The sequence below is a fragment of the Arachis hypogaea genome, chromosome 9, assembly GCF_003086295.3.
Source record: "Arachis hypogaea cultivar Tifrunner chromosome 9, arahy.Tifrunner.gnm2.J5K5, whole genome shotgun sequence".
In the NCBI taxonomy this organism is placed as follows: Eukaryota; Viridiplantae; Streptophyta; class Magnoliopsida; order Fabales; family Fabaceae; genus Arachis; species Arachis hypogaea.
This window is the reverse complement of record NC_092044.1, coordinates 60,803,718-60,875,806: the sequence shown is the minus strand read 5'-3', so window position 1 is coordinate 60,875,806 and position 72,089 is coordinate 60,803,718. Positions and strand designations below refer to the sequence as shown.

Sequence of the window (72,089 nt, the reverse complement as noted above, 5' to 3'; positions counted from 1 at the left end):
AATTCAACGTTAGTGGTCTTAACGTGACCACTAACGTTGCTTTCTCAAAACTTGGCTAATGTTATTGGGACTCACTTTTCCCCAAAACGTGGGCTTATACCCCTTCACAAACGTTAATGGGAATCACTTTTCCCATTAACGTTGCTTAGTGCCCCTATGTTCCTACGTTAGAGTCCACGTTAGTATAGCTAATGTGACTCTTAACGTAGGTGTGATCCACCTTCGAGAGCGTTAGTGACACTCACCTTTGTCACTAACGCTCCAAATGCCACATTCTCCAAGTTGGAACTCACCTTAACTAAGTTAACGTGGCTCTTAACGTAGTAGTGATGCCACCTTCCAACGTTAGTGACAAAACTGAGTGTCACTAACGTTGGCTCTTTGATCTCAACTTCATGTTAACTTTCACGTTAATAGTCTTAACGTGAAAGTTAATGTAGGCAATGCTAGATGGTCCAACGTTAGTGACAAAAGTGAGTATCACTAACGTTGGCTTTTGTTTCCTCTTCCACATTAGAGTTCACGTTAATTAAGTTAACGTGACTCTTGACGTGGATCATTGCCAAGTTCTCCAACGTTAGTGGTGTTCACTTTTACCATTAACGTTGGAGTTCCTTTTTCTTCTACGTTAACTACCACGTTAACTTAGTTAACGTGGCAAGTAACGTGAGCTTTGGATGGCTTCGCAGGCGTTATTGGTGATCACTTTTCTCATTAACGTTGCAAGCTTTACCATTCCACGTTAGTGTTCACATTAACTAGGCTAACGTGAATACTCACGTGGTTCTTCCTTGCTTCCTTTGCCCTGAAAACAAGCAATTAAAGTGCATCAAAGCTCTAGCCAAAGTCATGAGATTATGCATCATCAATTTATCATGCAATTCTAGCAAAATACTCATGAAATTATGCAAAGTTCACAAAAGTTTCTTGAATCAAGGTGTGAGTGTAATTTCATCCAAAACTTACCTTATTCACTAAGAAAATGCATGAAACTACCCTAAAACAGTAAAGAAAAGGTCAGTGAAACCGGCCTAGATGCCCTGGCATCACAACACCAAACTTAAAGCTTGCTTGTCCCTAAGCAAGTACTGAAGCATAAGAAGAATGAAATGAAATAACAAGAAGATAAGATAGAAGTAGCATTCTTGGTTTATGGGGTTTCATGCATAACAACTTAGGTTATTTCCCTCTAGGTTTCAAGCCTTTATCAAATCCTTAGTAACCTTCTTGATTGCATCCTTTGAGGCTTCTTTCTTGTTGATCCTTCCTTCTTTTTCAAAGTTATTTTTCTTTTTGCTAAGTGCTTTGTAAGAGGGCGACTCTTTATGATAAGCTTTCAGCCAACACTCCCAAACTAGTTGGTTTTAAGGTGTTAGGTGTTAAGACACCCCTAAGGACTTACTCCCTCAAGTCTCTTTCCCTCATACATACACACCACATGCATATGGTTTGTTATTTTTCCTTTCTTGAGACCTTGGTGTCCAGCACCTCTTTGGGTTACTAAGTGTTTTGTATCGAAGGTTACTCTTGATAGTGGACTTTCAGCTGATAATCCCGGATTAGTTAATCCAAGTTACCAAGTGATAATGCATCCCTAAGAGCTTATTCATCCAAGTATATCCTTTGTACATAAACACCACAGACATATGCCTCAGTTTTGAAACCCTTGATGCCTAGCTTTGATTCTTATTGTGTTTCTTTCCTTTTCACTTTTATTGCTCTTCCTCTTTTCTTACTGGGATCTTATTGTTTAGCTAGTCTCAAAGGGTGTGTCTTAAACAAAGGACTTAGGATAGATAGTTGCTTTCTTTCCTTCTTTGGTGAACCAACTTAGCTTACTAATCAACCTACCACAAACATTCAGAACGCACTTCATAAAATAACTCCACTCTTGTTCTTTTCATAACATTTTCTTTTTGATTAACTTAAAGAGACAAGCATACAAATAAGAAAGGTGAAAGTGAACACTTAAGACATTAAGCTAGCATACTTAGTCTAAGCAATAAAACTTAAATGCATAATTGAAAGTCCTAAACTACCATGGAAGCATGTTCTATTTCATACATGATTTTCCTTATTTAAAGCTTTGAAAAAGATAAACTAAGAAGGAACTTCACCACCTTTCACTTATTGGTATGCTCATGTTCTTCTGCTTCCTTGCCCTCTTGATGTTTACTTTGTCCACTTGTGCTTCCTCTCATTCGATTCATTCTGGCTATCTTCCAATCCTCCAGTGCCTTCCTTACTGATTCATAACTTTGTTCTATCCTTTCGCGCCCTACTCGTGCTAACTCATCTTTTACATCTTCATATTTTGTTATCCCAGGATGCAAAACAGGCAGTTGTTTGACTAGGTACCTAAGCCTGGCTTGGGTATTCACATGATACCCAGTCTCATTCATGCAGACACCTTCCGAAAATGCTCTATATTCATCAAAAAGATCTGCTTGTTCTCTTTGTTTCCGATGCATCTCATGGATGTATGCACCTTGATGTGCTTGGATGTTGGTTAGCCTTTGGATGGCTTCTTGTTGCTGATCTTGCTTTTGATTCAGGTTGTGGAATGCTTCACTCCATTGTCGTCCTTGTTCCAATTGCTGGTCCATCAATTGTTTTTGCCATTCCCCTTGCTGATCCATCCTTCTAAAGAATGATCCTTCTTGGCGGTCTATTAATTGCAATTGAAACTCCCTTTGTGCCCTTTGATTTTCCATGCATTGCCTAGATAAGGTATCAATAGCCTTTTGCAATTGGTGCATGCTTAAGGTAGCTGAAGTTTGCTCTTGTGGATGTTGTTCTTCTTTGACTTGATGAGCTGGCCTCTTTCGTACCCTTCGTGGGGGTAGTGGAGTTGCAGCAGCATGCATCCAACGATAAGTGATTGGAAGACCAACCTTTATCCACTCAGGGTTTTCATCCTCAAATATAACCCTGGCCAGTTTGCAAAGGCGAAAGATAGTGCTGGGATAACCCAACTTTTCTCCAGAATTGCTCTTCTCAGCAAGCTTCCGAATGCCTTGGGCTATGAGTTCATGAGCCTTGATCTCTCCTCCCTTCATTAGACATTGCACCATCGTTGCTCTCTTGAGGTTTACCTCTGAGTTGTTTCTGGCTGGGAGGATGGATCTCCTTACAATTTCGAACCAACCTTTAGCCTCAGGGAGGATATCTCCTCTTTTTATAAATTTGGGCTTCCTCTTGGGACCTCTTTCCCAATCTGCTCCTTGCACACATATATCCTGTATAATCTGGTCATAATTGGGGTTTTTGTCCATTCTCGAGTGATAGCTCTCCTCTTCAAAGGGTATGCTTCTCAATTTCAACACTCTCATGATAGTCATGGGACTAAAATCCACCATGACTCCTCTCACAAAGCTTGTGTATGAGTCATCTGCCTTGTCTTGCCTAACTGCATTTGCATAGAACTCTCTTACTAGAGTTGCATTCACCCTTGTGATTGGATTGGTGAGGAGCTCCCATCGACGTTGTTCCACCTTCCTTGTGATTTCTGGACACTCGGCTTTTGTGACTTGAAAGCCTAGTTCATAAATGATTTCTTTCTCAGTCATCCACCCATACTGGAGTGCATGATAAAAGGTTCTAAATTGCCCTTCATCAAAAGGAGGATGTTCTATGGGTGCCTTTCCTTTTTGTCTCTTGGAGCTTGATGATGCCATGCAAGATTGTTGATGTGTTGGTTATTCTCAAGATGGCTATGAGGGTGTATGTGAAGCCTTAGCGAAGGGTGATGTGTGTATGACCGAAAGGAGGGAATGGGGATGGTGAGTATAAGTGTGTGTGGAGAGGTTGTGTGAAGGGGTTTATATAAGAAGATGGCAATTGATTGAAGGGTGTGGATTGATGATTTTGTTTGATAGTGGACAGTTGCGGTTTTAGGATTGAATGAGCATAAGGATCACCTCCTTTATGGGGGTCTTGGTTCGGTCCTCAAGATTGTCCACTCCCAATGTTGCTTGGCAACACTTCCAAGGACATTCCCCATGAAGGCAAGTGTGAAATTCCTTTGGTGTAGTGGCCGAATCTCCCTTCCTCAATTGTCCTATCAAGTACCATCAATGTCCTTTTTGATTCCCTATATACGAAAAGAAAATGCCATGGGTTATTTGAAATTTTTGGTGGGAAAAAGTGTGACCTAACAAAATATTTCTTTTTCTTTTGTTTTTACATGACTAAATGCTTTCCATGAATGCAAATCAATCAACTATTAAGCTTTCCATGCATGCACGTTGGTACACCAAACTTGTTTGTTATCACATGGTGCAACAAGTTTGGGGAATAAATCTTCCTCGTAGGGTGTGTTCAAACCTCACTTGATGTGTTTTGAACACCAAACTTATCATGTACTATACATTGCATGTAGAGGAGCTTTATATTAGTTGTCAAAATTGAATTGAAATTCCATGGAAGTTGCCTTATTACTATTATTAGAGATTTAAGAAAGGAGGTATAGAACATGGGTTGCCTCCCATGAAGCGCTTCTTTAACGTCATTAGCTTGACGGTTGACCCTTGTCAGGGTGGTTGGTGGTGCTTGAAATCCTCTCCTCTTGGAGTGAACCTATGTCCATTGGCTTTGTTGGTAAGCTCCATATACTCCAAAGATAAGATTTTGTTGATAGTGTACACAGGAGGCAGCTGAGATAGAATAGTGGGGAGATGAGGTGGTATAGATGGAAAGTATGTAGAGATCACTTCATCACCTGGCGAAAAATTTTCTGTAGCAATTTTCTTATTTCTCGATCTCCTTGGGACTTTCTTCTTTGTATCTCTTCATGCTTGCTTGTTCTCTATAGCTCCTTTCCTTAAGGGATCCTTGTTGTTTCCTCTGCATGAATCTAGTGGTTCTGGTTCCCTTTGGATTACCTTTGAATGAGGTTCTTCCTGAATATGTGACTTCCCATCCAATGTGGTTTTCAATTGTGTTGTTTGTGCTTCCTTGTTTGTTTCTTGCATCAGTGCTTCATTCTGCTCTTCTCTTAATTCTTTGTTTTCTTGACTTGATTCTTATGAGAGGTTGAAAACATTGAAAGTGAGCTGCTCATCATGTATTCTCAGCACTAGCTCTCCCCGCTCTACATCTATGAGTGCTCTGGCTGTGGCTAGGAATGGTCTTCCCAGAATGATGGGATAAATAGGATTCTCATCCATTTTCAAAACAACAAAATCTGTGGGAAGATAGTAGCTCCCAACCTTAACCAGCGCATTTTCAACCACTTCTATTGCTTGTTTTTTAGTTTTGTCAGCCAACCTGATAATTACATCAGTAGGAGTTAGTTCATTGATTTGGAGCTTCTTCATGAGGGAGAGAGGCATTAAGTTGATGCTTGCTCCCAAGTCACAAAGCCCTTTGTCAATCATTGTTTCTCCTATGGCACAAGGAATGTTGAAACTCCCTGGATCCTCCTTCTTTGTGGGTGGCCTTGGTTGAATGAGAGCACTGCAATCCCTGTTCATTTTTATTGTTTGTCCACCTTTCAATGGACTTTTTCTGGCTAGTAGCTCCTTTATATACTTGATGTAGAAAGGCATTTGCTGGAGAGCTTTAATAAATGGTATATTTACATCAAGAGATGCAAACATATCAAGGAACCTTGAGTACATTCTCCCTGCTACACCACCTTTAAGCTTGTGGGGAAAAGGTGCATATGGGTTCAACACCTCCTTCTTCTTTAACCCTTCCTTGGATGTAAGTTGAGTTGTCTAGCTTCCTTCCTCCTGGCTTTCCTTGATATTGGCTCGCACTTCTTCCTTAAACACTTTGTTGTCTTGGACTTCTCTGCATAAGTTTTCAAGTAGAGCTTCAATCTTTGAGAGCCTATCATCTGTTGATGATGGTGGGTTGATATTAGGTGGTTGAGAAGGTGGGTTAGATGGATGTTGGTAATATCCGGTGAGGTGTTTTGATGAGTAGCATTGTTGTTGGAGTTGGTAATATCTTGTTTTGAGCTAACAATGCATCCATGTGGTTCAGCTCCATTACTCCTCTGGTGTTACTTCTTTCGGAGGCATAGAAGTAGTCATTTTCAGCAACTGTTTCAATGACATATATGGCTTCTTCAATGGTTTTCTTCTTGTTTAGAGAGCCTCCTGATGAATGATTCATAGCCTTCTTTGACTCATATGAAAGACCTTCATAGAAGATGTGAAGTTGGACCCACTCATTAAACATCTCTGGTGGGCATCTCCTTGTTAGGTCTTTGAATCTCTCCCATGCTTCATAAAGTGTCTCACCATCTTGTTGTCTAAAAGTTTGCACCTCAGTTCTTAGCCTATTGATCCTTTGAGGAGGGTAAAATCTTGCCATAAACTTGTTCGCCACTTCTTCCCAATTAGTTAAGCTCTCCTTTGGGAATGATTCAAGCCAGTTGGATGCCTTGTCCCTGAGTGAAAAAGGGAACAAGAGCAACCTATAGACATCTGGGTGGACTCCATTGGACTTCACTGTGTCACAAATCCTCAGGAAGGTGGTCAAATGTTGATTAGGATCTTCTTGAGCAAGAAGTTAAAAGAGGGTGTAGGAGGTGAGGAAGAAATTAAAATAAACTAAAAGAAATTAACTGAATAAACTAAATAAAAAAATGCTCAATCAAGTGATCTTCAAACTTAATCATTGTTGATTCAAAATCAATCCCCGGCAACGGCGCCATAAACTTGATGCATGAAAACTTGTCTCTCAACAAATTTCCCTTTGTCAAGTATACCGAATTGTCGTCAAGTAAAACTCACAATACAGTGAGGTCGAATCCCACAAGGATTGATTGGTCAAGCAATTTTAGCTAGAAGAATATGCTAGTTGAGCTAAACAAAATTTAGATTGAGATGCAAAAATTTAAATGACTGGAAAGTAAATAACAGAAATTAAAGTGCAGAATCTTAAATGGGGATTCGGGGTAATGAGCATGAAATTAAATGGCAGAAAGTAAAGAAAATGGGTAAGATCAGAAATGGGGAAATCATTGGGTTCAGGAGATGTTGCATTCTCCGGATCAAGTTTATTCTCATCTCTTCCTTAATCAATGCATTCATTGATCTCCTTGGCAATCTTAAGTGATTGGATCCCAATTCCTTGGCAATCCAATCTCTCTAAGCTTGAACAATTACCCAATTCCTTGATTTAATTGCTCATGGGAAGAGATGAAGTGTGGTCACTGATTATACTACATGTATTTCCAAATCAAAGTGTTGGGAGGATTACATGTCACTATATCCGCCCAAACCCCAATTTGGCCCAACATGAGAAAGCATTTCTAGCATGATCTCCTCATCCCTTTTTCAAGGCTCAAAGGAGATCCAATTATGGAGAGTTTCTTTTCCAAGACAACTAACCAATTGAATTAAGATCGAAAGCTTTCTAGTAAGATCAAGAGATAAGAAAGAAGAAGAAGAATGAAAACTATAATTGATCCATCAAATTACAACAGAGCTCCCTAACCCAATGAAAGTGGTTTAGTTGTTCATAGCTCTAGAAATGAAAAATGGCAGAAAAGAAGAATCCATGCTAAAAGTGCAGAAAAGTAAACCTATAGAGAGTAGTTCCCAAAAGTGCCAAGCTTCTCTATAGTTCAAAACTACTCCTATATATACTACTCCTCTTGATCTTCTAGTGAGTTCTTCAAGTCTTGGATGTGGGCTTTGGATCTTGAGTTGAAGCAGTTTTCATCTTTAGTGGGCCCAACTTGCAGAGAAATATGAATTAGGCCTTGGGTATTTAGTAAGATTTGACGTTGATTGCCATTGTGGTTTCGAGAACGTTAGTGGCATTCACTTTTTCCACTAACATTCTAACCTCATATCCACGTTAAATCCAACGTTAGTGGTCTTAAGGTGACCACTACGTGGCTTTCTCAAAACTTGGCTAACGTTATTGGGACTCACTTTTCCCAATAACGTTGGCTTATACCCCTTCGCAAACGTTAATGGGAATCACTTTTCCCATTAACGTTGCTTAGTGCCCCTATGTTCCTACGTTAGAGTCCACGTTAGTATAGCTAACGTGACTCTTAACGTAGGTATGATCCACCTTCGAGAGCGTTAGTGACACTCACCTTTGTCACTAACGCTCCAAATGCCACATTCTCCACGTTGGAACTCACGTTAACTAAGTTAACGTGGCTCTTAACGTAGTAGTGATGCCACCTTCCAACGTTAGTGACAAAAGTGAGTGTCACTAACGTTGGCTCTTTGATCTCAACTCCATGTTAACTTTCACGTTAATAGTCTTAACGTGAAAGTTAACGTAGGCAATGCTAGATGGTCCAACGTTAGTGACAAAAGTGAGTGTCACTAACGTTGGCTTTTGTTTCCTCTTCCACGTTAGAGTTCACGTTAACTAAGTTAACGTGACTCTTAACGTGGATCGTTGCCAAGTTCTCCAACGTTAGTGGTGTTCACTTTTACCATTAACGTTGGAGTTCCTTTTTCTTCTACGTTAACTACCACGTTAACTTAGTTAACGTGGCAAGTAACGTGAGCTTTGGATGGCTTCGCAGGCGTTATTAAGATTTACCATTCCACATTAGTGCTCACGTTAACTATGCTAACGTGAATACACGTGGTTCTTCCTTGCTTCCTTTGCCTTGAAAACAAGCAATTAAAGTGCATCAAAGCTCTAGCCAAAGTCATGAGATTATGCATCATCAATTTATCATGCAATTCTAGCAAAATACTCATGAAATTATGCAAAGTTCACAAAAGTTTCTTGAATCAAGGTGTGAGTGTAATTTCATCCAAAACTTACCTTATTCACTAAGAAAATGCATGAAACTACCCTAAAACAGTAAAGAAAAGGTCAATGAAACTGGCCTAGATGCCCTGGCATCACTCCTTAGCACACTAAGTAACTGCTCTTCCTGTTAAGAGGTGAGGTCCCATGCAATGATAACTGGAAACTTTTGCTTGTCCTCGAGGTAAGCATATTTGAGGTGTGGAGGGAGGGGTTTCAATTCTAACTTCTGTTCATGGTCAGGCTCTGGATTGTTTGGAGCTGGTGGCAGTGGCAGAGTACTTTGATTGTCCTCAAAATTTCCCACACTCGGAGCTTGTCCTACGTACTTCTTTTCAAACTCCTCCTGGTGAACTTCAGCTATGGTCTCATCTATGATGTCACATTGGAAGATAGAATGATCTAGAGGATGCTTTATGACTCCATTCAGATTGAAGCATACCACATGGCCATCTATTTCAAAAGAGTATGTTCCTGCAAAAGCATCTAATTTGAACTTTGAGGTCTTCAAGAAAGGTCTTTTGAGTAGGATTGATGATGGTTTCTCTGAGTCATGTTGGGGCATCTCCAGGATGTAAAAATCAATGGGGAAAGTGAGACATTTAATACCCACTAATACATCTTCAGCAACTCCAGCCACTGTAATAATACTTTTATCTGCTAACACAAAACGAGCTGCCGACCTTTTTAAGGGAGGGAGCCTTAAAACATCATATACAGATAAAGGCATTATACTAACACATGCTCCTAAATCACACATGCAGTCAGAAAATATCATACCTCTAATGGTACAGTTAACCATGCATGGACCTGGGTCACTACATTTTTCAGGTATATTTCCCATTAAAGCAGATATAGAACTACCTAAGGGAATAGTTTCTAATTCATTAATCTTGTCTTTATGTATGCATAAATCCTTTAGAAACTTTGCGTATTTAGGTACCTGTTGAATAACATCAAAAAGGGGAATAGTTACCTCAACCTTTTTGAATATTTCTACCATTTTGGGATCAGGTTCCAACTGCTTTCTGGGCTTCCTTGCAAGTTACGGAAATGGAATAGGACTGGCGTTTTCTACAGTGTCTACGCCCTTTGGTGCTTCTTCCTGTGATCTAGCATCTTCTTCCTCGGTCATGTCCTGTATACCCTTTTCTTCCTCAACATCTTCTATTTCCACTACCTCTTTAGCTGAGGCGTGTTCAGGTAAGTTTGGCCCTTCCTAATTCCTCTCTTGCAATGTGGTTCCAGACCTTAGGGTGATGGCATTAATGCCACCCTTTGGATTGGGTAATGGTTGAGAGGGGAGTCCACCATAACTTGAGGACTGGTTGTTGGAGTTGTTCATTGATCCAATCTGTGAAACAAGGGCTTGCAAAGTAGAAGTCAGACCATTCAGAGTAGCAGTAAAGTTGTTTTCCATGGCCTGTTGTCTCCGATCAATAGATTGTAGTATTAGGAGATGAAGAGGGATAAGTGATCTGAGAGGGCTGCTGAGATACTTGAGGCTGTCTTAGATGAGGTGCTCTGTAGGCCTGATTCTGATTCTGCTGCCTGAAGTTGTTATTGTTATTCCACCTCTGATTTTCATTGTTATCTCTGCCTCCTCTGTTATGATTGTCCCTCCAACCCTAGTTAGAATTATCTCTCCAGCATTGGTTAGAGTTATATTGCCATCCTTGGTTATAGCTGCCACCTTGATTGTACCCGTGATTGGGGCCGTCATAGAAGTTATGAGTGGCTGCTACGGTGTGGTCCTCCGGTTGAAGTTGTGGACACTCATCAGTGTAGTGACTGTAATCTGCATAGATTCCACATACCCTTTGTGGAACCAACTGCTGGTTGTGCTGTGGTAGAGAAGGCTGAACTTGCTGTGGTTGTTATTGATTTAGCTGCATCTGCTTCAGCAAGTTAGTCATTTCACATAAGCCCTGAGCTATAGCAGTAGTCTCTTTGCTAGTGGATACCTCTGCAATAGCTCTTGACCGACTTTGTTTCTACCTGTGATTCCTAGTAGATTCAGCTAAGTCGCTGATCAATTGCCATGCTTCTTCCGTAGTCTTGTACTTTTTCATAGACCCATTGCTAGCACCTTCCAATGTGGTCCTATCTTGAGATTTCATGCCCTATGTAAAGTAGCCGAGCAACACTATCTTGTCAATCATATGGTGGGGACATGCTTCTAGAAGATTATTGAAGCGTTCCAAGTATTCATAGAGAGTTTCAGATTCATCCTGAACGATCATGGACATATCTTTCCTCAGTTTATCGGCAACTTCAGCTGGAAAGAATTTCTCCAGAAATTCTCTTCTAAGTGTATCCCAGTTGGAAACAGTTATTCAGGGTTGAGTGTAGTACCACTCTCTTGCCTTTCCCTCAAGAGAAAATGGGAAGGCTTTCAACAGAATGGAGATTTCATCAGTGCCATCACGCTTAACAGTGAACAGGCAGTCTGAAAATCCCTAAGGTGCTTGATAGGCTCGTGAGCAGGTAAGACATGAAACTTGGGCATCAAGTTGAGTAGTGAAGACTTTATTTCGAAATCCACAGCCACTGCTGGGTGGTGTGCCTGGAATGGTTGGAGTGTAAAATCAGGGGCTCCTTCCTCCTGGATAGTGACTCTCTTGGGTGCTGCCATGTCACCTACACGTAAAACAACTAGATCAGTAGAGAGGGAGCTTGCTTCTTCCTTAAATAACGTTTCAGGTTCGTCCTCAGAGAGGACTTTTCGACGCTGAGCTTCCCTTATACGTGAAAGAGTTCTTTCAATCTCAGGGTTAAATGCTGGCAAGCTTGGATCAGGAAGTGAACGCGTCATTTAACGAAAGAAACGTATAGCTCATAGTGACAAAATAAAAAGAAAAATTTACAATTAAATAAAAGCCAATCAATAAATTAGCACACTGTTGCAACTCCCTGACAACGGCACCAAAAATTGACGTAGTGGAAATTGGCGAGTTAAGAATTTATTAATAAAAATACGTTGCAAGTACAGTCCTTAACCAGCCGAAAATCCACTTATCAATTTAAAAGGGTTTTCACAATATTGAAATTAAAATACCGGGAGTATGAATCCCAGGTCGTCTCCCAACGAGTTGCAAATAAATGTGCTATTTTATCAATCAGATGTTTTCAAAAAATGGTTGAGTTGATAACAGGAAATTAAATTAGGGAATTTAATTAATCTTAAATAAAAGCCTTGACTGGAAGTAAATTAGTTGGAAACCCTATTCTTGTTGAAGTACTCTCAAGATTAATTAATAATTGGAAGTTGCTCTGCTTAGTTATCCCTTACTAGGTAAAGGAAAGTCAAGCAAGTTGAAAAGCTGTTTCTAATCACAAGTCCTAATCCTCTCCCTTGGGGAGGACTAGTGTCAATTATTAGAGGTTAATCCAACAATAATTCCAATTATAATTTCTCTCTTGAGTAATTCAACTCAAGGTTTCCTTTCAATCATCTCCCAATCAAGTTATGGAACTACTCACTCATCATAATTACAAACATCACAGGATTAATGGGGAAAATAAAAGAAGACATGATAAATAATAATGAAAAGAATTAATTGAAAATAAAAATAGTCTATATTAATGACTTGTAAAAATAATCCAATGTCAACTCTAGGAGAATTAAGAATATGGAATAATAAATGAAAAGTGATTGGCAGAATATAATGACTAGTATCGGAGGTAGACTCTTCTCAAAAGCTAAAGCCAAAATCTTCAAAATCCTAACTATGAATGTTCAAGTGAGTAAAACCTAGGGGAGGAGCAATTTCAGATCTAAAACTAAAAATTGTGTGGAATCAATGTTGTTTCCTGTTTCTGCGTGTTCCCTGGCTCTAGTCTGTGTTTTTGGGCCAAAAACTGGGTTGAAATCCGGCCCAGAAACACTGCCAGCGACTTTCGAGATTTTGCAGATCGCTCACGTCAAGCGGTTGCGTCATTCATGCGGATGCATCATTCGGTGTTTCGCTTTTCCACGCGGGTGCGTCGTCCATGCCTCCGCGTCGCTTATGCTTTTCCAATCCACGCGGTCGCGTGAGCCATGCGGCCGCGTCACTGCGATTTCCTCTCTTTCGCGCGGTATCGTGAGTCATGCGGCCGCGTCACTTCTCGCTGGTCATCTCCTCAATTTCTTGTATTCCTTTCATTTTTGCAAGCTTCCTTTCCAATCTTCCTCTCATTCATGCCCTATAAAGCCTGAAACACTTAACACATAGAGCACGGCATCGAATGGAATAAAGGAGAATTAAAATACCTAGTTAAAAGTTTCTAAGAAGTAAGTTTTCAATCATGTAATAATTTTAGAAAGGAAATATAAAGGCATGCTAATTATATGAATAAGTGGGTAAAGATCATGATAAAACCACACAATTAAACACATTGTAAACCATAAAATAGTGGTTTATCACCCTGGGAGCTTCTTCCTGCCTTGTACCATTGGTAGCCTAACCATTGATAAGGCACTATGTGACCTAGGAGCAAGCATTAACCTAATTCCCTATTCTATGATGAGAAGGCTATGCATAGAAGAGGTAAAGCCCACACAAATGTCACTAGAGCTCGTGGACAACTCATTGGTATTCTCCAGAGGAGTGATTGAAAATCTCCTAGTCCAAGTATGGACATTCATATTCCCTGCGGACTTTGTGATCCTGGATCTAGGAGAAGAAAGGAGTGACTCTATTATCTTGGGATAACCCTTCTTGGCCACAGCAAGGGCCATCATAGATGTTGAACAAGGAGAGCTGACCCTAACGTTACATGATGAAAGCATTACTCTGAATGTCTTTCCAGAAGCACAGCATAATGATGAAAAGGAAAAATGCATGGAGGTTGACAAAGAAGACTTGCAGTAGAAGGAAGAAACCAACAAGACACTCATTAATTCTCTTCCAGAACAAGAGACAGGCAGCAAAGCAGGACAAAAGGAAAATGAGACTCTAAGGAATGATGAGAGAAAACAAGAAGGAAGTAAGGTGTTAACCACTTAGAAGAAAGATCCCAAAATACATCCCACTGTCAAAGTAGAGGAACTACCAAAAAAGGGAAAGAAAAGCAAGAAAAAGGCTCCAAAAGGGTGGAAGAACAAAAAGATCCCAACTGATAGATTATCAAAGGGAGATAAAGTGTAGCGGATTTACCAGCAGTTGGGAACAAATCAACAATTTGATGATTACTACACTATCAACATGATACTCTCACTGGAGTATGTGAGAGAAGACAAACTGAGACATCACAATCATCAACCACCTTAATAAGGGCCCAATGTCAAGCTAGTGACAATAAAAGAGCGCTCCATGGGAGACAACCCATGATTTAATATTCTTACCTTGTTTTAAATTGCAATAAATGGTTCTTCCAGCTTGAATTTGAGTTCTCATGAGTATACTTAATAATTGCATGCAATGTCTTGAAACATATGCTAAAATTCTAAGTTTGGTATGCTTGAAGGCACTCCAAAATAGTTTTTCAAGCTTTCTTAGACTATATGCTTACTCATTTAGATGGAGTATATAGCCAAACATTAAGTTTGGTGTCTGCATATACATTTAATCTCATAAAAACCATTTTTTCTCAGAGGATCAAATTTATGAATAGATGAACCATACATTGTTTCATTTTAGGAGTTTATGGTAGAAAATAAAATGTTCCTTTTGATGAATGTACCAATTGTGATGGATATTATTTGCATTGTACATGGATACCTTAGCAGAGAAGAAGTTTGGTGTCCACCAAATCTTTGTTCAAAATCTAAGGAGCATGATTGGTCATTTAATTAAGGAATATGTAGAATTATCTTTCTTTATTACTCATCACCACCACCGAACCGAATTCACTTCCAATGCTCACCATTTCTTTAATTTAATTGTGTAGGACAAAGAAGATTGAGAAGGAGACAAAGAAAGGGAGCAAGCACGGTCAAGATAATGCAAAAAAAAAGGTCACATGTGCTTCGAAGAGCGTGCTCTCTTGGGAAACAAAATCTATATGCTTTGCACCCTTGGAGGCCGAACCACATGCATCCAATAGGAGAGTAATCCTTGTCAACCTTCAACTATGCATGCAAGCCATTCATGCCATGAGCTTCCCACAATGTCTTGCTCAATCTTCACCCTTCATTTGCCTAACCGAAAAGCTTTCCGCACTTGTGGTTTTGTTCAAAGATTCATGCCTTGGCTATAAATAGGTGGAGACACTTCTTAGCTCATATATATTCCCTCCCTCCTCATACAAGAATTCTTCACTTTTAGGCCTTTATTTCACTCTTCTCCTATCCTAAAAATACGTTCAGCAGCCTCCTCATCCAACAACATATCATCTTCCTTTCCTCTTAAAACAAAGTCGTACCTCACCTCAACCAAAGTTCACCCTTGTTTTTTTCCCTTTCCTTTCAATTTCATGGCTTCATCAAGTTCTAAGAGAAGAAGGGAAAAGGAACCAGTGGTGGCCTGATGAGCGGATAATTTATACGCTTTTTGGCATTGTTTTTAGTATGTTTTTAGTATGTTTTAGTTAGTTTTTAGTATATTTTTATTAGTTTTTAGTTAAAATTCACTTTTCTGGACTTTACTATGAGTTTGTGTGTTTTTCTGCGATTTTAGGAATTTTCTGGCTGAAATTGAGGGACTTGAGCAAAAATCTGATTTAGAGACTAAAAAGGACTGCAGATGCTGTTGGATTCTGACCTCTCTGCACTCGAAGTAGATTTTCTGGAGCTACAGAAGCCCAATTGGCGCGCTCTCAACGGCGTTGGAAAGTAGACATCCTGGGCTTTCTAGCAATATATAATAGTTCATACTTTGTCCGAGTTTTGATGGCAAAAAACCGGCGTTCCAAATCAGCTCAAAACTGCCCGGCGTTAAACGCCGGAACTGGCACAAGAATGGGAGTTAAACGCCCAAACTGGCACAAAAGCTGGCGTTTAACTCCAAGAAAAGTCTCTACACGAAAATGCTTCAATGCTCAGCCCAAGCACACACCAAGTGGGCCCGAAAGTGGATTTTTATGTAATTTACTCATTTCTGTAAACCCTAGGCTACTAGTTCTCTATAAATAGGACCTTTTACTATTGTATTTTCATCTTGGTAGCTATCTTTAGTCTTATGCTATCTTAGATCATGGGGGCTGGACTCACGGCCATGCCTAGACCATGTTCTTATGTATTTTCAACGGTGGAGTTTCTACACACCATAGATTAAGGTGTGGAGCTCTGCTGTACCTCGAGTATTAATGCAATTACTATTGTTCTTTTATTCAATTCGGCTTGTTCTTGTTCCAAGATATTCATTTGCACCCAAGAACATGATGAATGTGATGATTATGTGACACTCATCATCATTCTCACTTATGAACGAGTGCCTGACAACCACTTCTGTTCTACAAGCAAACAAGGCTTGAATGTTTATCTCTTGGATTCCTTGATCGGAATCTTCGTGGTATAAGCTAGAATTGATGGCGGCATTCAAGAGAATCCGGAAGGTCTAAACCTTGTCTGTGGTATTCTGAGTAGGATTCAATGATTGAATGACTGTGACGAGCTTCAAACTCCTGAAGGCTGGGCGTTAGTGCAGACGCAAAAGAATCAATGGATTTTATTCCAACCTGATTGAGAACCGACAGATGATTAGCCGTGCCGTGACAGGGTGCGTAGAACATTTTCACTGAGAGGATGGGAGGTAGCCACTGACAACGGTGAAACCCTACATACAGCTTGCCATGGAAAGGAGTAAGAAGGATTGGATGAAGACAGTAGGAAAGCAGACAGACGGAAGGGACAAAGCATCTCCATACGCTTATCTGAAATTCTCACCAATGAATTGCATAAGTATCTCTATCTTTATCTTTATGCTTTATTTATATATCCTCCATAACCATTTGAGTTTGCCTGACTAAGATTTACAAGGTGACCATAGCTTGCTTCATACCAATAATCTCTATGGGATCGACCCTTACTCGCGTAAGGTTTATTACTTGGACGACCCAGTTCACTTGCTGGTTAGTTGTGCGAAGTTGTGATAAAGAGTTGAGATTACAATTGAGCGTACCATGTTGATGGCGCCATTGATGATCACAATTTCGTGCACCATGGCCGAACCCTCAAACTATTATACAAAAAAAAAATTTAAATCTCAGTTTCATGAAGCAAGTTATCATAGGTTCATGGAGTCAAAGCATTTTATTCCAGAGATGGGTTTTCAGCTAAGGGAGGGAGAGTATCCCATTATGAGACAAATTACCAAGGAAAGGAGGTGGGAACTTCTGTGTGATCCTTTCACTGACATCAGTGCAGTCATGATAAGAGAATTTTATGCAAATGCTGTAAAAAAAAGCAAGAACAACCTCCCTTATAATGGCTATGTCAGAGGTGTTGAAGTAGATTTTAGTCCATCATCAGTCATGAGGGTCCTATAGTTGAGGACAATAACCTATGGAGAGCTTAGCTTTTAGGCCAGATTGCAGGGTGAGAATGACCCTGATGAGCTATTACATGGGTTATGCTTAGAAGATAGAGACTAGGAAAGGGACTCAGAGGGAGCCCCAAGCCACTTGAAAAGACTAGATCTCACACCTGAGGCCAAGGGGTGGTATGAGATAGTAAGGAGATCTATACTCCCTACTGGAAACACCTCACAGGTCACAATCAAGTAAGCCCTCTTGACAGATTGCATCTTACATGGAGGAGAAATCAACCTCTCACAACTCATAGTAGACAGTATTCAGGAGATGGTTAAAGACACAAGCAAATCGAGTAGGCTTGGACACCCAAGCACTATTCTAAGGTTGTGGAACAGGGCTGGGGTGCTCTTTGAAGATGAAGACACAGAGAAGGTATAAGGAGGAAGGGGAATCACAAAGAAAAGCATGGAAGGTGCTACTGAAGATGACGATCAAGAGGAAAGAAGAACTCAAAGTGGAAGAAGAAGACCACAAGTGGAAGGAGAGCAAGCTTCTAGTGCACTAGATTTGAGCCAGATACAAAGAACAATTGAGGAAATATCTCAACAATTCATGAAAGCACAGGAGCAACAGCAAGAATAGTACCTGAGGCAACAGGAGCAGTATCTGAAGGATAGAGAGGAAAGAGAGAACTGGCAGCGCCAAATGGAGGAGCGACAAGAGAACTGGCAGCAACAAATGATGGTTCAACAATAAGAATTTCAAACAATAATTCTTGAAGGGCAAAAGGAACAGTCAACAGAATTTCAAAAGTCACATGAAGGATTGTTTATGAGGCAAGCCAAGTATGGGGAGTACACTCAAAATCTCTGCCAATTGAAGAATATATATCACACTATTGGAGAGCATAGGAATTATGACAGAATGGAATATGATGTGCAAACCCAAGCAAAATTGGACTATGTAGTCCATAACATGCCAACATTGAATCAAGAAATCAAGCCATTTGCCTAATGCCCAGAATTTATAGAGCAGTAGAGAGCACAAGTGAGAAAGAATATAGCACATATGCAGCATGGATTGGAGCAATGATAAACCACTATTTTATGGTTTATCTTGTGTTTAATTGAGTGGTTTTATCAAGTCTTTACCCACTTATTCATATAAACTGCATGATATTACAATCCCTTCCTAAGTTTGTTCTATGGTTGGAAACTTGCTTCCTAAAGATCTTTAATTTGTATATTTCAATTCTCCTTTGTACCATTCGATGCCGTGATCCGTGTGTTACGTGTTTCAGGCTTTACAGGGTAGGAATGGATTAGAGAATGGAGAGGAAGCTTGCAAAAAATGGAAGGAACACAAGAAACTAAGGAGATGACCAGCAAGCATCGACACGCGCGCGTGGCTCATGCGTTAGCGCGGAATGGAGAAAATCGCAGCGATGCGTGCACGTGCCTGACGCGAACGCGCGAATTGGAGTCTTCACGAATAATGCGCATGCATGGACGACGTTGACGCACAACAAGGAAAATTGCCGAATGACCCGCACGCGTGACCAACGCGTACGCGTGACATGCACGATCTGCAAAAATAACAGAAAATGCTGTGGGCGATTTTGGGCCACGTTTTGTCCCAGTTTTTGGCCCAGAAACACAAAGAAGATCTTCCTGATTTTGTCAGGGTGGAGGTGAACAATCTTTCCTCTAAGCAAAGTCTGATAGTCATAGAAGGCGGTTCTAGCTATTCTCTGCCTGTTTGTTTGCCATATATTAGAGTAGAATTCTTGAACCATGTTTCTTCCCACCTTTGTTTTAGGATTAGCTAACATTTCCCAGCTCCTGTTTCGAATTTGCTCTTGGATCTCCGGATATTCATCTTCTTTCAGATCGAATTTAACTTCTGGGATCACTGACCTTAGACCCATTATTTTGTAGTAATTGTCTGAATGTTCTTTGGTTAAGAACTTTTCTTGATTCCAAAGTGGTTTTGGAATATTCTCTTTCTTGCCTCTTTGAGTGGTTTGTTTTCCCTTAGGAGCCATGATCTTAGTGGGTATTGGTTTAGTAATCACGGATAAACACACCAAACTTAGAGGCTTGCTTGTCCTCAAGCAAAAGAAAGGAAAGGAGAGGGATGGATAGAGAGCCAAGTTCGAATTGTGGAGGAGAGGAGGGAGCCGAACGTGAATTTAAAGGGAGGGGGTGGGTTTTCAAAAATTTTGAAGAAGATATGATAGAAGATATGATTTGTAAAAGATAAGTATGATAGGAAAAAGATGCAATTTAAAATTTGAAAAGATATGAAAGATATTTGAAAAAGATAAATCTGATTTTTGAAAAGAAGATATGATGAGTTTAAAAAGATTTGAGAAGAATTCAAAAAGATAATTGAGTTGTGAAAAATATTTGAAAAGAAGTTGAAGAGGATTAAAAAAAAAGATTTATGTTTAGAATTAAGATACATTTGATATCTTTGAAGAAAGACTTGAAAAATTAGGATTTGAAATATGTTTATGCAAGAAATTATGGATGGGAACATGAAAATTTGAAAAAAATATCAAGTTGGGAACAAAAACTTCCACCCTTCCACAATCCTGGCGTTAATCGCCCAACTGCTGCATGTTGTGGGCGTTTAACACCCAGTTGGTGCTTGGTCTGGGCGTTTAATGCCCAGCTGTTGCTTCTAGCTGGCGTTAAACGCCAGAAACTCCTTTATCACTGGCATTTTTCTGAACGCCCAGGACACTGTAAATCTGGCGTTAAACGCCCAGAAGATGCTTCTTTCTGGCGTTTAACGCCCAGATGGCTATCTTTACTGGCGTTAAACGCCCAGTAGACGCTTCTTTTGGGCGTTTAACACCCAAAACAGCTCCTACTGGCATTTTCACACCAGTGAGCTTATTTTTGCTGTTTTATCCTCTTAATCCTTCTATAACTTTGTGAACTCATGCAATTGATACTTTACCTTGAAGAAAATTAATATGAACCTGTAAAGTTATCAATTATTTAACAAATAAGCTTTGTTAATAGCTGGGTTACCTCCTAGCAAGCACTTCTTTATTGTCTTTAGCTGGACTATTACTGAGCTTTAATCAAGTCTCAGTTTTGAGCATTCTTGCTCAAAATTGCTTTCAAGATAATGTTTGACTCTCTGTCAATTAACAATGAATTTTTTGTTAGAGTCATTATCCTGAAGCTCTACATATCCATATGGTGACACACTTGTAATCACATATGGTCCTCTCCACCGGGATTTTAACTTTTCAGAGAATAATCTGAGCCTAGAGTTAAACAGCAGAACTTTCTGCCCTGGCTCAAAGACTCTGGATGACAGCTTCTTATCATGCCATCTTTTTGCTTTCTCTTTGTAAATTTTTGCATTTTCGAAAGTATTGAGTCTGAATTCCTCTAGCTCATTTATATGAAGCAATCGTTTTTCTCCAGCTAACTTGGCATCAAGGTTTAGGAATCTGGTTGCCCAGTAGGCCTTATGTTCCAGTTCCACTGGCAAGTGACAGGCTTTTCCATACACAAGCTGGTATGGAGAGGTCCTTATAGGTAAGGGTGGGCATGGTTTGGATTTTTAAAAATCCAAACTGGGTCCACTTCAGAACCAGTTTTATGGTTCAGAAATCCAAACCAGAACTGGATTGAAGAGCGAAACTGGTTCTAAACCGGTTTTTCAAACAAAAACCGATTCTAAACCAGTTTTAAAATTTAAATCCAGTTTTATTTACAAACCGGTTTTAAATCCGGTTTTACTTGCAAACCGGTTTTAAATCCAGTTTTTTTTATAATCCAAATCTAAAATCCGGTTTTTTTTATAAAATCCAGTTTTGAAACCAGATTTTTTAACCAAAAATCCAGTTTTAAAACTAGTTTTTGAAAATCCAGTTTTAAAACCAGTTTCTTTAACCAAAAATCCAATTTTAAAACTAATTTTTAAAAATTCAATTTTTAAACCAGATATTTTAACAAAAAATCCACTTTTAAAACCAGTTTTTAGAAATTTAATTTTTAAACCATAATTTTTTTAAAAGTAAAATTAATACTATAGTCATTTTAAAGTGTATAGGATCATTGCAACTAGAATTTGGTTCTTTATAAATCTAATGACAATAGCTAATCTATATAACATTTAATCATTCTCAAGACATCAAAAGAATACCACCAAAATATCTCTCTAACAGAATATCAAAAGATGCCAAGTTGCCAACAAAATCATCAAACAACCACAATCTTTGAAGAAAATATATCTGCAAATAAAAAAATATACCTTTGTCATTTTAAAACAAATCTTTGAATGAAAGTATTAAACCAAATGAGAATATTAAGCATACCTAGTTATCGTCAAGATTATCAATTGATGCTGCCATAGAACAAGCACCATCATTAGAGGAAAATATATCTGCCAAGAAAATCAAATTAATTATCAAGTCTATATTCAACAACTTTTGATTGGTAACTAATACCTAAATTCTAAAATAGAAAGATAACAAAAACAAAAATAAAATAAAATGAGAAGAAATATGAAACAAATTTTATACCTTGATCAACTTGTTGAAGAACTTCACCATCATCATCTAAAGCAGAGAAAAGATCTTCCTTAAGCCAATTTCCTGTGCAGACTATGGCTTCTACCACTCTAGGTGTTAAGGAACTGCGGTATGGATCAAGGACTCTTTCTCCAGTACTAAATGCAGACTCTAAAGCTACCATAGAAACAGATATAGCCAATACCTCACGAGACATATTTCCAAGAATTGGAAATCGGGTTGAGTTGACCTTCCACCAGTTTAGTATATCGAACTTATGGGAGTATGGCTCGCATTCTTCTTGTAAATATCTATCAAGTTCAGATCTTGTATTTGTTCTGCGACCGGTTGCTTGCAGAAAAAAGCCCATGCCATGAAGATCGGTATTAATGTTGTTGGCTTGAACATCTTGCGTATCAGCTTCACTTGCTTCCTCAAAACTTTGGTATTGCTGATAAAGTAACTTTATGCACTTGGACAACTTTGACTTCAATTTGCCTCCTTTTTCTTCTCCAAAGAAGTAATCCAAGAAATAATTGACATACTCAATCTTTTGCATTGGATTAAGTACGATAGCAATCAATAACAACATATTCACTGAATCAGGATTGCCCTAATACTTCTCATACTTAACCCTCATCCTTTCTGCCATTGACATAGTACTAAAATCAACAGAATCACAAGAATGACGAATAAATCGTCCAATTGCAAATACTTCCTTCATATACATATCATTGGTAACATATAAGGTACCAGAAACACGTATAGTGGCATCACTGAACACTCGCAAAAATGGTGCAATGGACTCAGCATACTCCCAGTCTGAATCAGAAGGAACATCTTTCCCTTTTCCTCCATTCATCTCTCCTATATAGGCATTATCTTTCAAAGCAAGCAACTCAAATTCTTTGCGATGCTTCAAAGCTACCTCTAACATTCGATAAGTAGAGTTCCACTTAGTCTCAACATCCATGCAAGGCAAGCCTTTATATTGGATTTTTTCTAGTTCAACACACTTTTGAAACCTACTAGCTCTAGATGGAGAAGATCTAACATACTTTATTGCACTACGAATCCTCAAGACTGATTCATCAATCTCTTTCAACCCCTCATTTACAATTATGTTTATAATATGTGCACAACACCTCATATGAATAAATTCACCATTCAAAATAATGCTATTCCAAGAATTCAATCGCTACTTCAGATATTTAATTGCAACATCGTTAGACGAGGCATTATCAACTGTCACACTAAAGACCCGATTCAAATTCTAATTATTTAAACAAGATTCAATTGTTGCTTCTATAACCTCTCCTGAATGACTTGTCTCTTGACAAAAATTAAGTATTTTTTTATGTAATTTTCAATCCAAATCAACAAAGTGTGCTGTCAAACTCATATAAGTAAAATTTTGAATTGAAGTCCAAGTGTCAGTGGTTAGACATACTTTACCACAATTTGTCAAAATAAAATCTTGCAACTTCATCTTCTCTTCAGCATAAAGAGCTCCAATGTCACGTGCTAATGTAGTCTGTGAAGGAACTTTGAATCTTGCTTGTAGAGCATGCACAAATTTTTGGAATTTCGAGCTTTCAACAAAGCAAAATGGTAGTTCTTCCCCAATAAACATTTCCACAAGTGCCCTTCGAGCTTCCTCTTGGTCAAATTTGGAAGCACTGGGTGAATTTAAAACACCACGCTCATCTATAGTCGGTGTGGTCGTTGTTTTTCTTCTTTTGTTCGAATCATTATTAGGATTTTTTCTTACATCTTCTCAAATGACCACCCATTGAGCTAGTTCCATTCCCATATTGTATTAAGCTACCACAATATTTGCATTTAGCCTTCTTCTCGATAGCATTCTCTACATCAAAATGATCCCAGACAGCTGACTGATTCTTACGAACACTTGACGGTGGAGAAGATGGTTGAGTGCTAGCGGACATCCCTGCTGCTTCAATATTACTGTTTTCAGTCATGTTGCTCTGCATATAAAGCAAGGCGTACATAACTCAAAATTTGATGCCAAACATGCTAAAATTAACACAAACTAATCCAAAGAAACAGCAGCCAATAAAACTTCAACATTAACTCTACCTTATCCCTATAAAAAGTAGTCACTCAAGCATCAGAATATGTTTAGTAAACTAAATTAGACAATTAGTCCCTGATTTTATTTTATATCTAGTTCTGCTCATGAATCTCAACCATCCCCTTTTTTTTAACCTATTAATTTTAGAGTGCAATAGCTTCTATCTTATGTTACACATTCAGAAAGGGGTTTAAAGAAAATGAAAGCTAGCAAGTTAAGTCTTCATTTGCTATCCTATATTTAAGTCTTCATTTGCTATCATATTCCACACCTCAGCTTAAAAGTTCAGAATTGCATTTAATAAAAATATATCTAAAAGCTAATCCTAAAACTATAAAGTACCTAATAAAATAATGTTGAAAGGCATACATAAAATGTAAAATTTACACCACTATAACAATTATATCAACATGCTACAAGGTTTTATTACCATATACAACAACAGATAAGGTTAAAATAGAAAACTTAATGGGGTTCAATTAACCTATCATGATAGGAAGCCCTGCGAGCACATGCTCTATGAACAATGAATAATTCAAGTGGCAAACACAAATATCTCAAACGTCAACAAGCAGAATAATGAAATACATACTACTAAAGAGAAAACTAAATTGATAAGTTAACAATTTGTTTACATGTTAAATCTCATATTGATGTTTGATATTCTGTGTAGACATGATAATGCAACCAAGGAAATATTGAATAAAGATAAAGCATTTAATATAACAGATTGGATTCAACTAGAGGAAGCTATATTTGGACTTTCAAATGTTCCAGTTTTTCATAACTCTCCCCAATCCCCATCCCCAAATTAAAACAAATACTACTACTATGCATGCCACCTCCATCTATCTCTATAAAACACTTTAATTTAGTTTATATCTATGAATTATAATACTAGCTATTACTGCATGAACTAAATAATTTAGTTAAGTGTTGCGAGTAAAAATATTGGTCAAGCCCAATTGCAATTAGGATAGTTTCAATGACTATAAATATAGACAATAAATTTTATCTTTGGCAAAATTTTATGAAAAACAATTTGCAAATCAAGGTTCAGGTTCATCAGGGACTTCAACAACAAACTGCTCAACGACAACCACTTTTGATTTTCATCTTCAGCCACAGCAACAACAAGAAGACTCAACAGAATTTATAGAGCAAACAGAATTTCAAATCTCACATATAGAAATCCAATCAAATGAAAGAAAATTATAGAATAAAATGGAAAAAGAAACATTAGCATTTTGAAGTGTTCACTTCCACAAAAAAATTATAATAATTAAATCCCAACATGCACTTCACTAATTTCATTGAATAAATCGGTTAACTAACCACAACCAACACATTCACTAAATCACTGTCCTGTACCTCAAAACAGCAGAACAAGATAGCAGTAGTGTTTCATATCAACAAAATTAAGGTGGGGACTAGTGAAAGCAAACACTCCTAAGTCCTAAGATCTTGAGTTGTTTCCATTGCCTATATTATAGTTGCTACTTGCTAGAGCGAGAGATTCAAGGCAGTAAATAATGATAAGAAAAAGAAGGCCAAGGCAGAACACAGTTAATGATTTTTCAGAACAAAATTCTATTTACAACAAAAATCAGAACAACAAAGCCAGAAACATGTATAAGATAAGTTAGTTTTCTTCAACTAAATAATGATTTTTCATATGATTGCTAATTGAACCACAGTTAATACACTTCTTACTAAAGTTCTTGAATCAATGTCACCATTTGAAGTGTTCTTACTATCCCTCTTATGTGGCATTGTTCAAATTCATCATTCATCCCTGCAACTTCAACTACTAGTCTATTTCTTATGCAGCATTGTTCAAATTCATCATTCATCCATCCAACTTCAACTACTAGTCTATCTAATTCTAATTCTTATAAGAGATTAGGAGATTAGTTGTTGGTTATATATATATATATATATATATATATATATATATATATATATATATATATAACCAAGTAGCACAATTTTTTTGATTTAAAACTGGTTTTTTTTAAATGGTTTGGTTTGGATTTGGTTTAAAATCCAAAATTTGGATTTTTTTGCCCACCCCTACCTATAGGAGTCTTGAATGCTGTTCTGTATGCCCACAGAGCATCATCCAAGCTTCTTGCCCAATCCCTTCTACGGATAATCACAGTCCGTTCCAGAATTCTTTTAAGTTATCTATTAGAGACTTCAGCTTGCCCATTTGTTTGTGGACGAAATGGAGTTGCCACCCTGTGGCTAACTCCATATCGAACTATAGGAGAGTAAAGCTGTTTATTGCAGAAATGAGTGCCCCCATCACTGATTAGTACTCTAGGGACACCAAATCTGCTGAAGATATGTTTCTAGAGGAATTTCAGCACTGTCTTAGTATCATTAGTGGGTGTTGCAATAGCTTCCACCCATTTGGATACATAATCCACTGCTACCAGAATATAAGTGTTTGAGTATGATGGTGGGAAAGGCCCCATGAAGTCAATACCCTATACATCAAAAAACTCAATCTCCAAGATCCCTTGTTGAGGCATGGCATAAATGTGAGGCAGATTGCTAGATCTTTGGCAACTGTCACAATTAAGTACAAACTCTCGGGAATCTTTATTAAGAGTAGGCCAGTAGAAACCACATTGGAGGACTCTTGTGGCTGTTCGTTCACTTTCAAAATGTCCTCCATACTGTGATCCATGGCAATGCCAGAGGATCTTCTGTGCTTCTTCTTTAGGCACACATCGACAGATTACTCTGTCTGCACATCTCTTAAAGAGATATGGTTCATCCCAAAGATAGTACTTTGCATCTGAGATCAATTTCTTTGATTGCTTCCTACAATACTCGTTTGGTATGAATTTCAGAGCCTTGTAGTTTGCAATGTCTGCAAACCATGGTACTTCCTGGATGGCAAAGAGTTGCTCATCCAGAAAGTTTTCAGAGATCTAAGTAAAAAGGAGGGACGCCCCTTTTACTGGTTCTATTCGGGACAGGTGATCTGCTACTTGGTTCTCTGTCCCTTTTCTGTCTCTTATTTCTATATCAAACTCTTGCAGAAGCAACACCCATCTTATGAGTCTGGGTTTTGAATCCTGCTTTGTGAGTAGATATTTAAGAGCAGCATGGTCAGTGTACACAATCACTTTTGATCCTATTAAATAAGATATGAACTTGTCAATGGCGTAAACCACTGCAAGTAACTCTTTTTCTGTGGTTGTGTAGTTCTTTTGTGCATCATTTAGAACACGACTGGCATAATAAATGACGTGCATAAACTTGTTATGCCTTTGTCCCAACACTGCACCAATGGCATGGTCACTGGCATCACACATTAGTTCAAATGGTAGTGTCCAATCTGGTGCAGAGATGACTGGCACTGTGACCAGCTTAGCTTTCAGAGTCTCAAATGCCTGCAGACACTCCTTATCAAAGATAAATGGCGTGTCAGCAGCTAGCAGATTACTCAGAGGTTTTGCAATTTTTGAATAATCTTTTATAAACCTCCTATAGAATCCTGCATGCCCCAGAAAGCTTATGATTGCCTTAACATATGCAGGTGGTGGTAACTTTTCAATTACCTCTACCTTAGCTTGATACACCTCTATTCCCTTGTTCAAAATTTTGTGCCCAAGGACAATTCCTTCAGTCATCATAAAGTGACATTTCTCCCAGTTTAAAACCAGGTTAGTCTCTTGGCACCTCTTTAGAACAAGTGCTAGATGGTTAAGACAGGAGTTAAATGAGTCTCCAAATACTGAAAAGTCATCCATGAAGACTTCCAAGAATTTTTCCACCATATCAGGGAAAATAGAGAGCATGCACCTTTGAAAGGTTGCAGGTGTATTGCACAGACCAAATGGCATCCTTCTGTATGTAAATACTCCAGATGGACATGTGAATGCCGTTTTCTCTTGATGCTGGGGATCTACTGCAATTTAATTATAACCTGAATATCCATCCAGGAAATAGTAGTATTCATGACCTACTAGTCTTTCTAGCATTTGGTCTATGAATGGTAAAGGAAAATGATCCTTTCTGGTAGCTGTATTGAGCCTTCTATAATCAATACACATATGCCACCCTGTAACTGTTCTTGTATGAATCAGTTCATTTTTCTCATTATGAACCATTGTCATACCACCCTTCTTAGGGACGACTTGGACAGGGCTTACCCAGGAGCTATCAGAAATAGGATAAATAATCCCAGCCTCTAGTAATTTAGTGACCTCCTTTTGCACCACCTCCTTCATGGCTGGATTCAGCCGCCTCTGTAGTTGAACCACTGGCTTAACGTCATCCTCCAATAAGATCTTGTGCATGCATCTGGCTGGGCTAATGCCCTTAAGATCACTGATGGACCACACAAGAGCTATCTTGTGTGTCCTCAACACTTGAATTAGTGCTTCCTCTTCCTGTGGCTCTAAGGTAGAGCTTATGATTACAGGAAAAGTGTCACCTTCTCCCAGAAATGCATATTTCAGGGATGGTGGTAATTGTTTGAGCTCGGGTTTAGGAGGTTTCTCCTCTTCCTGAGGAATTTTCAAAGGTTCTATTATTCTCTCTGGTTCCTCCAGATCAGGCTGAACATCTCTAAAGATATCCTCTAGCTCTGATTCGAGACTCTCGGTCATATTGACCTCTTCCACCAGAGAATCAATGATATTAATGCTCATGCAGTCATTTGGGGTGTCTGGATGCTGCATAACTTCGACAACATTCAACTTAAACTCATCCTCATTGACTCTCAGGGTTAATTCCCCTTTTTGGACGTCAATGAGGGTTCGTCCAGTTGCTAGGAAAGGTCTTCCTAGAATGAGAGTTGCACTCTTGTGCTCCTCCATTTCCAGAACCACAAAGTCAGTGGGAAAGGCAAATGGCCCAACCTTGATAATCATGTCTTCAATCACACCTGATGGGTATTTAATGGAGCCATCAGCAAGTTGGAGACATATCTAGGTTCGTTTGACTTCTTCAGTCAAACCAAGCTTTTTGATAGTGGATACAGGTATTAGGTTGATACTTGCTCCAAGATCACATAGAGCTTTCTTGGTACAAGTACCCTCTAATATGCATGGTATTATGAAGCTTCTAGGATCTTTAAGATTCTCTGGTAAGCTTTTCAGAATGACTGCACTGCATTCTTCAGTGAGGTAAACTTTTTTAGTTTCTCTCCAATCCTTCTTATGACTTAAGATCTCTTTCATGAACTTAGCATAAGAGGGTATTGGCTCAAGTACCTTTACAAACAGAATCTTTATTTCAAGAGTCCTGTGATAGTCTGCAAAGTGGGCAAATTACTTATCCTGTTCTGCTTGGCGGAGTTTCTGAGGATAAGGCATCTTGGCTTTGTATTCCTCAACCTTAGTTGCTGCAGGTTTATTTCCTACAGAGGTGGTTCGGAAAGCCTTCTTACAGGGGTTGCTATCAGTACTTGTATGTGTCTGATCCCCTACTAGTATTTGAATGCCAGGGTTGGAAGCTGGATTGGCGTTGGACGCCAATTCCTTACCTGTTTCTGGCGTTTGAACGCCAAAACTGAGCTTCCTTTGGGCGTTTAACACCACTTCCTTGCCTGTTTGTGGCGTTTGAACACCAGAACTGAGCATGGGTTGGGCGTTTAACGCCAGCTCTTTACCCTTTTATGGCGTTTGAATGCCATGTTCCTCTCTGGGCTCTTACTGTCCTTAGAGGGATTTTGGGTAGCAGTTTGTTCATTTCTTGGCTTCCTGCTGCCTTGAAATGAGGTATTTAATGTCTTCCCACTTCTTAATTGAACTGCTTGGCACTCTTCTGTTATTTGTTTTGATAACTGCTGTTCTATTTGCTTCAACTGTACTTCCATGTTCATATTAGTCATTATTGTGTCTTGTAATATCTCCTTGAATTTGGCTAGCTGTTTTGTTAGAAAATCTAATTGCTGATTATATTCAGTAACTTGTTCTGTAGGACTGAGTTTAGCAGTTACTGTTTTAGCTTCTTCTTTCATGGAAGGTTCACTACTTAAGTACAGATGCTGATTTCTGGCAACTGTATCAATGAGCTATTGAGCTTCTTCAATTGTCTTTATCATGTGTACTGATCCACCAGTTGAGTGGTCCAAAGACATCTGAGCTTTCTCTGTAAGCCCATAATAGAAGATGTCTAACTGCACTCACTCTGAAAATATTTCAGATGGGCATTTTTTTAGCATCTCTCTGTATCTATCCCAGGCATCATAAAGATATTCATTATATCCTTGTTTAAAGCCTTGGATGTTCAGTCTTAACTGTGTCATCCGTTTTGGAGGGAAATATTGATTCAGAAATTTTTCTGACAGCTATTTCCATGTCCTTATGCTAGCCTTAGGTTGGTTATTTAACCACCTCTTAGCTTTGTCTTTTACAGCAAATGGAAACAGTAATAATCTGTAGACATCCTGATCTACTTCCTTATCATGTACTGTGTCAGCAATTTGTAAAAACTGTGCCAGAAACTCTGTAGGTTCTTCTTGTGGAAGACCGGAATACTAGCAACTTTGCTGCACCATGATAATGAGCTAAGGATTCATCTCAAAACTACTGACTCCGATAGAGGGTATACAGATACTACTCCCATATGAAGCATTAGTACGGTAAGCATATGATCCCAGAGTCCTTCTGGACTGTTCATTTCCTCTTAGGTCCATGATGGAGTAAGGGAGATGATGTGGATTTATTTTATTATATAAAAAGAATTTCGAAATAATAAAATAAAATAAAATAAAAACTAAAATAAAAATAAAAAAATTTGAAAATGTTTTATGAAGATTTTCGAAAAAGTGAGGAGAGAGAAAGTGGTTAGGATATTTTTGAAAAAGATATGATTTCAAAAATCTTAAAGGGATAAGATTTGAAAAATTTTGAAATTGAAATCTGAATTTTTATGAAAAAAATTCGAAATAATTGCTTAAAAATAGTTAGAAAAGATAATTTTTTTGATTTTTGAATTTTATTATGAAAGAGAAAAATACACAAAATATACAAGACTTAAAATTTTTAAATCCAATGCTCCTTGTTTTCGAAAATTTTGGAGAAAAAATACCAAGGCACACCAAACTTAAAAATTTTAAGATCAAAATACAAAGAAGACTCAAGAACACCTTGAAGACTCACAAGAACACCAAGAACAAAAGAAAGAACACCAAACTTAAAATTTTTAGAAAACCAAATTAAAATTTTTGAAAACTAAAGAAAGTTAACAAGAGAACACCAAACTTAAATTTGGCACAACGTTTAATCAAAGAAAAATTATTGTTGAAAAAGTTTTAAAAGGAAGATACCCAATTACCAAGAACACAAACACAGTGCTCTAGCCAATTGAGCTATAAATGTAACGTGTTTTAAAGAGGTATTTTAAAAAAAAATTGAAAACTGATAGTTTGAAAAAGCACAAGAAAAACAAGAAAAGACTCAAAACAAGACAAACTAAAGATCAAACAAGGAAAATAGACAAGAACAACTTGAAGGTTAAAGATGAACAAAGAACATGCAATTCGAAAATTGAAAGACAAAGAAAAGCATGCAATTGACACCAAACTTAAAATATGACACTAAACTCACATAAAAACTAAAAATTGATAAAGAAAAATAATATTTTTGAAAAATTTTTGAAAAGAAAATAAAAGACTCTGACCCAAAAGAAAAAATTTTCCTAATCTAAGCAACAGGATTCACCGTCAGTTGTTCAAACTCAAACAGTCCCCGGCAACGGCGCCAAAAACTTGGTGCACGAAATTGTAAATCACACTTTTCACAATTCGTCCCACTAACCAGCAAGTGCACTGGGTCGTCCAAGTAATACCTTACGTGAGTAAGGGTCGATCCCACGGAGAATGTTGGCTTGAAGCAAGCTGTGGTTATCTTATAACTCTTAGTCAGGATAATAATAATTCTCAGTTTTGATTGGTAGTAAATAAAAAGCATGGATTAAATAATACTTGTTATGCAGTAATGGAGAATATGTTAGAGTTTTGGAGATGCTTTGTCTTCTGAATCTCTGCTTTCCCCCTGTCTTCTTCTTCACGCACGCAAGGTTCCTCCTATGGCAAGCTGTGTGTTGGTGGATCGCCGTTGTCAATGGCTACCATCTGTCCTCTCAGTGAAAATGGTCCATGTGCGCTGTCACCGTACGGCTAATCATCTGTCAGTTCTCACTCATGCTGGAATAGGATCCATTGATCCTTTTGCGTCTGTCACTACGCCCAAACTTTGTAAGTTTGAAGCTCGTCACTGTCATTCAATCCTTGAATCCTACTCGGAATACCACAGACAAGGTTTAGACTTTTCGGATTCTCAAGAATGCTGCCAATGGATTCTAGTGGGGTTTCCAGTGGGGAGGATTGATCTCCTCACTATTTCATACCAACCTTTGGCCTCAGGTGAGAGATCCATCCTTTTTAAGTGGCATGGATCACCATTTGAATCCCTCACCCAATCTTTGCCATCCAGACATATGTCATTTATGAGCTCATCAGGGTCATTCTCACCATTTGTTCTTTCATCAAAGCTGAGCTCTCTAAAAGGTACTCTTCTTATTTGTAGAACCCGCATAATTGTAGCTAGACTGAAGTTTACTTCCACTCTCCTCACATACCTTTTGTAGGGAGGTTCAGTTTTGCTTTGTCTCACTGTATTTGCATAGAACTTCCTTACCATAATTGCACTTATGTCTGTGAAGGGTTCACAGAGGAGTTCCCATCTTCTCCTTTTAATGATTTCCCTCATCATGGGGTACTCACCATCCTTCATTCTAAATTTGACTTATGGAATTATTTTCTTTTCATCCATCCAACCATGATAATGGCGCTCGTGAAATTGAGATTTGAATCTCTTTTCATCATGGGTGGGAGGTTCAGCTAATTGCTTCCCTTTTCTTCTTCTAGAGCTTGGTGAGGTCATGTGGAAATAATGAAGTATGAAAGGAAGGTTTCGGTTAGGGCAAGGTTTAGGATGAAAATAGCAGAGAATGGGCACAGTGTGATGTTCTTGGCTAAAAGAAGAATGATGTAGATTGCATGGGAAGATTATATGAATAAAGCAAGGGTGTGTGATCACAGGAGTGTTACTTGCCAATTAATAGTAAGAAAATTAGTTATTGAAGCAAGACACAAAGTTGGTGGTTCGATCATATTAAAATGAAGGGTGAAAAGATGTTGTTGAGAACATGGGAATGAACGGTGTGCATGTGTAGTTGAGTAAGGACAAGGATCACCTCTTCATTGGGCACATGGGTTCGGTTTTCTAGGTGATGAGCCTTCACTACTATTGTGCAGATTTGTGTTTCCCATGAATCCATTTCCAAGCACATGTGACATTCCATTCACCCTTATAATGACCGTATAGCATGGTCTTGTCATTTCTCTCAATCTTCTTCTTTTCATACTTATCCATCATAACAAAACAACAAAAATTAAATTCAAGTGGTGAGCTAGTGAAAATTAATAACTAGATAATGGAAACTAAAAATTTAAGCCAACTGTTCCTTATAAATAACTAGCTGTGCCACATGTCAGCAAACCAAATTTTGGTGGACACCAAACTTGTTTTATATCAAAAATTTCATGTGAACTCCAATTTAATTTCTGTCACTGCTAGTTTATTCATCATAAGGAACATTTTATTTTTTTACTTTAACATAAATTCAAAACTAATGCACAACATGGTTTATCTTTTCATGAATTGTAGCTTTAGAGCAAATTTGACTTTCTTTAAACTCATAGCATATGTAGAACACCAAACTTAATGTTTGGCTATATGCTTCAAGAAAATGAATGAGTAAATCCGGAGATGATTATATGATCATCATGCTTGGAAAACCATTTTGGGGTGCCTTTAGGCACACCAAACTTAGGAATCAGGCATATGCTAGAAAGTGCTATATGCAATCATCAAATTGAACTATGAAAGCCTGAATTCATGCTATGAAAACCCATTAATTATTGGCATTAAAGTAAAAGCAAGAATACTAAATCATGGGTTGTCTCCCATGGAACGCTCTTTTATTGTCACTAGGTTAACATTGGTTCTCTATTAGGGTGGTTGATGATCATAGTGGCTCAGCTTGTCTCCTCTCACTATGAGCTCTCTTCTTGTGCTTTGATGAACAATCTCTATGTGCTCCAGCGAGGATATTTTGTTGACAGTGTAGTAATCATCAGATTGTGAAGATGTCTCCAATTGTTGGTATATCAGCTTCACTTTGTCTCCCTCTGAGAACCCTTCAGTTGGGATTTTCTTGTTTTTCCACCCTTTTGGATCCATTTTCTTGCTCTTCTTCCCATTCTTTGGTGACTCTTTCTTCTTATCATCAAGCTTTATGTCAGGGGTCTTCTTCAAAATGTGTAGCTTCTTCTTGCAATCTTTCCTCAGCTTCTTCATCTTCATGATTCTTCTATTTTTCTTCAATGTCTTTCTTCTACCCCAGTGGTGAGTTGGTAAATGATTCCTTGGGCTTTTCCTTCCAGTTTAAACCCTCTTCCTCGATTCTCATGCAACCTTCCTTTTGAGTAGGTTGCTGCATCTCCTTAAAGACATTCAAGATTATGTTCTCATCATGTGCTCGTAAGGTCATTTCTCATTTCTCTACATCAATAATAGCCCTTGCTGTGGCCAGGAAAGATCTTCCTAGTATGATAGAGTCACTTCCCTCTTCATCTAGATCCAGGATTACAAAATCTGCTGGAAATATGAACTTCCCCTCCTTGACTAAGATATTTTCAACCACTCCATTGGGGATTACCATTGATCTGTCAGCAAGTTGTAAGGACATCCGTGTAGTTGTTTTCAAACCTGTTTGATTCCTTACCAAGCAACATGAAGAGCATTATCACAAGATAATGAGTAAAAGGCCATTAATCCTTGAAGTGGGATTCAATTTAGGAGAAGAAGAATATCCGGAGATCCAAGAGCAAATTCAAAGGAGATACTGGGAGATTCTAGTTGATCCTCAGTCTAAAGTCAAATACAACATGATCCGTGAATTCTATGCAAATCTGTGAATGGCAGATAAGCAGAAGAAAGATGGAACAACCTTCCATACCTTTCATACTATGGTCAGGGGAAAGATCATGTATTTTCACCTGGATAGGGTGAGAGAGATCTTCAAATTACATTTACAAAAGGATGACCTTGAATCATACAACAGAAGGGTTGTAGCCAACCAAAAGCTAGATCAAGTCCTAGAGGACATATGCTTGCTTGGAACTCAATGGATTGAGAATACAAAAGGACAGCCATGCCAGCTAAAAAAGGTGAACCTCAAGCCAGTTGCTAGAGGATGGCTAGACTTCATTGGGCATTCTATACTCCCCATAAGTAACCACTCTGAAGACACTATTCCTAGAGTTGTGATGATTCACTACATCATGATGGGGAATGAGGTGGAAGTCCATCAAATAATTCCCTATGAGATTTACAAGTTAGTAAACAGGGTGTCTAATAAAGCCATGCTAGCTTACTCAAATCTCATCTTTCGCTTATGCGAAGAGGCCAAGGTTCTTATCCAAGTGGACAACTTTATTTGAGTAGAAAGCCCAATCACCAAGTAGGTGTTGGAGAATCCCAAGATAGAAGAAGAACACCCTAAAAGGAAGGCACCTGAGCCTCCCCAAGAGATCCCTCCAATTGAGTATTGAGACCAGCTGAAGGCATCTGTAATACACTTGTAGAGCACTTTAGACCAGCTCAGAGAGGAGAAGAAAGATCATACTAGCATGATTTACAAACTGATCAAGGAGCAAGAGAAGCAGGGGCATGAAATTAAGGAGTTGAAGCTCTCCCCTGAAGAGCCATGTGTCCTTTAACTTGAAGAGCCCAGAGTCCCTCAAGCTGAAGGCCCCAACGCCCCTCCAGCTGAAGGTTGTTGAGTTTTAACCCTGTGACTATTCCTATTCCTGTCTCATGTATTTCCATCCTAATTTAGAGTTGCATGATCACTAGTAGTATTTAAGTCTTTATTTTTATTTTTACTTTATGTCTTTTAATTTTTAGAATTACATAAGCTTTAGTAGTAATTAATTAATTTTTATCTTCCAATTAGCTATAAATTAATCCTCTTATCATCATTAAACATGAATAAAATAGTAGATATTTTTTGAAGATTTAAGAATGCATAAATTTTTGAGTTCTACAATAAAGAATAATTAATTATTTTTGATGTGGCATCATTGCTTTAGTTTTCTGAATGTACGAATAAACAGTGCATATTTGAAGTTGAATTTTAGAGTGTTGGCTCTTGAAAGAATGCTGAAAAAGGAAAAATATTATTGATAATCTGAAAAATCAAAAATTGATTCTTAAAGTGAAAAAAAGCAGCAAAAGAAAAAGAAAAAGTATATTTCAAAAAAAATGGCAAAAAAAGAAAAGAAAATAGAAAAAGCAGAAAAAGCCAATAGATCTTTAAACCAAAAGGCAAGAGCAAAAAGCCAGTAACCCTTTAAACCAAAAGGTAAAGGTAAAAGAATCCATGGCTTTGAGCATTAATGGATAGGAGGGCCAACAAGGAATGAAATCCCGCCCTAAGCGGCTCAATCAAGCTGTCCCTAACCATGTGCTTGTAGTGTGAAGGTGTCAAGTGAAAAACTTGAGACTGAGCAGTTAAAGTCGTGATCCAAAGCAAAAATAGTGTGCTTAAGAACTCTGGACACCTCTATCTAGGGATTCTAGCAATGCTAAATCACAATCTGGAAAGGTTCACCCAGTTAAAGTGTCTGTGGCATTTATATATCCGGTAGTAATATTGAAAAAAAAAGTGCTTAGGGTCACAGCCAAGACTCTGAAAGCTATGTTCAAGAATAAAAAAGAACTGAACTAGGAGAGTCAATAATATAATCTGGATTCTAAGTTCCTAAATATGCCAACCATTCTGAGTATAAATGGATAGTGAGATGCCAAAACTATTCAGAAGCAAAAAGCTACTAAGTCCCGCTCATCTAATTGAAACAGAGCTTCATTGGAAACTCTAAGAATTATTGCATCCTACTCTTCCTTTCATCCAATTTTATTTTTAGTTGCTTGTGGACAAGCAACAGTTTAAGTTTGGTGTTGTGATGAGCGGATATTTTATACGCTTTTTGGCTTAGTTTTCATGTAGTTTTTAGTGTGTTTTGTTTAGTTTTATTAAGTTTTTATAAGTTTTAGTGTTAAATTAAAATTTTTGGATTCTACTTTGAGTTTGTGTGCTTTTGTGCAATTTCAGACATTTTCTGGCTGAAATTGAAGAGCTGGAGCAAAAGTCTGATTCAGAGACAGAGAAAGCAGTGCATATGTTGTCTGAATTTGACTTGCTTGCACTTGGAAGAGCTTTTCTGGAGCTACAGTAGTTTCAAAGGACCGTTCTCAATAGCTATGGAAAGCTGATTTTTAGAGCTTTCCATTAATGCATAATAGTCCATACTTTGCTGTGGATTAGAAGGCCTAAAACCAGCGTTCAACGTCAGCCTCCTGCCTCCTTCCAGGCGTCCAGCGCCCAAGGAGCAGAGCACAGCATCCAAATGCCCAGAGAGGACCCCTTAGACATCGTTTCATGCCCCAGAGACCTCATAGCATGTAGATTTCATCAAGGCTCAGCCCAAACACCCACCAAGTGGGACCCAAAAGTGGATTTTAGCACTAAAAAGCATGTTTTACCCTTACTAGTCATTAGTTTAGTATTTAAGGGATTTGATTTATGTATTTCGAACATCTTTACCATCATTCAGTATTATTTTCGTTTTACATTGTATTTTTCTTTCAGTATGAGTCTCTAAACCTCATAGGTTGAGGGGAGGAGCCCTGTTGAGTCCTATGAATTAATAAAAGTATTATTGTTTCTCTTCAATCCGTCTTTCATTAATTCTAAGATGTATATTCATTCTTCATCAATATGAATGTGTTGAACTGGCATAAGGTTATCATATTCTACATGGGTTCAGAGTGCGTCTTTCATCGGACAGTGATGAACCACCAGCTTGATTATACATCTCTCAGACGGCTAATCCAGGACTTCGTTGGGAACTTCTCGAGACATTAGTTCAGCGAATTTACGGGGAGATTAGGGTCTATGTGGTAGAGGCTAGAACCAAAGGTGCAGCATCCTCCGATCCGGAAGATTCAACCTTGTATGTGGCATTTTAAGTAGGATCACAAAGGAGAATGAACTGTAGGAGCTTCACCTGCAATCAGAATGGATCCATACTAACCCTGGGGTTCAGATCTGGAAGAGTATTGGCGGCTACTCAAACCAGCGTCAATCACATACAGCCAGCCATCGAAGGAAACAGTACTGCCAGAGTTAATTCATAAAGACAAAGCAACTCCAATCCTCAACTATATTCCTATTACTGATTGCCCTTGAATCAATCCAACCAATAAACTTCTGATATGCCTGACTAAGACCTGCAAGATAACCATAACTTGTTTCAAACAACAATCCTCGTGGGATTGACCTTTACTCACTCAGGTATTACTTGGATGACCCAGTGCACTTGCTGGTACAGCTCTATGAAAGTGTGAGATTCGTGCACCATTGCTTTAAAATATCTCCTCAGCAAATAGGATTCAAAGCCCACATCTATAAGATGGGTGCTACTCCTGCAAGAGTTTGATATAGAAATTAGAGATAGAAAGGGGACAGAAAATCAAGTGGCTGACCACTTATATCAGGTTGAACAAGTAGTAGGGGATTTTCTCCACTCCACTAACATATCCAAAACCATTATAGATGAGCAACTCTTTGCCATTTAGACAGCACCATGGTTTGCAGACATTGCAAATTACAAAGCTATAATATTCATTCCTAAAGAGTACAATAGGCAGCAAGCTCGAAACTCATGCATGATGCAAAGTACTACTTGTGGGATGAACCATATCTCTTTAAGTGATGCTCGGATGGGATCATCCGACCCTGTGTGTTTGAAGAAGAAGCACACAAAATCCTATGGCACTGCCATGGCTCAGACTATAGAGGACACTTTGGAGGTGAGCGAATAGCCACAATGGTTCTCCAAAGTGGCTTTTACTGGCCCACACTCTTTAAGGACTCTAGAGAGTTTGTCCATAACTCTGACAGTTGCCAAAGGGCTAACAATCTCCTTCATGGTCACGACATGCCTCACAAGAAATCCTAGAGATTGAGTTATTTGACATAAGGGGTATAGACTTCATGGGACCCTTCCCACCTTCATACTCAAACACCTACATCCTGGTAGCAGTAGATTATGTGCCTAAATAGGTCGAAGCAATAGCATAACCCACTAATGACACTAGAGTAGTAATGAAGTTCCTCCAGAAGAACATCTTCAGAAGGTTTGGTGTCCCTCAGACATTGATTAGTGATGGAGGTACATATTTCTGCAACAGACAGCTTGACTCTGTTCTAAGCCGTTACGGAGTTTGCCATAAAATGGCCACACCAAACCATCCTTGGACAAATGGGCAGGGTGTTATCTCAAATAGAGAACTAAAGTAAATCTTGGAGAGGACAGTAAGCTCCTCTAGAAAGGATTGGGCTAGAAAGCTTGATGATGTTGTATGGGCATACAAAATAGCCTTCAAGACCCCTATAGGAACATCACCATATCAATTGGTGTATGGAAAATCCTGTCATCAGCCAGTGGAACTGGAACACAAGGCGATGCTAAAGCAGCAGGAGAAAAATAGCTACTCCAACTGAATGAGTTGGACGAATTCCGCTTAGCTGCGTTTGAAAATGCAAAGATCTATAAAGAAAAAGCAAAAAGGTGGCATGATAGGAAGAAAGCTTCCAGAGTCTTTGAACCAGGCCAAAAGGTTCTGCTGTTTAACTCAAGACTCAGATTATTTCCAAGGAAACTCAAATCCCGTTGGAAAGGACCCTATATGGTTACCAGTGTATCACCCGATGGGTACATATAACATCAAGGTAAAGACCCAGAGAATAAGTTCACTGTCAACAGACAGAGAGTCAAGCATTACCTTGAAGGAGATATTGAGCCAGGAGGCTCAACACTGCTACTAAGTTAAGTACAGTGAAGTCCAGCTAAAGGCATTAAAGAAGCGCTTGTTAGGAGGCAACCCAATGATCAATAGCATATTATTTTCCATTTCTATAGTTAATTTCATTTTTTAGTTAGTTTTCTTCATAATTAGTTTTATTTTTCTTTTTTAATGTTAGTGATCATTAACAGTGTTTAAACAGAGACATAATGATGTAGAACAGGAAGCAAAACACCCTGGAGGAATCACCTTTCTGGCATAGAATGCCAAAAAAGGGTGAAGATTGGGTGTTTAACACCCTTAAAGAGGTAGCAGCATGGCGTTCAACGTCAGCTAGGCAGCCTGGACTGGGCGTTCAACGCCCACAAGGGGAAGCAAACCTGGCGTTGAACGCCAGCCAAGGGGCACTGGTTGGGCGTTCAATGCCCAGAAGGGAAGAACAGCCAGTGTTAAATGCCAGAATCAAGCCAGTATGGGCGTTTAACGCCAGAAAGAGAACAAGGAAGGTAACTTTTCAAAAAAAAAAAAGAAACCTTATCTTTTCTTTATCTTATCTTCTTTTGATTCAACCAAACTTTTTAAATTTTGATTCTGAAATTCCATAACTTTCAATCCAAATCTTTTTCAAATCATTATATTTCAAATTCAATTTCTTTACATATCTTTTCAAATTTTAAAATAATCTTTCCAAATCTTTTTCAATTATTCTCAAATAATTTTCAAATTTCATATTCTTTGCAACTTTTTTTTCAAATCTTTAAAATCTTTCTCATATATTCTACCCTATCTTTTTATCTTGTTCATATCTTTTTTATTTTAAAACTTATCTTTTTCTATCTTTTATTAAAATATGAATTATATCTTCCTTATCTTTTACTTCATTAAATTCGAAACCCTCCTTCCCCTCCCTCTATATAACCGTGTTCCCTACTACCTTATTCACCACCTCTTCCATTCGAAAATAACTCTTCTCCTCTTATCTTCTCTCTCACTTTTTTCATTTTCCTTTCTTCCTTTCGCTCGAGGAAGAGCAAACCTTTTAAGATTGGTGTGGAAGGAGCCTTGCTTTCTCACTCCATTCGAATCCTATGGTCCCCAAAAGTGGAAAGCTCACTTCAAGAAGCAAGAAAGAAGACAGCCCAACACTTGTTTTCAAACTTGTCATATTCTACACCAAGCAACATGAAGAACATTATCACAAAATAATGAGTAAGAGGCCAGTAATACCATAGGCAAGATTCGAATTAGGAGAAGATAAATGATGAGCGGATAATTTATACGCTTTTTGGCATTATTTTTACATAGTTTTTTGTATGACTTAGTTAGTTTTTAATATATTTTTATTAGTTTTTAAGAAAAATTCACATTTCTGGACTTTACTATGAGTTTTTGTGTTTTTCTGTGATTTCAGGTATTTTCTGTCTGAAATTGAGGGACCTGAGCAAAAATCTGATTCAGAGGCTGACAAAGGACTGCTGATGTTGTTAGATTCTGACCTTCTTGCACTCGAAATGGAATTTTTGGAGCTACAGAAGTCCAAATGGCACTCTCTCAATTGTGTTGGAACGTAGACATCCAGGGCTTTCAAACAATATCTAATAGTTCATTCTTTGTCCGAGTTTAGATGATACAAACTGGCGTTTAACGCCAGCTTTCTGCCCTATTATGGCGTTAAACGCTAGAAACAAGTTGCAAAGCAGAGTTAAACACCAGAAACAAGTTACAAACTGGCGTCTAACTCCAAGAAAGATCTCTACACTTGAAAGCTTCAATGCTCAGCCCAAGAACACACCAAATGGGCCGGGAAGTAGATTTCTGCATCATTTACTCATTTCTGTACCCCTAGTAACTAGTCTAGTATAAATAGGACTTTTTACTATTGTATTTTCATCTTGGTATCTATCTTTGATCAGTTAATGCGATCTTAGACATTGGGGGCTGGCCTCACGGCCATTCCTGGACCTTTATCACTTATGTATTTCCAAAGGTGGAGTTTCTACACGCCATAGATTAAGGTGTGGTGCTTTGCTGTCCCTCGAGTATTAATGCAATTACTACTGTTTCCTATTCAATTCATGCTGATTCTTATTCTAAGATATTCATTCGCACTTCAACCTGATGAATGTGATGATCCGTGACACTCATCACCATTCTCACTTATGAGCGCGTGCCTGACACTGTTCTACCTGCGAAATCTAGAGTGTGTATCTCTTGGATTCCTGGTCCACGACGCATGGTTACCTCTCCTGACAACAGAGCCTTCCATTCTGTGAGATCAGAGTCTTCGTGGTATAAGCTAGAATCCATTGGCAGCTCTCTTGAGATCCGAAAAGTCTAAACCTTGTCTGTGGTATTCTGAGTAGGATCTGGGATGGGATGACTGAAACGAGCTTCAAACTCGCGACTGTAAGGCATGGTGATAGACGCAAAAGGATAGTAAATCCTATTCCTACACGATCGAGAACCAACAGCTGATTAGCCATGCAGGAAACTGTAGAGGACCATTTTCACTGAGAGAACGGGAAGTAGCCATTGACAACAGTGACACCCAACATACAGCTTGCCATAGAAAGGAGTATGAAGGATTGGATGAAGGCAGTAGGAAAGCAGAGATTCAGAAGGAACACTGCATCTCCATACACTTATCTAAAATTCCCACCAATGATTTACATAAGTATCTCTATCTTTATTTTATGTTTATTTATCTTTTCATTATCAAAACTCTATAACCATTTGAATCCGCCTGACTGAGATATACAAGGTGTCCATAGCTTGCTTCAAGCCGATAATCTCTATGGGATCAACCCTTACTCATGTAAGGTTTATTACTTGGATGACCCAGTGCACTTGCTAGTTAGTTGTGAAAAAGAGTGATATTACAATTGTGCATACCAAGCTGTTGGTGCCATTGAGATTACAATTTCGTGCACCAAATTTTTGGCGCAGTTGCCAGGGATTGTTCGAGTTTGGACAACTGACGGTTCATCTTGTTGGTCAGATTAGGTAATTTTCTTTTTAAAAAGTTTTCAAAAATCTTTCAAAAATTTTTTATTTGTTTTCGTTTTTCCAAAAAGATATTTTCGAAAAAAATCCAAAAGAATTAATAAAATAAAAAAACCAAAAATTTTGTGTTTCTTGTTTGAGTCTAGAGTCAATTTTAAGTTTGGTGTCAATTGCATGTTTTAAAAATTTGTGCATTTTTCGAAAACTCATGCATGTGTTCTTCATGATCTTCAAGTTGTTCTTGACAAGTATTCTTGTTTGATCTTCATATTTTATTGTTTTGTGTCTTTTGTTGTTTTTCATATGCATTTTTGCATTCATAGTGTCTAAACATGAAAAGTTTCTAAGTTTGGTGTCTTGCATGTTTTTCTTTTCTTAAAATTTTTCAAAAATAAGTTCTTGATGTTCATCATGATCTTCAAAATGTTCTTGGTGTTCATCTTGATATTCATAGTGTTCTTGCTTGCATCATGTGTTTTGATTCATAATTTTTATGTTTTGAGTCATTTAGTTGTTTTTCTTTCTCATAAAAAAAATTTAAAAAAATCAAAAAATATCTTTTCCTTATTTTACTCAAAATTTTTGAAATCTTTGGGTTGACTTAGTCAAAAATTTTTAAAATTAGTTGTTTCTTGTTATTCAAGTCAAGATTTCAATTTTAAAAAAATCTTATCTTTTCAAAACTTTTTCAAAAATCAAATATTTTTCATTTTTCTTTTATATTTTTGAAAAATTTTTTTAAATTGATTTTCAAAATCTTTTTCTTATCTTTATTTCATAATTTTTGAAAACTTTACTAACAGTTAATGTGATTAATTCAAAAATTTCAAGTTTGTTACTTTCTTGTTAAGAAAGGTTCAATCTTTAAATTCTAGAATCATATCTTTTAGTTTCTTGTTAGTCAAGTAATCAATCTTAATTATAAAAATCAAATCTTTTTAATTTCCTTTTTAAATATTTTTCAACTAACTAATTGACTTTTTTGTTTGTTTTACTATTTCTTGTCTTTTTTTAAACCCACCTAACTACTTTTCTTTCTCTAATTTTCGAAAATTCCTCACCTTTTTCAAAATTCTTTTTAATTAACTAATTATTTTAAATTTTAATTTTAATTTTAATTCTTCTCCTAATTTTCGAATTCTAACTTTATTTTAAAATAAAAACAAAAATACTTTCCTTTTCTTCTTAATTATTTTTGAAAATTCCTCTCTCTCTCATCTCCTTCTATTTATTTATTTATTTACTAACACTTCTCTTCTACTCATAATTCGAACCCTCTTCTCTTCCCTCTCTGTGTTCGAATTTTCTCCTTCTTCTATTCTTTTTTTTTCTTCTACTCACATAAAGAAATCTCTATACTGTGACATAGAGGATTCCTCTTTCTTTTATGTTCTCTTCTTTTTCACATGAGCAGGAGAAAGGATACGAACATTCTTGTTGAAGCTGATCTGGAACCTGAAAGGACTCTGAAGAGGAAGCTAAGAGAAGCTAAAACAGAACACTCTGCAGAGGACTATACTGAAATTTTTGAAAAAGAAGCAGAGATAGTGGAAACCAATAACAATGGTGGAGGTGTAAGGAAGATGCTTGGTGACTTCACTGCACCAAATTCCAACTTACATGGAAGAAGCATCTCAATTCCTGCCATTGGAGAAAACAACTTTGAGCTAAAGCCTCAATTAGTTTTTCTAATGCAATAGAATTGCAAGTTTTATGGACTTCCATCAGAAGATCCTTTTCAGTTCTTAACTGAATTCTTGCAGATCTGTGATACTGTGAAGACCAATGGGGTTGATACCAAGGTCTACAGGCTTATGCTTTTTCCTTTTGCTGTAAGAGACAGAGCTAGAGTATGGTTGGACTCTCAACCTAAAAATAGCCTGAACTCTTGGGATAAGCTGGTCACAGCTTTCTTAGCCAAGTTGTTTTCTCCTCAAAAGCTGAGCAAGCTTAGAGTGGATGTTCAAACCTTCAGACAGAAAGAAGGTGAATCCCTCTATGAAGCTTGGGAGAGATACAAGCAACTAACCAAAAAGTGTCCTTCTGACATGCTTTCAGAATGGACTATCATGGATATATTCTATGATGGTCTGTCTGAATTGTCTAAGATGTCATTGGACCATTCTGCAGGTGGATCCATTCACCTAAAGAAAACACTTGCAGAAGCTCAGGAACTCATTGAAATGATTGCAAATAACCAGTTCATGTATACCTCTGAAAGGAATCGTGTGAATAATGGGACACCTTAGAGGAAGGGGGTTCTTGAAATTGATGCTCTGAATGTCATATTGGCTCAGAACAAACTGTTGACTCAACAAGTCAACATGATTTCTCAGAGTCTGAATGGTTTACAAAATACATCCAACAGTACTAAAAAAGTATCTTCTAAAGAAGAAGCTTATGATCCTGAGAACCCTGTAATGGCAGAGGTGAATTACATGGGTGAAGCCTATGGAAACACTTATAATCCCTCATGGAGAAATTATCCAAATTTCTCATGGAAGGATCAACAAAATCCTCAGCAAGGCTTTAATAATGGTGGAAGAAACAGGTTTAGCAATAGCAAGCCTTTTCCATCATCCTGTCAGCAACAAATAGAAAATTCTGAGCAGAGCCCCTCTAGCTTAGCAAACATAGTCTCTGATCCTTCATGAATGAAACAAGGTCCTCCATTAGAAATTTGGAGGCACAAGTGTGCCAGCTGAGTAAAAGAGTCACTGAAACTCCTCCTAGTACTCTCCCAAGCAATACAGAAGAGAACCCAAAAAGAGAGTGCAAGGCCATAACCTTACTTGGTGTGGCCGAATGCACAGAGGAGGAGGAGGACGTGAATCCCAGTGAGGAAGACCTCATGGGATGTAATCTAGACAAAAAGGAGTTCTCATTTGAGGAACCTAAGGAATCTGAGGCTCATCTAGAGACCATAGAGATTCCATTGAACCTACTGCTGCCATTCATGAGCTCTGATGAATATACTTCCTCTGAAGAGGATGAGAATATTACTAAAACACAGGTTTCTACGTACCTTGGAGCAATCATGAAGTTGAATGCCAAGTTATTTGGTAATGAGACTTGGGTGGATGAACCCTCCTTGCTAACCAATGAACTGAATAACTTGGTTAGGCAGACATTACCTCAAAAGAAATAGGATCCTGGTAAATTCTTAATTCCCTGTACAATAGGCACCATGACCTTTGAGAAGGCTCTGTGTGACCTGGGGTCAAGCATAAACTTAATTCCACTATCTGTAATGGAGAAACTAGGAATCTTTGAGGTATAGGCTGCCAAATTCTCATTAGAGATGACAGACAAATCCATGAAAAAGGATTATGGATAGGTAGAGGACATGCTAGTAAAGGTCAAAGGCCTTTACATCCCTACTGATTTCATAATCCTAGACACTGGGAAGGATGAGGATGAATCCATCATCCGTGGAAAACCTTTCCTAGCCATAGCAAAAGCTGTGATTGATATGGACAGAGGAGAGTTGATCCTTCAATTGAATGATGACTACCCTGAAATTGAGGGACCTGAGCAAAAATCTGATTTAGAGAATAAAAAGGACTGCAGATGCTGTTGGATTCTGACCTCCCTGCACTCGAAGTGGATTTTCTGGAGCTACAGAAGCCCAATTGGCGCGCTCTCAACGGCGTTGGAAAGTAGACATCCTGGGCTTTCCAGCAATATATAATAGTTCATACTTTGCTCGAGATTTGATGGCCCAAACTGGCGTTCCAAATCAGCTCAAAACTGCTCGGCGTTAAACGCCGGAACTGGCACAAGGATGGGAGTTAAACGCCCAAACTGGCACCAAAGCTGGCGTTTAACTCCAAGAAGAGTCTCTACACGAAAATGCTTCAATGCTCAGCCCAAGCACACACCAAGTGGGACCGGAAGTGGATTTTTATGTCTTTTACTCATCTCTGTAAACCCTAGGCTACTAGTTCTCTATAAGTAGGACCTTTTACTATTGTATTTTCATCTTCTGATCTTTGGAATCTTTTGATCTTTAGATCTTTTGATCCTTGGGAGGCTGGCCTCATGGCCATGCCTAGATCTTGTTCTTATGTATTTTCAACGGTGGAGTTTCTACACACCATAGATTAAGGTGTGGAGCTCTGCTGTACCTCGAGTATTAATGCAATTACTATTGTTCTTCTATTCAATTCCGCTTGTTCTTGTTCTAAGATATCACTTGTTCTTCAACTTGATGAATGTGATGATCCGTGACACTCATCATCATTCTCACCTATGACCGTGTGCCTGACAACCACCTCCGTTCTACCTTAGATTGGGTGGATATCTCTTAGATTCTTTAACCGGAATCTTCGTGGTATAAGCTAGAACTGATGGCGGCATTCAAGAGAATCCGGAAGGTCTAAACCTTGTCTGTGGTATTCTGAGTAGGATTCAATGATTGAATGACTATGACGAGCTTCAAACTCCTGAGGGCTGGGCGTTAGTGACAGACGCAAAAGAATCACTGGATTCTATTCCGACCTGATTGAGAACCGACAGATGGATAGCCATGCCGTGACAGGGTGCGTTGAACAGTTCCACTGAGAGGATGGGAGGTAGCCACTAACAACGGTGAAACCCTTGCATACAGCTTGCCATGGAAAGGTTCAAGAAGGATTGGATGAAGACAGTAGGAAAGCAGAGAGACGGAAGGGACCAAGCAGCTTCATACGCTTATCTGAAATTCCCACCAATGAATTACATAAGTATCTCTATCTTTATCTTTATGTTTTATTCATCATTCATAACCATTTGAGTTTGCCTGACTAAGATTTACAAGGTGACCATAGCTTGCTTCATACCAACAATCTCTGTGGGATCGACCCTTACTCGTGTAAGGTTTATTACTTGGACGACCCAGTACACTTGCTGGTTAGATGAGAAATCGTTGGCCAATTTTTGCTTGTTTTCCTTGCAAGGAGCGTTCCTTGCTTCCCTTGGGTCATGAGTTCGAAACTTGGTGGCTTCATTCCTTGGGATTTTGCTTTGAATTTATTTTTGAAGAAGCCCGATAAAGCTCACTTAGTGAACTGAGCTTTATGCTCTTGCCTTGCTTTCTTTGATGCTCAGTTAACTAAGTTAACTTAGCTTTGTGCCTTGCTTCCCTTTTTTTGGTTTTTTGTAAAGCTCAGTTCACTCACTCAACCTAGCTTCCCTCCTTTCACAATAATGCCACGCTTTTTCTTCTCTTTTAGCTACACTTCTTATTTCCTTTGGGCATGCTCCTTAGTCCACGCTTTTCTTAATTTTTTATTTTCTTCACCTACAAGTAATCAAAACAACCAATCAAAGTATCACAAAATTCACAAAACTTAGAATTCATTTAAAAACCAATTAATTTTAGCTTAAACTTCATGATTTTTTGTCAATTAAAGGGTGGTTGATTGATTCAAAGATAATGTACAATTCCACTCCAAATTACTTACTGACAATGCAAGAAAGTGCATAAAAACTAATGAAACAAGTGAAAAATGCTTGCAAAACTAGCATATCCACTAAGCTCTCTACCATATCCAATCTCAAGTAATCCTCTTGCTCAGGGGGATGTTGCATTGATCTGAAAATATTTATGACTATTTGCTCATTGTGCACTCTGAAGATCATTTCTCCCTTTTCCACGTCGATGATAGCTCTTGCAGTTGCTAGAAATGGTCTTCCCAATATGATCGAATTGTTTCCTTCCTCTTCAGTGTCCAAGATTACAAAGTCTACAGGGAAGATAAACTCTCCAACCTTCACTAATAGATTTTCCACAATTCCATTGGGTGTCTTGATTGATGTATCAGCCATTACTAATGACATCCTAGTGGGTTTGAGTTCTTCTATAGCAAGCTTTCTCATCATGGATAGGGGCATTAAGTTGATATTAGCTCCAAGATCACAAAGAACTTTGTCTAATGTCATTTTGCCTATGTGCATGAAAATACAAAGCTCCCTGGATCTTTAAGCTTTGGTGGGATTCCCTTTTGAATCACAACGCTACATTCTTCAGTGAGTAGCACGGTCTCCTTCTCCAGCCAACTTCTTTTCTTATTGATGAGCTCCTTCAAGAACTTGGCATACAGAGGCATTTGCTCTAATGCCTCAACCAAAGGAATGTTTATCTCCAGCTTCTTGAAAGTCTCAAGGAACTTATGGAAGTGTTGATCCTTTGCTTTTTTGTTGAATCTTTGAGGATATGGCAGTAGAGGTGTAAAGCTCTTCTCCACTTGCTGCTGTCCTGGAACTTCTTCCTTTGAATTGTGTGGCTGGTTGTTTTTCTCTTTGAGCTTCACTGGGACATTTTTTCTTGTTGTCATGTCCTTGTTACTAGCTTCCTCTTTTTCTGTTGGTTCTTTGTTGCTGTCCACAAGCTTCTTGGTTGCCTCCTTGTTGTCCACCAATGTCTTTCCACTCCTTAATTGTATAGCTTTGCACTCTTCTTTTGGATAAGGAATGGTGTCACTTGGTAATGAGTTTGATGGTTTCTCAATGTCAATTTGCTGGTTATTTCTTGGGTAGTTTTGGTTTGAATTCCTTTGCCATGGCTGTTGAGTCTGAGTGTGGTTGTCTCCCCATCTAAGGTTTGGGTGGTTCTTCCAAGATGGGTTATAAGTGTCACCATACACTTCATTCTGTCCAGAACTTTGGTTGTGCACATATTGGACTTGCTCTTGCTGTTGGTCTTCTTGATTCTCTTTATTCTGTCCCCAAGGAGTTGATGGTTGGCTTGTGGCACTCACTGATGCAACTTGTAGGCCATCAATCCTCTTAGCCATTTACTTAAATTATTACTGAATTTGCTGCTGCATCACTTTATGTTGGGCTAAGATGGTGTCTACTCCTTCCAACTCTAGCACTCCCTTCCTCTGTGATGGTTGGCATTGCCTTTGGTGAGAAAAGAAATATTGGTTATTTGCCACCATGTCAATGAGATTTTGAGCCTCCTCTGCAGTCTTCATCAGTTGCAAAGAGCCTTCAGCTGAGTGGTCAAGTGCCTCTTGAGCCTCTAGATTGAGTCCTTCATAGAAGTTTTGCAGCTTGTCCCACTCAGTGAACATTTCTGGTGGGCATTTCCTGAGCAAAGCCTTATATCTCTCCTATGCCTCATATAGAGTTTCAGCATCCAATTGTGTGAATGTTTGCACTTCAGTCTTCAATCGGATGATCCTCTGAGGTAGGTAAAATTTGGTAAGAAACATGCTCACCAAATCATCCCAAGTGTTGATGCTCTCCTTTGGAAATGTCTCTAGCCATTGAGTGGCTTTGTCTCTGAGAGAGAATGGGAATAACAGCAGCTTGAAGATATCAGGGTGCACACCATTGCTTTTGATAGTGTCACAAATCCTCAGGAAGGTGGATAGGTGTTGGTTTGGATCTTCAAGTGGCCCTCCTCCAAAGGAGCAGTTGTTTTGGACCAATGTGATGAGTTGTGGCTTCAATTCAAAGTTATTTGTATTGACATTAGGGGTAAGAATGCTACTCCCACAATGTCTAGAGTTTGCAAATGTATAAGAGGCCAGTACTCTCCTCTGTGGTTGACTATTGTTGTTGTCCACTCCTCCTGGTGGATTTGTTGGATTTGTTGAACGTTCCTCCATCTATTGGAATTCTTCTTCTGAATCCTCTTCTCCAGCAATGCCTTTCCCTCTTTCTTCTCTTCTCAACCTTAGAAGAATTCTTCCGTTAGTTTCAGAGAAAGTGGGGATAGCTCTCTTGGTACCTGACATACAAACACAACACAAGAAACACACAGAAACCAGAAAACCAGTGAGACTTCAATCTATTGCTAGAATGAAGTTTTGGTTAGCTTAGGCAAAAATTCAAACAGTTAATGTGTTAGTCAAAAATAAAAGAAAATGCTTAATCTAGATCACCACCTCACTTAATCATTGTCAATCCATTTCAATCCCCGGCAACGGTGCCAAAAACTTGATGTGTGGAAAACGATCCAACACGAAACTCACCGGCAAGTGTACCAGGTCGTATCAAGTAATAATAACTCACATGACTGAGGTTTTTAATACACTTCCTATTTTTGGATTTTAGAATTTAGAGTGAGATTTTTAATTTTGTGAAGAATTGGATTTTATTTTATTTTTGGACTCAAAATTGAGTCGTGGTGCACTCCCAGGGCATGGCTCAGTTGCAAAACTAAACTGAGTGCCCAAACTTGCTTTCCTTGCCCAATTTGATGTGCGTCCAGCCTTGGTGTTCTTCCTAGCGTGCCAATATATGGGGAGTGGGGGAGAGTAGCGCTCAGTTGGGCTTTGGGCTTCATGCTTCCAAGTTCGATCCTTGGTGGAAGCAATTTGATGCTGATTTCCTTGGAAGAGTGGAGCGCTCCTTCCTTGCCTTTCATGGAGCTCCCAGGTTCGAATCCTTGCCAAATCATTTTGGCTTATTTTCCTTGCAAGCTTTATAGCATGAGGTCCCTTGTTCGAACCTTGGGGAATGCTTTTTGGCCAATTTTTGCTTGTTTTCCTTGCAAGGAGCGTTCCTTGCTTCCCTTGGGTCATGAGTTCGAAACTTGGTGGCTTCATTCCTTGGGATTTTGCTTTGAATTTATTTTTGAAGAAGCCCGATAAAGCTCACTTAGTGAACTGAGCTTTATGCTCTTGCCTTGCTTTCTTTAATGATCAGTTAACTAAGTTAACTCAGCTTTGTGCCTTGCTTCCCCTTTTTTTGGTTCTTTGTAAAGATCGGTTCACTCCCTCAACCTAGCTTCCCTCCTTTCTCAATGATGCCACGCTTTTTCTTCTTTTTTGGCTATACTTCTTGTTTCCTTTGGGCATTCCCCTTAGTCCATGCTTTTCTTAATTTTTTCTTTTCTTCACCTACAAGTAATCAAAACAACCAATCAAAGTATCACGAAATTCACAAAGCTTAGAATTCATTTAAAAACCAGCTAATTTTAGCTTAAACTTCATGATTTTGTGTCAATTAAAGGGTGGTTGATTGATTCAAAGAAAATGTACAATTCCACTCCAAATTACTTACTTACAATGCAAGAAAGTGCATAAAAACTAATGAAACAAGTGAAAAATGCTTGCAAAACTAGCATGTGATGACTTATCATCAGTAGACACTACTTTTCTTTTTAGTTAATCTTGGTAGTTGTAGATTGTTAAGTTAGTTCTTGTTTACTTGCCTATTTTGTTTTGCTTTTCATAATTGCATGCTTTCATTGCCACCTCAGTTGAATGACACGGTCACTTCCAGACCCGAGCTTGGCCACTTTTGATCCAGAAATTGAAAGAACTTTAACCCGTATAAGGCAAGCTCGGCGCCGGCTAGCTTTTATGCATAGTGAATCCTGCTCCCTTGAGGATTACTCCCACTCACTATCACCACCAATCCATGACCATCATTCTCCAATCAACGAGGAGACTCTCTATTCATATGTCGGAAGTACTGAATTATCTTTGAATGACTCAGGTGACACCATCATGGCGGATCCACCGCAAAGGATCACTTTGAAGGAAGCTGGAGCTTCTGATCTCACCTTGCAACCACTTTAGATTCTGTACCCAGCCTTGGATCCGAATTTTGAGCTTAAGTCTGGCACAATCAACTTGTTCCCCAAGTACAATGGATTGCCTGGGGAAGATCCTCTGAAGCACCTTAAGAATTTTCAAGTTGTATGTACAACTGCGAGAAGACATGGAATGTATGAAGCTGCGGTGTTGGTCTTCGCTTTCCCTTTCTCTTTGGAGGGAAAAGTGAAAGAGTGGTTTTATACTCAGCCGGGGGAAGTTAGATCCAATTGGGACTTATTGCGAAAAGAGTTCTTGAAAAAGTTCTACCCTCCTCAGAAAATAGACAAGTTGCAAAGAGAGATCTCTTGCATTATGCAACGAGATGGGGAGACTTTGTATGAATATTGGGAGAGGTTTAAGAAGTTGCTGGAGGCTTGCCCTCACCACCAGATTGATGAGTTGGTTTTTATCTGTTATTTCTGTCAAGGAATGCACCATCAAGATAAGCTTCTCCTAGATGCCGCGAGTGGAGGATCATTGACCAAAAACAAGACCGCAGCGGAAGCATGGGAAGTTATATCGGACCTAGCGGATTCAACTCAACACCCAAGGGCAAGAAGTTCACAACCAAAAGCTATGAGCGAGGTTTCCCCCTCCGGAGACGCAATTTTGACTAAGACCCTCGGTGAGATGACTATTTTGTTGAGGCAAATCACCCAAGGGCAATAAATCCCTCAAGCTTTGATAAATGCTCCACCTCAACCTCCTAGGATAGAAAGACCATCAAGGATATGTGGTGTTTGTGCTTGTACCACTTATTACACCAATAAGTGCCCTCAAATCCAGGAGTACACTACATTGGCGGTTGCTAACCCTTACCCACAAAGGCCCAATTACAACCAAGGACCCTACCCACAAGGAGGTAATCAAAACCAAGGGTGGAGAGATAACTCAAACCAAAGGTGGAACCAAGCTCCCCAAGCTCAACCTAACCAAAATGCTCAAATCTACTACCACTAATTCCCCCAAGGTCAACCACAATACCAACAACTGTACCAACAACCCCCACAACCTCCATCTCAAGTGAAGTATCAACATCCAAATAGTCGATCCAATCCTTTTGAAGTTAACCAAGCCCCTCCCTCCAATCAATCCCACATGAATGACACAATTCACACCCTTCATGTAAGAACAAAGAGAGTTCCATAAGAAACAAGATGCTTACATGGCTACAATAGCCGAAGCCCTTACCCGTTTGATTCTCCCTCCTCAAACAACACAAAGCACCCAACAAGCTTCAACCTCAAGTAGTTTGCCCTCCCAACCTCAACCCAATTCCAAAGGAAGCATAAATGCCATTACTATTAGAAGTGGTACTAAGTTGGATAAGAATGCGGCTATAGCATCAAAGTTGGGTGAGTAGACAAACAATGAGGAGGTAGGAGAAGAAGTGGAGGTGATGAGGAGTAAAGATGAAAATGTTGATAAAGATGAGGAAGAATCACCAAAGGTCAAGGAGCCAAAGAGAAAGACCTTGCTTGAAGAGCCTTTGCCCATCCCATTCCCAACTATAGCTAAGAAAGCAAAGAAGCAAGAAGATCTTGACCCCACTGTGGTGGAAGCTTTTGAGAAAGTTGAAGTTACTGTCCCTCTCTTTCAAGCCATTCAACAAGTGCCGAAATATGCCAAGTTTCTCAAGGATATTTGCACTCACAAAGACAAGCTTGGCAACCTCAACAAAAAGTTGGTAGATGATTCTATCTCCTCATTACTTCCTGAAAAATGCAATGATCTCGGCCTATGTTTGGTTACTTGTTTGATTGATGGGACTAAGTTCATGGAATGTATGTGTGATTTGGGGGCGTGTGTGAGCATCATGCCACTCCCCGTCTATGAAAGATTCAACTTATCTCCCATAAAGAGGTCTGGGGCCAGGTTTGTGTTAGCCGACAAGAGTATTGTGTCAGTTGTGGGGATTGCAGAGAATGTCATAGTCAATATTCAAGGATTGCTCTTTCCAACTGATTTTCACATTTTGGAGACCCCTCCTATTTACTCAACCAAGCCATCATCAATACTCCTTGGAAGACCATTCTTGAAGACGGCCCGCTTCAAGTTAGACGCCCACTTGGGAGTCTATTCTTTTGAGTCGGATGGCAAGTTAGTCAAGTTCACTTTGGAGGAGTCCAATAAATCCATCCTTGAAGCTTACTCTATTTTTGGGTGCGACATAGTTGAAGACAAAGTGATTGGCGATGTCAAGGAGCAAGGAAAAGAAGATAGTGCGGAGAACTCCATTTCAAATGATCATGCTCAACCAAAGCAAGCCAAAGAGTTAGAGATTTTCCTCCTTTGAGAAATTTTTAAGTGATCAAGAAAGCCATGCAAGTCCAACTTAGGACTCTAAACCAAAGTGCTTGGTGGGAGACACCCCACCATGGTGACATTTTTCAATTCTATCTCTTGTTTATAGCTATTTGAACTATTTATTTTCTTGTGATATCATGTTTAGTTTATATTTGATTTGATGATTTTTGAGTTGTATAAGTTAAATTGCTTGTGGACTATAATTTTGTGATTATTTGAATAATTTGGGGTTGGTATGTTGTTATGCTAAGGTTAGGAACCTCAGTTTTGAAAAGAAAAGAAATTTCTGAAAAAGGGCATCTGTGCGTACGCACCAAACTGTGCGTGCGAAAAAAACTGTGTTTTTTGCCATCTGTGCGGACGCACAAGCCTGTGCGTCCGCACACGCCTTGACATGCCCTCTGGTCGCGGAGCCAGCACAGCCTGTGCATGCGCGCTGCCCCCTTTTCTATGACCTGTACGTTTGCACAGCTGCATGCATACGCACATGTTCTCTTTCTTGCTTCATCTGTGTAGCCACATAGACGTGTGCGTCCACACACCAATTGCAAGCCCCTTTGGTAGAAGCAAGGGAACAACTTGTGCGTGTGAACAACCTCCCCCATCCTTATCTTCTGTGCGTGCGCACGGACCTGTGTGCGCACGCACACTTGCTTCTGTCGACGTATAAAAAAAAGAGAGAGCCATTTGTGCACCCGCACGCTCTCTTGCAGCCTCTCTGGTCGCCGTGTTCGCACACTTTATGCATTTGCACCCTACCAACCTTTTGCTTCTGTGCCTCTGCACAGCCCCCTGTGCGTCCGCAGAGATTGCATTCTGGGCATTAATAGGGCAACCTGCCCTGTTGAGAGGCAGTCCTCTTTTCTTCTCTTCTCCATAGTTTCTTTCTCCCTCTCTTCTCTGCCAGCTCCACCGGTCCCTGCCACCGGCCACCGCCGCTGTCAGCCACCGCTGGCCAACCACCATCTCTCTCTCTTAACCTCACTTCTTTTCTTTTCTTTCTCTTTCTTTCTTTCTCTCATCTTTTCTCTATTCACCACCGGTGAATTCTCTCCTCCGGTGTTCTTTCTGGCAGCCCAACTGCCGTGATTTCGTGGTGGCTATAAGAAGTGCCATTATTCCTCCCTAGTTCTTGTTCTCTTCAACTTCTATACCTAAGGTTTTTGTTTTCCCTTCCTAGCTATGTTAATATTTTTACTTTCACTTTCATTTCTTCTATGTTGTCTAGATTAAATTTGTTACTTTCTTTGTTGCTTCTTTGTATTGCAAAGTGTTGTTACTTGATTATTAGGTTGGTTAGAATCAATTTTTAGCTTAACTGTGATGAACTTGCACATTGCATATGACTTGGCCATCATATGCTTTCAATTTATCTTTTGTTAGGCATATCGTATAAATTGTGCAACTTCATTTGTGAATTTTGATGTTGATCACATTATTTTATCAATGCATTGTGTTGATAGAATTTGAGCTTCATTGTTCACCTTGGAATTTAAATTGAGTAATTACTTTACAAAAGTTCAACCTTTGGTGATGTCTTGATCAAAACATCTTTTGGCTTTCAATTAAAGAGCTTTGTATTTATGATTACCACTTGCTGAGGATTATCAATTGACTATTCCTTTTTGGTGCTTGCTTGAAGTTGCTTGCATCTCTATGTTTTATATTGGCAACTTGAGCACTTAGTTGTGAAGTTTTGAACTTTGAATTGCCTTAAGAATGCGATTGCTATTGTCTGCGGCCAGAGTGTGTGTTCCAACCGCGCGCACCATTGGAATATACACACCGTCATTCTTGTGAATCACACTTTCTTCAAGCTTCAAACTAAGAAATTAATTTTCTTGACTTTATTAAGTGCTTCCTCATTGTTCTAAGATTGTTGTTGCCCTGTGACCTTGATGTTTTCTGTTTTCTTTTTAGGATGCGCAATAAGGGTAAGAAATCGGTCACTCTACCGGTTGTACAACCTACAACCCATGCATCAAGACCATATTTCATGGATCACCCGAGAAATAACCCGGAAATCTTGATCACCTGGAGAGCCGAGTTCCAATATGACAAATTTGAGGAAAGGTCAATCTATTCAAAATGGACGCTTAAGGTTCCGGTCAAGTACAAAATGGTAATCCATGAGCGGATCGCCTCACTTCATTGGGAATTTTTAGAGCAAGACCCAATCGAAGTCAATGAAACAATGGTGTGGGAATTCGACGCCAACTACTAAAATTGGGAAGCAGAGTCGGTATTCCTCCGGGGGAAGAGGTTGGATACTTCCAACTTAGCTCTCAAAGCTATTTTGAAGATTCCTCACATTCCGCCCGAGAATGATGACTATTCAAGGATCATGGCGAGTGTGTCCAAGGGGAGAATATCTTTAACTCCCATACTTGTAAGAATTGTCCGTCCCGGTGCTTCATGGGAGTATAGCAAAAGGAGAAATTCTGTTCCCACAGCTATAGCTTACTCCGATTTGAATGCCGAAGCTCGTATATGGCATCAAATTGTGGCGGATTACATTATTCCCAGCACCCATGCTATCCATGTGAGATTTAAGACTGCTACTTTGGGCTATTATGGAAAGAAAGAACATATTCATTGTGCCTTTAGTACGCATATCGATATGGAAACTGATTCAGAAGAAGAACATCAACATCCTTTTTCCATCGATGGTGATGCGTCTAGCAACAGCAGCGGGGGTAGAGTGGCATCTGAGAGACATCATGTTCAGGGTCCCTAAAGGCAACAAGTTCATTCCGAGGGGAGATTTGGAGAGATCTACAACCACAACACCCTCTGAGAGGAAGACACCCACAACACTACCACCAAGTCTACCAACTTCATCAACGCTTTACCCTTCCTCCAACCTCTTCCAAAATTATTCGAAGACATCTTGCACGATATCCACCGCAAGGAGCATTTGGAGCATAAGCGTTTTGAGTGGATAACAGCAAAACTAGAAGGAAGAGACCCTGGCCCACCGTCTCGAGCTTCTTTTGAGCTAGCTAGAGAGGAGCATGATGCAGTTGACCAACCCACTTCTGAGTCCACCAGCTGAAGGTGGCCCCTCTTCGTCCTCCCGAAGCGTAAGCATGCATGGAGGACCGTGCACAACCTAAGTGTGGGGGAGGATCAATGATTAAAAAGGGGTAAAATTTCTCTTTTCAAGGCACTTTGTAATGTTTCTTGTAGTACTTTCTCTTTATTTTAAGTAATTTTATGTCTATTTTATATTATTTGGTTGCTTGTAAATATTTCTTTATTGTTTATGGATATTTAGTAGTTAGTATTTGCATGTTGCATGATGGAATGAATAAGTTGGTGAAACACCAAGAAATTTCCATGAAATATTTTTCTAGGGCATACCATTGATTGAATTGAAGGAAATATTACGTTTGCCAACTTGCTTGGAGTAATTTGTTTGTAGAACATGGAAAAGAGCTCCAACAACATACCTTGTGAGTCTTAAGCTTTATTAGATGGTTGCATCTTTTCAACCATAATGTTGTTCTTGTGTGTGATTATTACTCCTTTTTTATTGTGATCATTGATTTGCATGATTCTTTATGTCTTGTATTTGTATTTGAATGCATTTAGCATGATTGATGTCATTTTTTATGATAAACTCACTAACCTATATGGCCAACCCTTATATACACCTTTATGAACCCCTTTGAACCTATGAATCCCCTTTGTTCTGATGATAGCACATTACTCACCTTAAGCAAAAAACCATTGATGTCCCCGAATTACGCTTTGATTAGCTTGGGTGGATTAGTGAAATTCTAAGTGTGGTGGAATTTTTGTAAACATTGGTGATAGAGGCATGAACTTATTGTGAAAAATTTTTGGCAATGAGGTAATGCTCATGCATTTCATTAATGAAAACATATGCATTCATAGTTCAATAAAAAAAACTCGTGCATAACAAAGTATAAAATAAAGTGTTAAATACAGAATGCATATGCCATGTTTGAAAAGAAAATGCATGAGTAAGGTGAGATAGAAAAAAAAGGAAGAAAATGGGTAGATAGGTTGTAATAATATGTGCATATAGGTGAGATAGGATTAAGTGGACACTCAAGCTAATCAAAGAACTAATTCTTTAAGTCCACTTAGCCATATTTCATCCTACCTAAACCCTAGCCCCATTACATCCCTTTAAAGACCTCATGATATTTGTTATTCATGCATTAAATACTACTTGATTGTTAGATGACCTGCAAATCTTTGAAAAGCATGATCAAAGGAGAATTGAGTGATTAAACCCTAAACACTGAGTAAATTAAGTGGATACACATCCGGTGAGGGGTTCGATTGCTCAATTCTATATTCTTATGCTTTATATTGTAACGTCTTGCAAGTTGTTTAATTGAATGGTTTTGAAAATTTCAATTCATTTCTTTGGACATTGATCTTAGTACATGAACTCCTTGCATTGACCCTAAAGCTTTCTTGTTATGGATTGGAATTTCATGGTTTATTTCTACCAACTCTCATTATAGTACATATTGGAAATTAACCTTAGGATAGTTGCATGCATTTAGGTAGTTTATAGCACAAGTCATTTTCCCTTTCATCTATCTCCTTTGAGTGTGTTTAGCATGAGGACATGCTAGTGTTTAAGTGTGGGAAAATTGATGAATCCATATTTGATGATGATCTTTGGTTAGAATTTAATGGATTCCATCACATAAACTTGCACTTATTCCCTTAAATAGCATGCTTTTGAACTTTCCTCCCAAATTGTGCTCGATTATGAAAATATGATCTTTTGTGCTTAATTTGATCTATTTTATTCCATTTGCCTTCCATTCAATGCCTTGATCTTGTTTGTGAGTGATTTCAGGTGTATAAGGTGGGAATGGTTTGGAGAAGATGGAAGAAAAGCATGCAAAGTAGTAATTACTCACATGAGTGAGGTCAATCCCACAGGGATTGAAGGATTGAGCAATTTTAGTTATGTGGTTGATTTAGTCAAGCAAACAAGTGTTAATTTGAGTGAATTGTGACTAACAGAAGCTAAATTGCATGAAACTAAAAGGAAGAGGGAGAATTGACAGTAAACTAAAGAGCAGAAGAAGTAAAATAGCTGAATCTTAAACTATAAGTAATGTAAATGGCTGAAGCTTAGAGTGTAAGAAATGTAAATTGCTTGAATAATAAAGGGGTGTGGGATGCTGGGATTCAGAATTTAACAACAGAAAGTAAAGAAGATGAATTAAGTGCAGTAGATCTAAACAGAATTGGAAAATTGCAGTGAAGAACAAAATAGAAAGTAAATTCAACTCAATTACAAGAGCTAGGAAAGAAATTAAAGAGCTCATAGGCTCAATGAGACTAGAAAACAAGTCTAGATCTCAATTCCTTTCTTGATCCAACAGAGAATAATTTGTAGAGGAAAAGAAAATGAAAACAGTAAAGGAAACTTAGATTCAATTCTTGGAACAATTGAGAAGAGAGGTAAAGATGATTCCCAAACTTTGAATCAATGAAGCTCTTCAATCTCAATTCAAATTCCAAAACAGAAAGCAAAAGTAGCAGAAGAAATAAAAATGAAAACAGAAATCTAAATCCAATTCCCAACTCTTAGAATTATGCAGAAGAAAACAAAGATGAATTGTAGATCAATGATTGAAACAGAATTCCTTCAATCTCAATCCAAAATTCATAAACAGAAAGTAAGAAATGCAAAAGTAAGAACCAGGAGGAGAGAACTCAGCTCTCAATCCCAATTCAAAGCTAAAATGTAAAAATGAGCTCAAAATAAAACTCAAAATAAAAGAAGGTTCAAAAGTAAAAGTAAAAGTCTCCCCTAAATCAAACTAATCTCCTATTTATACACTTTCTCTTTTTTATCTTTAGAATTTGGAGTGGGCTTTTCAAATTCATGAAGAATTGGATCCAAATTGGATTTTTAATTGAAGTTGAGCCATGGTGCAACTCCCAAGGAAGCGCGACATGAAGAAAGAAAGCGCAATGCTACCCATTTTGCTCCCTGTCCCAGGCCCGTGTCAACCTTCTTCAGCATTGTCTATAGCGCTGCGCTAAGTAATGCAGCGTAGCACTCCTTGCCTTGTCAAGCCCATTTGGTGCACTTCTTCATAGCACTATGCTAAGTAATTAAGCGCAGCACTACATGCTTGAGTGAGGCTCCACTTTCGATCCTTGCTTGCTCCCAATTTGTGCCAATTTCTTGTGCAGGGTAGCGCAGCGCCGCTTTAAACTTGTGCAAGGTTCCCAATTCGAACCTTGCTGGCTTAATGTACTAGCAATTTCCTTGTGAGGTAGCGCTTCCCTTATATGTAACGGCCTAGCCTTTAGCCTCAAAGAAACGACGTTTTTTCGGGATCAAATAGAATTTTTATGGAATTTTTAGGAATTTTAGTGCATATAAGCACCTCCACTGCACAGGTGCTGTGTCATCAAGCTGCTGAGTCAGTAGCTTGACTGCACCAGACACCTCTCCTAATCTAAGCAACCACGTCACGAAAAGTTGCATTTTTGAACCACTTCGGGTCCAAATTTCAAAATTCTGATTTTCGTGGTTAGTCTCATTGTGACGAGCCGGCCTCGAATTTTGAGAGAAAATTTCTATTAATATAATATTCATATATTATTATTTTATTCGAAATATTATATTATTATTTCTTCTGTTGTGGTTAATGCTGATCTATGTTTAGTAATATAATAACTGAGCTAGAAATCTACCGGTAATGGATAATACCGGCATTCCTTGAAAAAGATTTGATTGAAAAGATATGATTTGAAAAAGATTTGATTTTGAAAGATTTTGAAAACCTGAAAAAAATTGGCATTAAAAACAAAATCTTCCCTCTTGTGCCATCCTGGCGTTAAACGCCCATAATGGTGCACATTCTGGCGTTTAACGCCCAAAGCACTACCCTTTTGGGCGTTAAACGCCCAGCCAGGCACCCTGGCTGGCGTTTAAAAGCCAGTTTCCCTTCCTTACTGGGCGTTTTGAACGCCCAGCTTTTTCTGTGTAATTCCTCTGCTGTATGTTCTGAATCTTCAATTCTCTGTATTATTGACTTGAAAGGACACAAATTAAAAATATTTTTGGATTTTTAATAGTGAGGAATAATCAAAATGCAACTAAAATCAAATAACAATGCATGCAAGACACCAAACTTAGCAGTTTGTATACTACTGACACTAACAAAATGAAAATGCATATGAAAAACAACAAAACACTCAAGTCAAGAGAATTTAAAGATCAGAACAAGGAAATCATCAAGAACAACTTGAAGATAACTTAAGGCACATGAATGAATGCAAGAAGAACAAAAACATGCAATTGACACCAAACTTAAAATGAAACACTAGACTCAAACAAGAAATATTTTTGGATTTTATGATTTTGTAAAATTTTTTTTTTGGTTTTTTCGAAAATTAAGTGGAAAAGAAAATAAAGATATCAAAATTCTTAATGAGAATTCCAGGAATCATGCAATGTTAGTCTAACGCTTCAGTCTAAAGGAATTAGACATGGCTAGTCAAGCTTCAGCAGGACATTACATTCAAGAGCTAAATTGATGAAGATCAATCAGCTTTGGTGATGATAAGAACATCACCTTGAAACACTAGAATTCATTCTTAAGAACTCTGAAGAAAAATACCTAATCTAAGCAACAAGATGAACCGTCAGTTGTCCAAACTCAACAATCCCCGGCAACGGCGCCAAAAACTTAATGCAGTTGCCGGATCAGAAATTTGGCACTGATGTTACCGGACCAAAAGCTTGCCGAAAACTCGAACAATCCCCGGCAACGGCGCCAAAAACTTGGTGCACGAAATTGTGATCATCAATGGCGCCATCAACATGGTACGCACAATTGTAATCTCAACTCTTTATCACAACTTCGCACAACTAACCAGCAAGTGTACTGGGTCGTCCAAGTAATAAACTTTACGCGAGTAAGGGTCGATCCCACAGAGATTGTTGGTATGAAGCAAGCTATGGTCATCTTGTAAATCTTAGTCAGGCAAACTCAAATGGTTATGGGTGATGAATAAAACATAAAGATAAAGATAGAGATACTTATGTAATTCATTGGTGAGAATTTTAGATAAGCGTATGGAGATGCTTTGTCCCTTCGGTATCTCTGCTTTCCTACTGTCTTCATCCAATCCTTCTTACTCCTTTCCATGGCAAGCTGGATGTAGGGTTTCACCGTTGTCAGTGGCTACCTTCCATCCTCTCAGTGAAAATGTTCAACGCACCCTGTCACGGCACGACTATTTAGCTGTCGGTTCTCGATCATGTCGGAATAGAATCCAGTGATTCTTTTGTGTCTGTCACTAACGCCCCACAATCGCGAGTTTAAAGCTCGTCACAGTCATTCAATCATTGAATCCTACTCAGAATACCACAGACAAGGTTTAGACCTTCCGGATTCTCTTGAATGCCGCCATCAGTTCTAGCTTATACCACGAAGATTCCGATCAAGGGATCCAAGAGATAAACATTCAAGCCTTGTTTGCTTGTAGAACAGAAGTGGTTGTCAGGCACTCGTTTATAAGTGAGAATGATGATGAGTGTCACATAATCATCACATTCATCATGTTCTTGGGTGCAAATGAATATCTTAGAACAAGAATAGGCTGAATTGAATAGAAGAACAATAGTAATTGCATTAATACTCGAGGTATAGCAGAGCTCCACACCTTAATCTATGGTGTGTAGAAACTCCACCGTTGAAAATACATAAGAACAAGGTCTAGGCATGGCCGTGAGGCCAGCCCCCAAACGTGATCAAAAGATCTAAAATGATCCCCAAGATTCAAATACAATAGCTAAAGGTCCTATTTGTAGAGAACTAGTAGCCTAGGGTTTACAGAGATGAGTAATGACATAAAAATCCACTTCCGGGCCCACTTGGTGTGTGCTTGGGCTGAACATTGAAGCATTTTCGTGTAGAGACTTCTCTTGGAGTTAAACGCCAGCTTTTGTGCCAGTTTGGGCGTTTAACTCCCATTCTTGTGCCAGTTCCGGCGTTTAACGCCGGGCAGTTTTGAGGTGATTTGGAACGCCAGTTTGGGCCATCAAATCTCGGGCAAAGTATAGACTATTATATACTGCTGGAAAGCCCAGGATGTCTACTTTCCAACGCCGTTGAGAGCGCGCCAATCGGGCATCTGTAGCTCCAGAAAATCCACTTCGAGTGCAGGGAGGTCAGAATCCAACAGCATATGCAGTCCTTTTTAGTCTCTGAATCAGAATTTTGCTCAAGTCCCTCAATTTCAGCCAGAAAATACCTGAAATCACAGAAAAACACACAAACTCATAGTAAAGTCCAGAAAAGTGAATTTTAACTAAAAACTAATAAATATATATTAAAAACTAACTAAAACATACTAAAATCATACTAAAAACAATGCCAAAAAGCGTACAAATTATCCGCTCATCACAACACCAAACTTAAATTGTTGCTTGTCCTCAAGCAACTGAAAATCAAATAAGATAAAAAGAAGAGAATATACAATGAATTCCAAAAACATCTATGAAGATCAGTATTAATTAGATGAGCGGGGCTTTTAGCTTTTTGCCTCTGAACAGTTTTGGCATCTCACTCTATCCTTTGAAATTCATAATGATTGGCTTCTTTAGGAACTCAGAATCCAGATAGTGTTATTGATTCTCCTAGTTAAGTATGATGATTCTTGAACACAACTACTTTATGAGTCTTGGCCGTGGCCCAAAGCACTCTGTCTTCCAGTATTACCACCGGATACATACATGCCACAGACACATAATTGGGTGAACCTTTTCAGATTGTTACTCAGCTTTGCTAGAGTCCCCAATTAGAGGTGTCCAGGGTTCTTAAGCACACTCTTTTTGCCTTGGATCACAACTTTATTTCTTTCTTTTTCTCTCTTTTCTTTTTTTTTTCGTTTTCTTTTCTCCCCCTTTTTTTTCGTTTTTCTCTTTCTCTCTTTTTTTTTCTATTCGCTGCTTTTTCTTGCTTCAAGAATCATTTTTATGATTTTTCAGATCCTCAGTAACATGTCTCCTTTTTCATCATTCTTTCAAGAGCCAACATTCATGAACAACAAATTCAAAAGACATATGCACTGTTTAAGCATACATTCAGAAAACAAAAGTATTGCCACCATATCAAAATAATTAATCTATTATAAAATTTAAAATTCATGCAATTCTTCTCTTTTTTCAATTAAGAACATTTTTCATTTAAGAAAGGTGATGGATTCATAGGACATTCATAACTTTAAGGCATAGACACTAAGACACTAATGATCATGAGACACAAACATAGATAAACATAAGCATGATTTTTCGAGAAAAAAAACCGAAAAATAAAGAACAAGGAGATTAAAGAACGGGTCCACCTTAGTGATGGCGGCTTGTTCTTCCTCTTGAAGATCTTATGGAGTGCTTGAGCTCCTCAATGTCTCTTCCTTGCCTTTGTTGCTCCTCTCTCATGATTCTTTGATCTTCTCTAATTTCATGGAGGAGGATGGAATGTTCTTGGTGCTCCACCCTTAGTTGTCCTATGTTGGAACTTAACTCTCCTAGGGAGGTATTGATTTGCTCCCAATAGTTTTGTGGAGGAAAGTGCATCCCTTGAGGTATCTCAGGGATTTCATGATGAGTGGGATCTCTTGTTTGCTCCATCCTTTTCTTAGTGATGGGCTTGTCCTCATCAATGGGGATGTCTCCCTCTATGTCAACTCCAACTGAATAGCAGAGGTGACAAATGAGATGAGGAAAGGCTAACCTTGCCAAGGTAGAGGACTTGTCCGCCACCTTATAAAGTTCTTGGGCTATAACCTCATGAACTTCTACTTCTTCTCCAATCATGATGCTATGAATCATGATGGCCCGGTCTATAGTAACTTTGGACCGGTTGCTAGTCGGAATGATTGAGCGTTGGATAAACTCCAACCATCCTCTAGCCACGGGCTTGAGGTCATGCCTTCTCAGTTGAACCGGCTTTCCTCTTGAATCTCTCTTCCATTGGGCGCCCTCTTCACAAATGACTGTGAGGACTTGGTCCAATCTTTGATCAAAGTTGACCCTTCTAGTGTAAGGATGGTCATCTCCTTGCATCATGGGCAAGTTGAATGCCAACCTTACATTTTCCGGACTAAAATCTAAGTATTTCCCCCAAACCATTGTAAGCCAATTCTTTGGGTCCGATTTCACACTTTGATCATGGTTCTTGGTAATCCATGCATTGGCATAGAACTCTTGAACCATTAAGATTCCGACTTGTTGAATGGGGTTGGTAAGAACTTCCCAACCTCTTATTCGGATCTCATGTCGGATCTCTGGATATTCACTTTTTTGAGTTTGAAAGGGACCTCGGGGATCACCTTCTTCAAGGCCATAACTTCATAGAAGTGGTCTTGATGCACCCTTGAGATGAATCTCTCCATCTCCCATGACTCGGAGGTGAAAGCTTTTGCCTTCCCTTTCCTCTTTCTAGAGGTTTCTCCGGTCTTGGATGCCATAAATGGTTATGGAAAAACAAAAAGCAATGCTTTTACCACACCAAACTTAAAAGGTTTGCTCGTCCTCGAGCAAAAGAAGAAAAAAGAGAGTAGAATAAGAAGAAATGAAGGAGATGGGATGGCTTTGTGGTTCGGCCAAAGGGGAAGAAGTAGTGTTTAGGTTGTGTGAAAATGAAGGAGTGAAGATGGGTTTATATAGGGGTGAAGAGAGGGGTAGGGTTCGGCTATGGGAGGGTGGGTTTGGGTGGGAAAGTGGTTTGAATTTGAATGGTTAGGTAGGTGGGGTTTTATGAAGGATGGATGTGAGTGGTGAAGAGAAAGATGGGATTTGATAGGTGAGGGGTTATTGGGGAAGAGTGGTTGAGGTGATTGGTGAATGGGTGAAGAAGAAGAGAGAGGGTGGTGGGGTAGGTGGGCATCCTGTGGGGTCCACAGATCCTGAGGTGTCAAGGAAAATTCATCCCTGCACCAAGTGGCGAGCAAAAATGCCCTTTGTGCCAATTCTGGCGTTAAACGCCGGGCTAGTGCCCATTTCTGGCGTTTAAAGCCAACATCTTGTCCTTTCCTGGCGTTTAACGCCAGTCTGGTGCCCCTTTCTGGCGTTAAACGCCCAGAATGATGCCAGACTGGGCGTTAAATGCCCATTTGCTGCCCTTACTGGCGTTTAAACGCCAGCAAGGTCTTCCTCCAGGGTGTGCTGTTTTTCTTTCTATTTTTCATTCTATTTTTGCTTTTTCAATTAATTTTGTGACTTCTCATGATCATCAACCTACAGAAAACATAAAATAACAAAGGAAAATAGATAAAATATAACATTGGGTTGCCTCCCAACAAGCACTTCTTTAATGTCAGTAGCTTGACAGTGGGCTCTCATGGAGCCTCACATATGTTCAGAGCAATGTTGGAACCTACCAACACCAAACTTAGAGTTTGAATGTGGGGGTTCAACACCAAACTTAGAAGTTGGTTGTGGCCTCCCAACACCAAACTTAGAGATTGACTGTGGGGGCTCTGTTTGACTCTGTTTTGAGAGAAGCTCTTCATGCTTCCTCTCCATAGTGACAGAGGGATATCCTTGAGCCTTAAACACAAAGGATTCTTCATTCACTTGAATGCTCAATTCTCCTCTGTCCACATCAATCACAGCCTTTGCTGTGGCTAGGAAGGGTCTGCCAAGGATGATGGATTCATCCATGCACTTCCCAGTCTCCAGGACTATGAAATCAGCAGGGATGTAATGGTCTTCAACTTTTACCAGAACATCCTCTACAAGCCTATAAGCTTGTTTTCTTGAATTGTCTACCATCTCTAGTGAGATTTTTGCAGCTTGCACCTCAAAGATCCCTAGCTTCTCCATTACAGAGAGAGTCATGAGGTTTACACTTGACCCTAGGTCACACAAGGCCTTCTTGAAGGTCATGGTGCCTATGGCACAAGGTATTGAGAACTTCCCAGGATCTTGTCTCTTTTGAGGTAGTTTCTGCCTAGACAAGTCATCCAGTTCTTTGGTGAGCAAAGGAGGTTCGTCCTCCTAAGTCTCATTACCAAACAACTTGTCATTTAGCTTCATGATTGCTCCAAGGTATTTAGCAACTTGCTCTTCGGTGACATACTCATCCTCTTCAGATGAAGAATACTCATCAAAGCTCATGAATGGCAGAAGTAAGTCAAATGGAATCTCTATGGTCTCAGTGTGAGCCTCAGATTCCCATGGTTCCTCATTAGGGAACTCATTGGAGGCCAGTGGACGTCCATTGAGGTCTTCCTCATTGGCGTTCACTGCCTCTTCCTCCTCTCCAAATTATTGCTTGGAAGAGTGCTAGGGGGAGTTTAGTAATTTTCTTACTCAGCTGACCCACTTGTGCCTCCAAGTTTCTATGGAGGACCTTGTTTCAGTCATGAAACTTTGAGTGGTTTTGATTAGATCAGAGACCATGGTTGCTAAGTCAGAGTTACTCTGCTTAGAATTCTCTGTCTGTTGCTGAGAAGATGATGGAAAAGGCTTGCCATTGCTAAACCTGTTTCTTCCACCATTATTATTGTTGAAACCTTGTTGAGGTCTCTGTTGATCCTTTCATGAAAGATTTGGGTGATTTCTCCATGAAGGATTATAGGTGTTTCCATAGGGTTCTCCCATGTAATTCACCTCTTCCATTGAAGGGTTCTCAGGATCATAAGCTTCTACTTCAGATGAAGCGTCCTTAGTACTTCCTGGTGCAGCTTGCATTCCAGTCAGACTTTGAGAAATCAAATTGACTTGCTGAGTCAATATCTTGTTCTGAGCCAATATGGCATTCAGAGTATCAATCTCAAGAACTCCTTTCTTCTGATTTGTCCCATTGTTCACAGGATTCCTTTCAGAAGTGTACATGAATTGGTTATTTGCAACAATTTCAATTAGTTCTTGAGCTTCTGTAGGCATCTTCTTCAGATGAAGAGATCCTCCAGCAGAGCTATCCAAAGACATCTTGGACAGTTCAGACAGACCATCATAGAAAATACCTATGATGCTCCATTCAGAAAGCATGTCAGAGGGACACTTTCTAATTAATTGTTTGTATCTTTCCCAAGCTTCATAGAGGGATTCTCCTTCCTTCTGTCTGAAGGTTTGGACTTCCACTCTAAGCTTACTCAAGTTTTGAGGTGGAAAGAACTTTGCCAAGAAGGCATTGACTAGCTTTTCCCAAGAGTTCAGGCTTTCTTTAGGTTGTGAGTCCAACCATATCCTAGCTCTGTCTCTTACAACAAAAGGGAATAGCATAAGTCTGTAGACCTCAGGGTCAACCCCATTAGTCTTGACAGTGTCACCGATTTGCAAGAACTCAGCTAAAAACTGATGAGGCTTAAGCTCAAAGTTGTTTGCTCCAATGGCAGGGATAGAGATACTTCTCCCATAGAAGTCGGGAGTAGGTGCAGTAAAGTCACCTAGCACCTTCCTTGCATTGTTGGCATTGTTGTTGTTTTCGGCTGCCATGGGTTCTTCTTCGTTGAAGATTTCTGTTAGGTCCTCTACAGAGAGTTGTGCCTTAACTTCTCTTAGCTTTTGCTTCAAGGTCATTTCAGGTTCAGGGTCAGCCTCAACAAGAATGCTTTTGTCTTTGCTCCTGCTCATATGAAAGAGAAGAGAACAAGGGAATATGGAATCCTCTATGTCACAGTATAGAGATTCCTTGAGGTGTCAGAGGAAAAGAAAAATAGAAGGAAGAAGTAGAAGAATTCGAACTTATCAAGAAGGATGGAGTTCGAAATGTGCATTAAGGAACAGTGTTAGTCCATAAATAGAAGGATGTGAAAAGAGGGGAAGAAATTTTCGAAAATTAAGTAAAAGATTTTAAAAACATTTTGAAAACCACTAATTGATTTTCGAAAACTAAGAGTAAAAAAAGAAATCAAGTGATTTTTGAAAAAGATTTTGAAGTTAGAAATTAAAAAGATATGATTGAAAAGTTATGGTTTTAAAAAGATGTGATTGAGAAAATATGATTTGAAAAACAATTTAAAAAGATTTGATTTTAAAAATTAATGCCTTGGCTAACAAGAAAAGATATGATTCAAACATTTAAACCTTTCCCAACAGAAAAGGCAACATACTTGAAATGTTGAATCAAATCATTAATTGATAGCAAGTATTTTTGAAATGGAAAGAAATTGATTTTGAAAAAGATTTGATTGAAAAGATATGATTTGAAAAAGATTTGATTTTGAAAGATTTTGAAAACCTGAAAAAAATTGGCATTAAAAACAAAATCTTCCCTCTTGTGCCATCCTGGCGTTAAACGCCTAGAATGGTGCACATTCTGGCGTTTAATGCCCAAAGCACTACCCTTTTGGGCGTTAAACGCCCAGCCAGGCACCTTGGATGGCGTTTAAATGCCAGTTTGCCTTCCTTACTGGGCGTTTTGAACGCCCAGCTTTTTCTGTGTAATTCCTCTGCTATATGTTCTGAATCTTCAGTTCTCTGTATTATTGACTTGAAAGGACACAAATTAAAAATATTTTTGGATTTTTAATAGTGAGGAATAATCAAAATGCAACTAAAATCAAATAACAATGCATGCAAGACACCAAACTTAGCAGTTTGTATACTACTGACACTAACAGAATGAGAATGCATATGAGAAACAACAAAACACTCAAGTCAAGAGAATTTAAAGATCAGAACAAGGAAATCATCAAGAACAACTTGAAGATAACTTAAGGCACATGAATGAATGCAAGAAGAACAAAAACATGCAATTGACACCAAACTTAAAATGAAACACTAGACTCAAACAAGAAATATTTTTGGATTTTATGATTTTGTAAAAATTTTTTTTTTTGGTTTTTTCGAAAATTAAGTGGAAAAGAAAATAAAGATATCAAAATTCTTAATGAGAATTCCAGGAATCATGCAATGTTAGTCTAAAGCTTCAGTCTAAAGGAATTAGACATGGCTAGTCAAGCTTTAGCAGGACATTGCATTCAAGAGCTAAATTGATGAAGATCAATCAGCTTTGGTGATGATAAGAACATCACCTTGAAACACTAGAATTCATTCTTAAGAACTCTGAAGAAAAATACCTAATCTAAGCAACAAGATGAACCGTCAGTTGTCCAAACTCAACAATCCCCGGCAACGGCGCCAAAAACTTAGTGCAGTTGCCGGATCAGAAATTTGGCACTGATGTTACCGGACCAAAAGCTTGCCGAAAACTCGAACAATCCCCGGCAACGGCGCCAAAAACTTGGTGCACGAAATTGTGATCATCAATGGCGCCATCAACATGGTACGCACAATTGTAATCTCAACTCTTTATCACAACTTCGCACAACTAACCAGCAAGTGTACTGGGTCGTCCAAGTAATAAACCTTACGCGAGTAAGGTCGATCCCACAGAGATTGTTGGTATGAAGCAAGCTATGGTCATCTTGTAAATCTTAGTCAGGCAAACTCAAATGGTTATGGGTGATGAATAAAACAAAAAGATAAAGATAGAGATACTTATGTAATTCATTGGTGAGAATTTCAGATAAGCATATGGCGATGCTTTGTCCCTTCCGTCTCTCTGCTTTCCTACTGTCTTCATCCAATCCTTCTTACTCCTTTCCATGGCAAGCTGGATGTAGGGTTTCACCGTTGTCAGTGGCTACCTCCCATCCTCTCAGTGAAAATGTTCAACGCACCCTGCCACGGCACGGCTATTCAGCTGTCGGTTCTCGATCACGTCGGAATAGAATCCAGTGATTCTTTTGCGTTTGTCACTAACGCCCCACAATCGCGAGTTTGAAGCTCGTCACAATCATTCAATCATTGAATCCTACTCAGAATACCACAGACAAGGTTTAGACCTTCCGGATTCTCTTGAATGCCGCCATCAGTTCTAGCTTATACCACGAAGATTCCGATCAAGGGATCCAAGAGATAAACATTCAAGCCTTGTTTGCTTGTAGAACAGAAGTGGTTGTCAGGCACTCATTCATAAGTGAGAATGATGATGAGTGTCACATAATCATCACATTCATCATGTTCTTGGGTGCAAATGAATATCTTAGAACAAGAATAGGCTGAATTGAATAGAAGAACAATAGTAATTGCATTAATACTCGAGGTACAGCAGAGCTCCACACCTTAATCTATGGTGTGTAGAAACTCCACCGTTGAAAATACATAAGAACAAGGTCTAGGCATGGCCGTGAGGCCAGCCCCCAAACATGATCAAAAGATCTAAAATGATCCCAAGATTCAAATACAATAGCAAAAGGTCCTATTTGTAGAGAACTAGTAGCCTAGGGTTTACAGAGATGAGTAAATGACATAAAAATCCACTTCCGGGCCCACCTGGTGTGTGCTTGGGCTGAGCATTGAAGCATTTTCGTGTAGAGACTTCTCTTGGAGTTAAACGCCAGCTTTTGTGCCAGTTTGGGCGTTTAACTCCCATTCTTGTGCCAGTTCCGGCGTTTAACGCCGGGCAGTTTTGAGGTGATTTGGAACGCCAGTTTGGGCCATCAAATCTCGAGCAAAGTATGAACTATTA

General features: G+C 38.8%; 1 protein-coding gene and 3 non-coding genes across 4 annotated transcripts; 1 reads left to right on the top strand and 3 right to left on the bottom strand.

The window, feature by feature from the left end:
• Positions 1 to 6,183: 6,183 nt before the first annotated feature.
• On the top strand, positions 6,184 to 6,291 carry LOC112714224 (small nucleolar RNA R71). Its single transcript, XR_003159177.1, has one exon. It is a non-coding gene; the product is annotated as a small nucleolar RNA R71 (small nucleolar RNA).
• Positions 6,292 to 21,481: 15,190 nt separating this feature from the next.
• On the bottom strand, positions 21,482 to 22,268 carry LOC140175125 (zinc finger BED domain-containing protein DAYSLEEPER-like). Its single transcript, XM_072202052.1, has 2 exons — positions 21,689 to 22,268; positions 21,482 to 21,549 (listed from the first exon to the last, which is right to left on the bottom strand). Exons 1-2 carry the CDS (start codon positions 22,266 to 22,268, stop codon positions 21,482 to 21,484), a joined length of 648 nt encoding a protein of 215 aa, XP_072058153.1.
• A 22,417-nt stretch (positions 22,269 to 44,685) lies between these two features.
• On the bottom strand, positions 44,686 to 44,793 carry LOC112713858 (small nucleolar RNA R71). The gene has a single exon (XR_003158818.1). It is a non-coding gene; the product is annotated as a small nucleolar RNA R71 (small nucleolar RNA).
• Positions 44,794 to 52,560: 7,767 nt separating this feature from the next.
• On the bottom strand, positions 52,561 to 52,667 carry LOC112714078 (small nucleolar RNA R71). The gene has a single exon (XR_003159033.1). It is a non-coding gene; the product is annotated as a small nucleolar RNA R71 (small nucleolar RNA).
• Between the last annotated feature and the right edge of the window lie 19,422 nt (positions 52,668 to 72,089).

Excerpts from the sequence above, each read along its gene's own strand:
- LOC140175125 (XM_072202052.1), bottom strand. The coding sequence starts at position 22,268 with ATGTTGTTATTGATTGCTATCGTACTTAATCCAATGCAAAAGATTGAG. Across the intron at positions 21,550-21,688 it reads TCTTCAACAAGTTGATCAAG|ATATATTTTCCTCTAATGAT; the intron begins GTATAAAATTTG and ends TTTTCTTGGCAG.